Source organism: Drosophila hydei, unplaced genomic scaffold (assembly GCF_003285905.1).
Source record: "Drosophila hydei strain 15085-1641.00,03,60 unplaced genomic scaffold, DhydRS2 tig00000250-arrow-arrow-pilon, whole genome shotgun sequence".
NCBI lineage: Eukaryota > Metazoa > Arthropoda > Insecta > Diptera > Drosophilidae > Drosophila > Drosophila hydei.
The window spans coordinates 2036022-2106858 of record NW_022045696.1 but is presented as its reverse complement, the minus strand read 5'-3'; the positions used below and the strand labels follow the sequence as shown (position 1 = coordinate 2106858).

The 70837-nt window shown below is 40.6% G+C and overlaps 7 protein-coding genes, 1 long non-coding RNA gene and 1 pseudogene across 14 annotated transcripts; 7 read left to right on the top strand and 2 right to left on the bottom strand.

The window, feature by feature from the left end:
- The first annotated feature begins 5332 nt into the window (after positions 1-5332).
- Positions 5333-6982, top strand: LOC111604035. The gene has a single exon (XM_023321892.2). The coding sequence runs from the start codon at positions 5674-5676 to the stop codon at positions 6235-6237; it is 564 nt and encodes a 187-aa protein (XP_023177660.1). The 5' UTR covers positions 5333-5673; the 3' UTR covers positions 6238-6982.
- A 3168-nt stretch (positions 6983-10150) lies between these two features.
- On the top strand, positions 10151-10953 carry LOC115483007. Its single transcript, XR_003944199.1, has 3 exons — positions 10151-10487; positions 10561-10766; positions 10823-10953. It is a non-coding gene; the product is annotated as an uncharacterized LOC115483007 (long non-coding RNA).
- Positions 10954-29474: 18521 nt separating this feature from the next.
- LOC111602061 lies at positions 29475-30945 on the top strand (annotated as a pseudogene).
- Positions 30946-32351: 1406 nt separating this feature from the next.
- Positions 32352-33878, top strand: LOC111602060 (retinol dehydrogenase 12). Its single transcript, XM_023318973.2, has one exon. It carries the CDS (start codon positions 32375-32377, stop codon positions 33554-33556), a length of 1182 nt encoding a protein of 393 aa, XP_023174741.2. The 5' UTR covers positions 32352-32374; the 3' UTR covers positions 33557-33878.
- A 2787-nt stretch (positions 33879-36665) lies between these two features.
- Positions 36666-40569, top strand: LOC111602033 (zinc finger protein 236). Its single transcript, XM_030223685.1, has 2 exons — positions 36666-36757; positions 38331-40569. Exons 1-2 carry the CDS (start codon positions 36747-36749, stop codon positions 39466-39468), a joined length of 1149 nt encoding a protein of 382 aa, XP_030079545.1. The 5' UTR covers positions 36666-36746; the 3' UTR covers positions 39469-40569.
- LOC111602034 (probable citrate synthase, mitochondrial) lies at positions 36668-52479 on the top strand. 3 transcript variants are annotated; one of them, XM_030223684.1, is made up of 3 exons: positions 36668-36757; positions 50916-51893; positions 51957-52479. In XM_030223684.1, exons 1-3 carry the CDS (start codon positions 36728-36730, stop codon positions 52326-52328), a joined length of 1380 nt encoding a protein of 459 aa, XP_030079544.1. In that variant the 5' UTR covers positions 36668-36727; the 3' UTR covers positions 52329-52479. The 3 variants fall into 3 exon arrangements, with proteins under 3 accessions (XP_030079544.1, XP_023174701.1, XP_023174702.1); XM_023318933.2 differs by lacking the exon at positions 36668-36757 and adding an exon at positions 42053-42287; XM_023318934.2 differs by lacking the exon at positions 36668-36757 and adding an exon at positions 42683-42953.
- Positions 40904-41846, bottom strand: LOC111602066 (NADH dehydrogenase [ubiquinone] 1 alpha subcomplex subunit 13). 2 transcript variants are annotated; one of them, XM_023318984.2, is made up of 4 exons: positions 41739-41846; positions 41561-41671; positions 41278-41498; positions 40904-41206 (listed from the first exon to the last, which is right to left on the bottom strand). In XM_023318984.2, exons 2-4 carry the CDS (start codon positions 41664-41666, stop codon positions 41069-41071), a joined length of 465 nt encoding a protein of 154 aa, XP_023174752.1. In that variant the 5' UTR covers positions 41667-41671; positions 41739-41846; the 3' UTR covers positions 40904-41068. The 2 variants fall into 2 exon arrangements, with proteins under 2 accessions (XP_023174752.1, XP_023174751.1); XM_023318983.2 differs by having other exon boundaries at positions 41561-41674; positions 41739-41845.
- A 1206-nt stretch (positions 52480-53685) lies between the features above and the next one.
- On the top strand, positions 53686-58141 carry LOC111602054 (transmembrane GTPase Marf). 4 transcript variants are annotated; one of them, XM_023318964.2, is made up of 9 exons: positions 53686-53944; positions 54232-54901; positions 54962-55251; positions 55319-55657; positions 55787-55798; positions 56015-56941; positions 56999-57169; positions 57221-57459; positions 57531-58141. In XM_023318964.2, exons 2-9 carry the CDS (start codon positions 54607-54609, stop codon positions 57730-57732), a joined length of 2475 nt encoding a protein of 824 aa, XP_023174732.2. In that variant the 5' UTR covers positions 53686-53944; positions 54232-54606; the 3' UTR covers positions 57733-58141. The 4 variants fall into 4 exon arrangements, with proteins under 4 accessions (XP_023174732.2, XP_023174734.2, XP_023174735.2 ...); XM_023318966.2 differs by having other exon boundaries at positions 53687-53944; positions 57263-57459; XM_023318967.2 differs by lacking the exon at positions 55787-55798 and having other exon boundaries at positions 53687-53944; positions 57263-57459.
- A 2090-nt stretch (positions 58142-60231) lies between these two features.
- Positions 60232-61854, bottom strand: LOC111602048 (serine/threonine-protein phosphatase 6 catalytic subunit). Its single transcript, XM_023318958.2, has 4 exons — positions 61591-61854; positions 61229-61516; positions 61001-61155; positions 60232-60929 (listed from the first exon to the last, which is right to left on the bottom strand). Exons 1-4 carry the CDS (start codon positions 61753-61755, stop codon positions 60626-60628), a joined length of 912 nt encoding a protein of 303 aa, XP_023174726.1. The 5' UTR covers positions 61756-61854; the 3' UTR covers positions 60232-60625.
- Positions 61855-70837: the final 8983 nt, after the last annotated feature.

Sequence of the window (70837 nt, the reverse complement as noted above, 5' to 3'; positions counted from 1 at the left end):
CACCCTTCAGGATATTCGAGATGGGTCTTGCTATTGCGGCGAAGTCCCTAATGAAACATCTGTAATAACTTGCGAGGCCTAGAAATGATCTAACCTCGAACAGCGTTTTTGGTTCTGGATACTCCTGTATTGCCCTAACCTTTTCAGGATCCGTCGTGGTGCCAGTGCTGGTGACTACGAAACCAAGAAAGTTCACGCTTTTCTTAAAAAAACGTGACTTTTTGACGGAGACCCTCATGTTTGCTTTGTATAAGCTTTTTAGGACCCGATCCACGTGTTTAATGTGGGATTCCTCATCTTCTGAAAAGATGATTACGTCATTGACATCAACATAGCAAAATTTGCCAATCTGCTCTCGCAGTATGTCGTCGATGGTTCTTTGAAAAATGCTTGCTGCATTCTTTAATCCAAAGGGGAGTCTTTTGAACTCGTATTTCCCCCGTTCACAGAGAAAGAGGTTTTTTCACGGTCGCGTTCAGCGAGTATGATCTGGTGATAACCAGACTTGAGGTCTAATGTTGAAAAGAATTTGGCTCTCCCCAAATTCCCCAATATCATTGATATATTTGGCATAGGGTATTTGTCCGGCACGGTTTTTTCGTTAAGTTTACGAAAGTCCATTACCAACCTCATTTTCCTATTGCCCGCTTCATAAGTGCCCTTCTTGTCTACTACCCATATTGGGTTATTGTAGGGAGAGACGGACTTTTGAATTATATCATTCTTTAGTAGATCTTTGATTTCTTTATTAACGAAATCAGCCGCTCCCATTGGATATGGGTAAAGCTTGGTATAGATCGGTTGCTCATCTATGGTCCTAATGGTAGCCACGACTGATGTGTTATACGGCAACGTCTCGTCTGGGTCTGCAAAGGCCTTTTGTCTGGTCTTCAGCATTTTCAAAAAAGAACTTCTAACTAATGGGGATGCATCTGCTATTTGTTCAGCTAACTCATTAATTCTTTGAGTCAATGCATGCTCCCTCTGCTGGTTTACAGCAGCCTGTTCGGCTAAAGCTTTGCTGATAGCCGTCCTTATTACTTCCGTAAGCTGATCTACATCCATTCTACCTGATGGTGGGAGAACTGCACAGTCGGAATCTGAGTCGCTAGACTGCCTGCGAGGGTTTCTCTATTGGTTGAACCGAGACATGCGCAGGTCAGTGGTCGCGAAAAATAAAACGGGCCGTCAGAAGATGGGTCGAATTACGTCGCAGTTCTGAACTACGAGAACTGCATGCACAACTTCAGACACACAGAAAGTAACACAATGTAATTTTATTGACGATCTGAATGATCAATTGCTGCCACTAAAATTCCCAAAGTAGTCACTCTCACTTGGTTCTGATCATTAATTTTTTTTTTTTTTTACATGCAATTGCAATATAAAATACTCGCTAGTCCTAGCTATTTTTTTATAAAATAAATTTTAACACTTTTTGTGTTTGAAGAAAAATTTTGGCTAGAGTATCCACTTACAAGATTCAACTAACACAAAACAAACAAAAAAAAATCCCTTTATAAGATCTGTCAATTGCAGCTCCCGCGCTGCTGTCTTAATTGTTGTTGGTTGTGGAGTCCGCCCCACGTTGGGCGCCAGTTATATGATTTCCAGTCCTGTGGTGACTGAAAGTTAGGTTGAGAGGCGACTGTGCCTCTTATTGCTGGCCTCGGGCTCAGACAATGAAATAAGCCATTTAACGAGCAAATGACGGAGTGAATATTTATTTAAGCGGTTTACTGGAAGAACGCTTTTTAACCCTGCTTTTAATTGTTCTTTTTTGAATAATCGAAACAGTTAATTTTATTGGTTTTTCTTATTATATTCACTATTTTTAGTTTTACTTATATGACACCAATTTTTAGCATGTCCTATCAGTACGAGTTAAAACACGAGACTGATCTATATTTTTACAAATCATAGCCTCACCGGCGTAAGTAGAGTTGCCCTTGCCAGGGCTGTTCCTTAACTTGTCTAGCACCCGATAATAAGTGTTGAATAATACCTTACATTGAGTGTTATAAGCTAACTAAGTGTTATAAGTTAACTTATATATATATATATATATATGTATATATATATATATATATATATATATATATATATATATATATATATATATATATATATATATATATATATATATCGTGAAACTTTAATAACAAGTCTGAAGGCTGACAACAGGGCTTACCTTGATCGCATCCCTATGTACTTTATAACCGCCCACCAAAATGAATTAAGTCTACGCCTCTGCTCAGCCTGTTGCATGCCTTTATTTATTTGGTCTGGCAACCCTAGCCAGCATTCTTACTCTAGCTTTCGCACTATACAATGATGTAATCGACACATTCATATATATAGCCACCAAAACTGCCAGCATAGTTTGATTGCCTTTGTTTTCACTAACATATATATATATATATATATATATATATATATATATATATATATATATATATATATATATATATATATATATATATATATATATAGATATATATATATATATATATATATATATAGATATATATATATATATATATATATATATATATATATATATATTTCTATCTATATATATATTTATTCGAGTATTCTAATTATTTTGAACTCTCATCTAACCAGTTTTCCTTGAGCACAATCCCAGCTGCTAGAGATGGTTTATGCGCAGTCAATGCGTTTATCGTGTAAACCCCATTTAACACTACTATTAAAATTAAAACAAAACAAAACAAAACAAAACAAAACAAAACACATTTTTTTAGCTAGTATTTAAATAATAATTGATTGATATTAGCGCAACGGACATTCATTAAATTGATGGAAAATAAATGCAAAGACAAAATAAGAGAAAAATAATACTTTAGGTAAATTATACAAATACTAAATACACAATGAGAGAAAAAAAACACAACAAGAAATACTATATTAAAAGTGCTATAAATTGAGAAGTTTTTTTTTGTCAGCACTTATATATATATATATATACTTAAATACAATATTTGTATTGGTCTTATGAGGAAATATAAAAAAGATTTAGATATATATAAATATATATATGCATATGTATATATGTATATATATATATATATATATATATATATATATATATAGTATTTGTTTGTATTGTTTTTTTTTTTGTAGTTCCTGAACTAATCTAAAAACGAGCACAAAACGCACTTGAAATTAAAAATAAATTAAAAATATTCATAATAATAATAAAAATAAAAATATAAGAAAAACTGCAAAATGTTACAAAATCTGTACAATAATTTCAAACATGTATTTATTTATATATATTGTCTTATAGTTATAACATATTTATATAGATTTCCTTAAATTTTCGACTCATTTTGTGTTTTTTTTTTTTTATGTGAGCTTCGCACTTTTCTGAAGAGAATTAAGAATTTATATTATTCTTTGGAAGGCTTTTAATTATGTTATCTATAGATAACTTACAAAAAAATAAGGAGGAAAAACAAATACCAAAACAAAAAATCGAAAAACAAAAACTGTTGTTGAAAAAAATGCATTTAAGAAAATAAAACAAGAAAAATTAATTTTTTCAAATCTAATAAAAACAAAACCAAAATTAACTTCAATTGTTAAGAAAACTTTCAACATTCATATATATATATATATATATATATATATATATATATATATATATATATATATATATATATATACAATATAAGAACTCAATGAACTTAATACGAGTATATGCACTTTCATTATTTAACAATTCATATAGATATTGGAAAAAGAATAAGAAACAAAAGCAAAAGCAAACACAAAAAGAAAAACAAAAATCAAAAGAAAAAGAAATTGCAAAAGAAAAACAAACATTGATTGAAAATTATTCATTAAAGTGAACGGAAAAAACAACTGAAAGTAAAACAAAAAAAAATCTTTAAAAAAATAACAAAATTTAAACAAATGACTTTGTTGATTTACTTAAACCGGGTGGGTGCAGAGGCCTAAGTCGAAGACCACTTACGAATGGCATTAGAAAGGGTATACGGAAAACTGATAAGTAGTGCTATCTATAGACCCTGCATTAATTGCCATGACTGACAATTAGTTTATTTGCATTCGACTTTGACGCTCGCATTGACGTTAACAATTTATCAAGCTTATGTTGGCGCAGACAGTGCAAATTCATCTGCAATTATGCAATCAGTTCAAGTCTCAATATTTATTTGAAACTTAACTTAAATTGCTTTTTTTGTTTTCAGTTAAAAAACGTAAAATACTTAAGCTATTTGCTTTAATGTTTACTAATCACGTAAATGCACGCTTATCACCAACAGCGCACTGTGTAAACATTCAGCTGGTACAACTGACCCGCACAACAGCGCAAGCGCGCTCTCTCACATCCTCTCTCACGTGCTGACACACTCGACGAACAACAGCGCTCATATATTTAGAAGCGCCTTAGCTGTGCATTGTTAAATGGGGCGTTGCACTATTCATAGTAATGCATTCAAAAAACTTGAAAAAAAATCGAAGCTCTTTATGTTCAGTTTAAATATAACATATATATATATATATATATATAATATATATATATATATATATATATATAATATATATATATATATATATATATATAATATATATATATATATATATATAATAAATTTGTGTGTGTGTGTTCAGTCATGGCTTTTCCCCGAGAGAAATGCCGCTCAATCTTCAATGTATGCGTAAAATTGAAAAATTGAGAGCAAATGTGAATATGTGTGTCGTGTGTGAGCCTTTTCTTAACGTAGAAACGGAACAAATGATCGCACTGAGTCAAATATGTGCAATATCGTAAGTGCAGCTAATATCGTAAGTAACTGCTTTCTATTGTTTCTAGAAATTATTATATAACGACATTAGCAAAATTTAATTCGGCTTATTTTAGACCATATAAATACAAGTAAACATTTTTCTGACACATATAAATGTATTAAGACATAAAATTTTAACATCATACAAATTTTTAGATTTTTGATCACGTGTTTTTTCTATTAAATTGGAGTAAATATACATATTAAAATCAGTAAATAATATAGTATGTTGTTATATTGCCATAAGCGTATGTAAAACGATATTGATAATCAATATCGTCAGCTTCAAGATATAAACAACCCCAATTGCATGCCACAGCACACGCAGTCACACACATACACACGAACTCACTCACTCCAACCAAGCAGAGCTCGCACTCTCTACACCCCACACACACACAATGTTATTTGAAGACGTGGCGAGAGAGTGCTCTCTTTATATTGGTCACGCTCTCTGGCAACGGTCCGCGGCAAATCTGCAACGTTCATTTTAAATACGATTCAAATACAATTCAGCAGTCGCCTCGAGTAGACGTATAGCGCACGCCACAAAAGTTTTCCATTAAGCAACAAAAAGCAAAATAAAGGAAGAGAGACAGAAAGTCGTGTTGAGTTGCATATGAAGTGCATTTTTGAATCGCGAGTTCAAGAACGGAAAAGCAAACGTCAAAGAACGAACGCGCACTAAAATTAAAGTGGAAATCGAAACGTCTAGAACAGAAGTCGAAGTTTTTGATTGAAAACCTGCATAGTTTTGTCTGTTTTTTTTTTTTTGGTATTTGAGCTGTGTTGATTTTTGTTTCGTGCGTGCTGAGTAAAGAACAACAACAACGAAATGGCTTTTATGATGCCGGTTATGAAAAACAACTATGATATCTATAAGGATACGCGTGCCCGCTCCCGCAAAACATCCGAATGCTCGAACGTGAGCAGTGGCAACGGCACCTCAGCCTTGGCCAGCGCCCTCGCTACGCCGGGTCAGCCGTCGCAGCAGCAACAACGTCGGCGCAAGGTGTCCGAATGTAAGTCAGAAAGTTTTGCAACGTCACCGTCGCACGGGCAACTAGGCACACATCGCATGCAGATGCAGCGCTGTCACAGCTCGCGCGGCTTCACCCGCAACACTTCACGGAGCTCCCACGGCGGCTCCATGATGCAAATGTCGCAGGCAGCAATGATGTCGCCTACGCGCTCGAGTCCACCCAGCCGAACGCAGACAGCCTCGGCGCTAGAACGACAGGCGGCAGCGCAGGCCGCTGCGCAGTCAGCAGCAGCGGCAGCGACGGCGCAGCGGGAGGAGCGGGCAGCTGAGCAGAGCAACGATTATACGAAATTCCATATGCGTTTGGTTGACAAGCTCCGCAAGTCCTTTCGCAAGGACAGCAGCAAGCGCTCATGAGAACACGTCACACACACAAACAGCAACAGCAGCAGCAACCACAACAACAACAACCACAATAGCAGCGTCGGCGGCGGCAACAATAACAACATTAATGGCTGGCAGTACGACAGTGACGCTGGCAGCATACAACAGCCGCCGCCGTCGCTGCCAACGCAGAGTTCTAGTGTTGTCAGCCGTTTGGGCCGACGCTTTAAACGCTGTTGCCAAGCGTTCGGCGCAGCCGCTGTCATTGCCGGCGGCGCAGCTGCGCCTGAGCTGGACTTTAATGACGGCAGCGATGGCGGCGGCAGCGCTGAGCATCTAACCGCTGGCAGTCCGTACGCCATACGTCGCTGTCGACGTCGCTGTAGCAGCGGCAGCAGCATTAATCGCCTGAAGCTGCGACTGCGCCGATCGACCTCGTCGCCGGGCTAAGCTCATCACAGCGGCAGAGAATTGCGCTTGCATTTGGGATATGGATACAAAAGAAATTCGAAATCGAAATTCGGTTATTCGAATACTGGAAGTGCTAGGAATGCAGCATGACGGCGGCGACTGAGCACGCAGCGTTAACTGCGTGTGCCGAAAATGTGGAATAGGGTCGCAGCAGACAACGGCAAGCGCGAGCGCGATCGTGGGCAGAGCGTCAAATAGCGGCAGTAGCGAACATACAGAAACAGGTAGCGAGGACGCGGTGGCATGTTGAATAAGTTGCCAGCTGTTTGCAAATTGTTTTTTAAAACTACTTTTTTTCGCTTAAATTCTTAAACATTTTATTTAATATATTTTGATTTTAGACAAGTTTTCCTTTAAAATACACAAAACTAATTTATGTATAAATTAATGTGTTACTAAACGAATTATATATTTATATATACATATATACACATACATATATATTTATATGTATTTACATGTACTTGAAGTTCGTGAAACAGTGAAAAAGGCTTCCACACAAACACACACAAGCACACACACAAACACACACACACACACACACACACATATGCAGTCAAACACAAGAGAAACCATAGAGGAAAAACGTTAGCATTACGGTTTCGCTAAAAACGGAGAAGAAAGAGAAAGAGAGACACAAAATTGCAACTGCCAATTGCATTGTACAACAACCGCAACAACAAGAACCACATGAAAAATATAAACAGATGAAAAAAAAAACAAAACGAAAAGACACTAAAAATAAACACAAGAATTTGGTGTAAATCAAATGAGAAAAACAAAAACAGAAACGAAATTTTCAAATTAAATTTAAGCGCAATTTAATGACAATATGTATAAATACATGCATATATCTAGATATAAATTATTAAGTTGTGATCCCGCGATGTCCAACGTCGTCCTCCGATTGCTCCGGCGACGTTCCAGCGATGACTCACTAGTAATCCCAAATTAGGAAGATTACGGTGGGAAACTTTACTTTGTTTCCTTTATTAATTACTGGCCTTGTGGCTCAGCAATGTATCAATTAAATAACAAAAATACGGCTTGGTGCCGGAGTATAATTCATAGACAAGTTGTGTCTTCTTTATTCCAAATTAAACTGAACACAAAATTGACCTGAAACTGAAGTCAAAGCTAAGCTAGAGCAAAAGCCACACAAAGCCCATAGCCGGCAATGCCGGCTCAGCATAACTGATAAACAAATCTACTTGCGCAATGTCAAGTATCATGTTTCCAGAACTGACTTTGTGTCGGGGCATTGCGCTGACTCTGATGTGTCAGCGGAATGCGCATGCGAGGGTAGCTTAAATACTAAGTCTCTAACAAGCGAGGGTTACTTGTTAACTATCCCCCCACTAAGTTCGTGACCGGCCTCGGACACACTGTACTTGTTGATGACTTCTTGCACCTTCTTCGATTCCATTTTTCGTTTGTAAAAGTGGTAGATGACAATAAAACAGCTGAAGGCGGCGCTTAAAATTATACCGCTGATGAGCCAGTTTGCTTGGGAGTCAGATGATTCCAGATCTTCTTTAAACTCGCTGATGACTCGTAAGTTGTGGGTATTCATCAAATGAAGTTCCGGTAAGCTCAGCACAGGGTCATGACTTATGATGTTGAGAAGTGGAGACCCTGCAACGGCTGGACTCTTTTTTACCATTTCTCGTTGGTTGATGAAGTGAGTCCCGTTGATCATGCTGGAGCGTTCAAAGGTGATGAGGTAGGTGCCATGGATGCTGATTTCTGGCCCGTCATCTGCGCTTACTTTCGCCGAACTGTCATTGATGATTATTACTCCGTCATCTACTTCGGTGATGGTTCTTAAGTCGCTGGGTTGAGACCGACAATTTGCCGTGCTTCCGGCATATAAAGCCCGAGCGCAATTATCGCCCTTTGCCACCTTGCATATTGCGCCAAAGTTGGTAGTAGTGCATCCTGAAGTAGCCAAAACATCGCCGTCACAGTCAGCTATGATGTTATCCTGTAGCTGTAGTATGGTGTGTTGATGTGATACAGGGTAAATTGCTATCTTGTTACAAACGGATTTGATTTTTGGATATGTGATTAGCACATGGACAATATTTTCGGACTGGAGTACTTTTATGGAAGAGGCTTCCATCAGGTTAACTATAGGGACTTCTGGAGGGTGTTCATTAAGTATTGATTTCAAGTCATTATGATCAAAAATGGTGGGATTTACTATGCCTGATCTAGCGAGAGTGATTGTGAGAATTAAATTTTGTATTTCTGTTGTTAACATTCTGTTTCTTGCCAAAAGTGCCTCATATAAATGTGGGTGTCTACTAAGTTGGCTTTCTTGGCCTTTATAATTTCATTTACGGTGGAGGTTAACTGATTGATTTGTTTTTGTGTTTCAGTATTTATAACTACTTGCATATTGTATGCAAATTAAGTTCATAGGGTTTGAATTTAATTAACTTTATTATAGCAGCGCCGTGTGCGACTGCTTATATTAATTAAATTCGGATTATTTGAGTTAAAGTATTTTTATTATGACAGCGCCGTGCGCGTCTGCCAATGTTCAACTTAAAACTCAAAAATTAAAAATTAACATTCGCTGCTTAAGGCTATGTCGCGAATGTTTACGTAATAGAAATATGATTCCCAGCTATGCTGGGGGTCGGTGGCCACGGCGGAAATGCTGATCTTGCTCCTCGTGCAAGTATCGCGCTCCACGGGCAGCACGCGAGGGGATAGGGGTGAAGCGCATGGTCAGCATTATAGCAACATTGTATAATGCAACAGCGCATAATGTTTGTTGTTAACTACTCCCCTCCTAAAACGTGAGCGTCCTCGGTCATCTTAAGACTTCGCAGAACCTCTTGGACAGATTCACGTTGAGCCTTCTTTTTCTTGCGCCAAATGACCCACGCAACGACAGACACCACGCCGCACAGCATCAGGCAACTGGACAGCGTAATCAGTGGTCCAATGGTCACCTGCGATTGAAGTTCGTCAATGCGTCTCAGGTTGTCTTCACTTAACTGATGGAGAAACGGCAGGCTCAACACCTTCTGGTGTTCGACGACATCGAGCGCCGGCACCGACGCAGAACCAGGGATCATTTTGACGATGCCATTGATGTTAGTGAACCTGGTGCCGTTTACGTATGCGAAGCGATCAAACGTGACAAGGTATGTTCCGGTGATCGTATTTTCCGGCCCGTCATCAATGGTAACTCGGGCGGGGCTGTCGTTAAGTACAAGTATGCCGTCATCAACCAAAGTTACCACAGCCAGGTGATTCGGCTGGGTGTTACAATGTGCCGTTTTCCCAGCGTGCAGCTCTTGTGCGCAGGTATTGCTTGTTGACTCCTCGCAGAAGGACATCCTTGACGGCCCCTCGCAAGATACTATCGGAACAATCATGCCGTCACAGTCAGCCACGACGTTCTCCTTGATTTGTAGCGTAACCCCAGCGTGTGCGACAGGAAAAATTAGGACCTTCTTACAAATAAGTTTAGGTTTAGGTAAAGTGATTATAAAATGAATTTCTTGATTATTTGCTAGGATTTTGGTCTTAGAAACGCTTAAAATACTTGTTACGCTAATTCCTGTGGAATCCTTGCTCAGGATTACTTCTAGATCGCCGTCATTGATGATGACTGGATTTATTATATTTGCTGTAGCCAAAGTGATTGCCATTATCAAATTTTCAATTTCTAAAGTTAACATTCTGTTTCTTGCCAAAAGGGTCTCGTAAAGGTGTGAAGTATCAATTTGAATTGCTTTTTGAGCTTTTAGAATTTCATTTACCGTGAGGGTAAGAGCATTGATCTGTTTTTGCGTGTGAGTGTTTATTACTATTTGTCTGTTATTTTCCCTTATCAACTCGTTCTCTGTCAAACGTATCTGTCGCAAGTCTTCGGCGTCGGGGGTCCCAGCAATTACCTTCAAGGCCCTACCTATGACGTCCAAACTCCGCGCGTGCCTATGGTGAACGCCCAGGGTCACCAAGAGTGTTGACATGTGGTTAACGTCGGCTTCCAGTATCTTACGCATGTGCGACTGGGGGAACAGTTTTGTCGTCTCCGCTGTCTCGCGCACGAGCCTGTCATACTCCGTCAGGTTTGTAGAATGTCTCAGATTTCTCGTCTCATTCCATACCACAGCCGTCCCACCAGTCACCGGGATGTAGCGCGAATGGGAATAATTCACCAATTTAGCCGTTGACATCGCAGCCCACGCAACCAAGACCACAACGCGCCTGCGAATCAATAAAACATCTTCGATGAGGCAACCCGCTCTAACTTATTTTTATATCTTAACCTTTTGTATTAAAAAAAAAAAAAAAAATTTTTTATAATTAATTTTTTTATGATTTTTTTTATAATTTTTTGTAAATTTTTTTGTAAAAATTTTTTATAATTTTTTTTTTTATAATATTTTTTGAAACCTAAAATTTTTTGCTTATTATTTTTTTTTTAAATTATTTTTATTTTTATTTATTTATTTTTTTTCTTTTATATTTTTTTTATAATTAATTTTTTTATTTTTCCTTTATATTTTTTTATAATTAATTTTTTTTATATATTTTTTTTTTTTTTTTTTGTTTTACTTAAGGTTGTCCTTATGGACCACCCTCCCTTTAATGAGAACCGTTGTTCCCAAATCTGCTTCTACCTTTTCCTCAACGTACAAGGGGCTCAGTTTATTACCCAGCCGCCTATTCGACCGTACCAAAACGACCTCACCGACTTCAAACACACGATTCTGCCTGGAAGGGTTGTTTCTATCCAACTGCAGAGCCTGAGCTTTAAGTAGTTTGCTCATTACTTCCTGTTTCAACTCGTCTGGTGCCGAGTGAAGGACATCGATCGGAATTCTGTCGATGACGGAATGGAATGACCTATTATACTCCACGGTGGCCTGCAATATGGCTTCGACCGTGTCTGTTATACCTCTCTGCTGGGCTAGGCACCTCGCCATATCACCCAAGGTACTGTGGAAGCGCTCTATTTGGCCGTTCGACGTGCTGTGGAGCGGCGGCGCATTCACGATATCAATGTCATAATTGTCTTTTAGCATTGTCCGTACAGTTTCTGAACTGAACGACGCCTCATTGTCACAATATATCGTTTTAATCTTTGGGAACAGGTTCACCAGCTGCAACAATGGCCCTTTCACATCCGCGATTGTACGCGAGCTTATGACCTGGACAACCGCGAATTTAGAAAATTTATCGACCGCTGTCAAGAATTGTTTTTTCGCAGTAGAGTAAATATCAATATGGATCATCTCTCCCGCATATGACGGAATTGGGGTAGGACCGAGTTCCTGTTTTTTAGGGTGTCGTTCATATTTAGCCTTGGCGCAGATTCGACAACCCACAACGATTTCTGCAGCTACCTTGTTCATGCCAGGGAAAAAATAATCTTTAAGCACTTGCTTGACGTTCTCCTGCGCTGCCCGATGGGCGCGATTATGCTCTGCCAAAATTATTTCTTTTTGCTCGTCTTTATTAAAGACATCAGCAACCCGGTACTTACAGTACCAAAACTTGGTTGAAGGGAAGGCCTGCACAAGCGCATGCTGAATGCGCGCCAGAACTGGCAAGCTACAGTGTATGGCATTTACAACTTGTGTGTTTACCACATCCCTGACTTGGTCGATTAATGTGTCCCAATCTTTGAACAAAATTTCATGCCGTGTTTTCTCTTTGAAGAGTACGAACGTGCGGTGCCACGGGTGTTCTGCCTCCTCCAGAATTATCTGGTTTCTGAAGCAATTCACGGGTTTTTCAGTTGCCTCTATTGTGTAGGACAGTGATTGCTCACTGTGAATAGTGCCGGCGTCGGATCGCGGTTCGGCTTCGAGTGAATTAATGTTTTGCCTTGATAGGGCGTCCGCCACATGGTTCTTTTTGCCTGGCTTATATAAAATCTTTGCCCCGTGTTCATCAATAATGGACTTCCACCTTTTTATTTTCGAATTAGGGTTTCTGTCCGACACAGCAAAGGTCAAAGGTTGGTGATCAGTATAAATATTGATGTCATTTACACCGTACAAATAGTGGCGAAGGTTGCCTAATGCCCATACTATTGCCAGCAACTCCCGCTCGTTTGTCGCGTAGTTGACTTCTCTATCTTTAAGGGTTCTAGATATCATCGTGATAGGTCTCCCCCTTTGGGACAGTACGGCTCCGATGCCCGAGGACGAAGCGTCCGTCGTAAGGTCAAATGGTTTTTTAAAGTCTGGGTAATGGAGAATGACGTCTTCCGAGGCCAACACATTTCTGAGTTTATCGAAGGCCTCAAATTGAGAGTCGGTCAGCTTTACAGGCACCTTCTTGGAGCTCTGTTTGCTAATCTTCCCGTTTTCCCCTTTCAAGATGTCCGTCAATGGCTTCGCGATTGCGGCGAAGTCCCTTACGAAGCATCTGTAGTAGCTTGCCAGTCCCAAGAAGGACCTGACAGCGAAAAGGTTGGTTGGTTCTGCAAAATTTTTGATTGCGTGTACCTTTTCCTGGCTCGTTCTAGTGCCGCTACTGGACACGACGAAACCTAGGAACTCAACACTTTTTTTAAAGAAGTGTGACTTCTCTTTGGATACTCTCATATTGGCGTCCCGAAGACATTCAAGGACCTGTTTAATGTGCTTGACATGATCGAGTTCGGATTTAGAGAAGATTATGACATCATCGACGTAGACGTAACAAGTCTTGCCGATGTGCTCTCGCAGTACATCATCTATTGTTCTCTGGAAAATACTTCCAGCGTTCTTGAGGCCGAACGGCAGTCGGCAGAACTCGTATTTTCCTCCGTTAACGGAAAAGGACGTCTTTTCACGGTCCTGTTCCGCAAGAGTAATTTGATGATAACCCGACTTCAAATCTAAAGTAGTGAAGAACTGGGCTTTGCCCAAGTTTGCCAATATCATTGAGATGCTTGGCATGGGGTATCTATCTGCTATCGTCTTTTCATTTAATTTGCGGAAATCTATTACTAGCCGCTTTTGTTCCGCCCCTGAGTCGTCAACACCTTTCTTGCGTACGACCCAAATTGGGTTATTATAAGGAGAGCGAGAAGGCCGTATAATGCCGTTTTTTAGAAGCTCTTTGACTTCTTTGTTGACAAAGTCAATCGCGCCCACTGGAAATGGGTAAAGTTTTGAATAAACAGGTTCGTTATTCGCGGTGCGGATCGTTCCGACCACCGATGTATTAAAAGGCAATTTTTCATTTGGATCGGCAAAAACCTTGATGGTTTTTCCGATCATATCAACGAACTCTTTTTTTACAGCTAGAGGGACTTCGATGTCTTCAATGCTGGTGAAGTTTACGTTCTGACATTTGTAGAACTGAATCTGTTCCGAACCGTTGTCATATTTTATGATCTTGTCCTTCAAATTTATGGTAGCATGTACCTTGGACAGTAGATCTAGGCCGACTATTCCGTCGAATGTTGACAGGGTCGGCAAGATAAAAAAAGAGCTTTCGCACCCGAAGATGGATAGGGTGCGTTTGTGAGTGATTCCCTCCATACCGTGGATTGACTTTACGTTGAAGGGTGTTTGGACGGGGGCGAGACTAAGTTCCTCGAGGCAATTTGGTCGAAGGTAATTTTTTGAGGCCCCCGTGTCTATTAAAAATTTTAAACTGGTCCCCGCGACCGTTCGTTGGATGAACGGGAGCAGGGAGACACCGCTAAAAAATTAACAGTGTCGACGCTACATGCATCTTCGTCGTCCTCGAGCTGAGCTACAGCCGCGAAATCAACACGGTCATATTCATCATCCGCCTGGGGCGGTGCATCTTGGGTCAGGCAGTTAATTCTCTGCCTCCTTTGATCCGAATGCCTTTCTGAAGCATTAGATCTCTTGAGGTTATTCTGTCCCCCATTTTGGGCATTACGCCAAGACGCTTGGCCAGCCGGCTGGCTCTGCTGTTGCCCCCGCTGGAAATTTGTTGCCTGTCTGAATTTAGACGATGACGGGTCTACCTCCATTGCTTCAGGTGGCTCTTGCGCCTGGGGCTTATTTCCCTGTTCTTTCTTAAAGTAAGGTGTTTTCGGTTTTGGGCCGCCCTTTTGCTCATTCTGTCTCGAGTATTGGGCATTGCTTCTTTGTTTATCCCTTTCCTCAAGGCTTCTGGCATAGTTTGCCGCGAAGGCGTATCTGTCGTGGTTGGATTCCACTTCTTGGGCTAACGCGAGTGCTTCTGGCATACTCGCGGGTTTGGCCGCGAACAACACGTCGGTCAAGGCCCTTCTAAGTCCGGATATGAAAATCCGGAGCGCATCTGCCCTATACTTTCCATTCATATGATCGGCAATGGCCGGATCATAAGACATAATTGTTTTGTTTGTAAGTAGAGTCAGTTTTTTCTCTACCTCGTCATAGAATTGTAAAATAGTTAAGTTACCCTGTCTGAGGGTTCCCATTTCTTGCTCGATCAAGTGTATTGGACGCTTGTCGGCATATGTGAAGTCCAATCTTTCAATTATGGCTTCGAAATTCAGTTTGGTACTAAATGAAGACAGGGTGAGATCCGCTTGTCCTCTTATTTTATTTCTTAGAATTAACACCGCCTGATAGTGGCGGGAGCTCCCATCATAACTTTCAAACAGTTTATAAGCGGCTTTTGCCGCTTGGCGCCAAGATACATATTGTTCCTGTGCGCCGTTGAATTCTGGGACAGACTTCACCGCGTCGAGCGGTTCGTCACAACTAATACCGGGCACTATTTTAACGTCTTCGAAGACTTTTATGCTAGGCTTGGTGGTTGCCGCTATATTTATTGACTCAATGCGTTCTGTTATCGTTCTAAGTCGCTCCTCAAATTCTTTACGTTGGGCCGTTAAGGCCGCTGTCACCGCTGCATTCAGCAGGGCCGACATGTCTCCTAATTGAGCGCTGTTCATTTCGCCTGTTTTAGTCTGAGGGCTAGTGTTGCGGGATGAGCAAGCCAAGGCTTTGAAGTTGGAATTCAGTGATTTTAGCGAGTCGTCACTGTCATCACTCATACGTTTACACACTCTTTTTTTTTACACACTCTTTTTTTTTATAACACGTCTATTCCTTCGAGAAGAGGAACTCAACAAGGGCAATTTCACTTTTGGCGACAAAATTAAGATTTTTTTCTATACTTAATGCTGAGCAATGATTCCACTTACATGATTCCTTTTTTCTTTTAATATTATTGTAATATTATCCTGCGTGGCTGCCAGCTGCTTCTACCGTCTTCGCTGTCCAAACTGTCCGTTTGGTGAACTTATTGTTAACGCTGCCCAAACCGTCCGTTTGGTGACACTTGTTTTAATTGTATTTCGTACTTTATTTTCTTTTGTTTTTTTTATATATTTTCCAGCCGTAGCGAAATTCTTCAGTTATTTTGTATGTTTATTCGCGTCGCGATTTCACACGACACTTTTTCCTTCAGGCGTGAGTTTTATCAACACCGTTGGGCGCCAATTAAGTTCATAGGGTTTGAATTTAATTAACTTTATTATAGCAGCGCCGTGTGCGACTGCTTATATTAATTAAATTCGGATTATTTGAGTTAAAGTATTTTTATTATGACAGCGCCGTGCGCGTCTGCCAATGTTCAACTTAAAACTCAAAAATTAAAAATTAACATTCGCTGCTTAAGGCTATGTCGCGAATGTTTACGTAATAGAAATATGATTCCCAGCTATGCTGGGGGTCGGTGGCCACGGCGGAAATGCTGATCTTGCTCCTCGTGCAAGTATCGCGCTCCACGGGCAGCACGCGAGGGGAAAGGGGTGAAGCGCATGGTCAGCATTATAGCAACATTGTATAATGCAACAGCGCATAATGTTTGTTGTTAACTTATACACATACATATATATTTATATGTATTTACATGTACTTGAAGTTCGTGAAACAGTGAAAAAGGCTTCCACACAAACACACACAAGCACACACACAAACACACACACACACACACACACATATGCAGTCAAACACAAGAGAAACCATAGAGGAAAAACGTTAGCATTACGGTTTCGCTAAAAACGGAGAAGAAAGAGAAAGAGAGACACAAAATTGCAACTGCCAATTGCATTGTACAACAACCGCAACAACAAGAACCACATGAAAAATATAAACAGATGAAAAAAAAAACAAAACGAAAAGACACTAAAAATAAACACAAGAATTTGGTGTAAATCAAATGAGAAAAACAAAAACAGAAACGAAATTTTCAAATTAAATTTAAGCGCAATTTAATGACAATATGTATAAATACATGCATATATCTAGATATATAAATTATTGAATCTCTGAGTCCCTCGTCGCTAGATGAGATTCCCTCGATGCGAGATATCCAAATGTATAAATTATTAAGTTGTGATCCCGCGATGTCCAACGTCGTCCTCCGATTGCTCCGGCGACGTTCCAGCGATGACTCACTAGTAATTCCAAATTAGGAAGATTACGGTGGGAAACTTTACTTTGTTTCCTTTATTAATTACTGGCCTTGTGGCTCAGCAATGTATCAATTAAATAACAAAAATACGGCTTGGTGCCGGAGTATAATTCATAGACAAGTTGTGTCTTCTTTATTCCAAATTAAACTGAACACAAAATTGACCTGAAACTGAAGTCAAAGCTAAGCTAGAGCAAAAGCCACACAAAGCCCATAGCCGGCAATGCCGGCTCAGCATAACTGATAAACAAATCTACTTGCGCAATGTCAAGTATCATGTTTCCAGAACTGACTTTGTGTCGGGGCATTGCGCTGACTCTGATGTGTCAGCGGAATGCGCATGCGAGGGTAGCTTAAATACTAAGTCTCTAACAAGCGAGGGTTACTTGTTAACTATCCCCCCACTAAGTTCGTGACCGGCCTCGGACACACTGTACTTGTTGATGACTTCTTGCACCTTCTTCGATTCCATTTTTCGTTTGTAAAAGTGGTAGATGACAATAAAACAGCTGAAGGCGGCGCTTAAAATTATACCGCTGATGAGCCAGTTTGCTTGGGAGTCAGATGATTCCAGATCTTCTTTAAACTCGCTGATGACTCGTAAGTTGTGGGTATTCATCAAATGAAGTTCCGGTAAGCTCAGCACAGGGTCATGACTTATGATGTTGAGAAGTGGAGACCCTGCAACGGCTGGACTCTTTTTTACCATTTCTCGTTGGTTGGTGAATTGAGTCCCGTTGATCATGCTGGAGCGTTCAAAGGTGATGAGGTAGGTGCCATGGATGCTGATTTCTGGCCCGTCATCTGCGCTTACTTTCGCCGAACTGTCATTGATGATTATTACTCCGTCATCTACTTCGGTGATGGTTCTTAAGTCGCTGGGTTGAGACCGACAATTTGCCGTGCTTCCGGCATATAAAGCCCGAGCGCAATTATCGCCCTTTGCCACCTTGCATATTGCGCCAAAGTTGGTAGTAGTGCATCCTGAAGTAGCCAAAACATCGCCGTCACAGTCAGCTATGATGTTATCCTGTAGCTGTAGTATGGTGTGTTGATGTGATACAGGGTAAATTGCTATCTTGTTACAAACGGATTTGATTTTTGGATATGTGATTAGCACATGGACAATATTTTCGGACTGGAGTACTTTTATGGAAGAGGCTTCCATCAGGTTAACTATAGGGACTTCTGGAGGGTGTTCATTAAGTATTGATTTCAAGTCATTATGATCAAAAATGGTAGGATTTACTATGCCTGATCTAGCGAGAGTGATTGTGAGAATTAAATTTTGTATTTCTGTTGTTAACATTCTGTTTCTTGCCAAAAGTGCCTCATATAAATGTGGGGTGTCTACTAAGTTGGCTTTCTTGGCCTTTATAATTTCATTTACGGTGGAGGTTAACTGATTGATTTGTTTTTGTGTTTCAGTATTTATAACTACTTGCATATTGTTTGCATCAATGAGCTTTGACTCGGACAATTTGATCATCCTGAAATCGGAAGCGTCCGGTGTACCGGCAACCACTTTTAGTACTGTGCCTAGGAAGTCTAAGCTCCTGGCCGTCCTATGATGTACTCTTACTACGGACAATAGACTTCTAACGTGATCTATATCAACGTCTAGAAGCTTTCGCATGTGCGATTGGGGAAATAATTCGGACAACTTATCTGTTTCATCTATAATATTGGTAAACTCTGTCAAATTGCTGGTGTGTCTAATAAGCCCTTGTCGTTCCCAAACTAGTACGTTCCCATCCAATATGGGAATGTAGTTTGATCGTGAGTAATCAGTGATTCGAGAGAACGCTACCACAAGCATGTTTAGAAGCAAAAGCGTACGCCTGTAATGAATGAACAATGAAGTTATAAACTTTTGTGTTCTAATGCCTAACTTAGTTACTATCTGAGGTTGTCTTTATGGACCACCCTCCCTTTAATGAGAACCGTGGTTCCCAAGTCAGCTTCTACCTTTTCTTCCGAGTATAGCGGCGTTAGCTTGTTTCCAAGTCTTTTGTTGTTTTTCAAGAACACTGTTTCGCCTACCTCAAATACTCTGTTTTGTCTGTCTGGGTTGCATCTGTCAAGCACTGCTTGTTGTGCTTTTTGAATTTTTCTCTTTACAGATAGTCTGACTTCTGATGACGTGCCATGTATGATGTCAATCGGTTTTTCGTTTGTAACCGAGTGGATTGACTTGTTGTATTCTACTGTTGATCTCAAAATTAGTTCAACAGTTTCGCTGGCTTTTCCATCTAGTTTTAGACTTCTGGCTATGTCAGCCAGCGTACTGTGGAAGCGCTCTACCTGTCCATTGGAACTGCTGTGAAGCGGTGGTGCATTTACAATGTCTATATTGTAGTTGTTTTTCAGGAATGATCTGATCATTTCTGAGTTGAATGCAGCTTCATTGTCACAATATATGGTTCTGATTTTATTATGTCAAGTGGTAGGTCACATCGAATGTTTTGATCTACCTCTATTCTTTGGTATGTTTCTACCTGTGGCGCTTCTATGCGCAAACTATTTATTTGCTGTTGTAGCTGATTCAACTCTCCCCGGTGCCTTATCTCCTGAAGCTGTAAAGCGTTTTCTATCATGGCTTGGACCTGTTCGGGATTCATACTGTCTAGATTCTGCTCTTGGTTGACTAACTGATTGGGTTCTGTATCCCACTCTTCGTCGCTAGGGTCTTCTGTTTTGATATGCCTATTTGCGTCAAAACGGCTCATTAGCCAAAATATTGTTTAGGGCAGTTGTTAAACGTGGGTGTATTTTGGCAAGGTAAATGATCTTTTGTTTTAACACTGACTTGAAATTAATACTTGATGAACTTACATGTTCTGAGACGTTCCTAGCCAGTTATTAAATTTCCGTTGGGCGCCAATTATTATGTTGTGATCCCGCGATGTCCAACGTCGTCCTCCGATTGCTCCGGCGACGTTCCAGCGATGACTCACTAGTAATTCCAAATTAGGAAGATTACGGTGGGAAACTTTACTTTGTTTCCTTTATTAATTACTGGCCTTGTGGCTCAGCAATGTATCAATTAAATAACAAAAATACGGCTTGGTGCCGGAGTATAATTCATAGACAAGTTGTGTCTTCTTTATTCCAAATTAAACTGAACACAAAATTGACCTGAAACTGAAGTCAAAGCTAAGCTAGAGCAAAAGCCACACAAAGCCCATAGCCGGCAATGCCGGCTCAGCATAACTGATAAACAAATCTACTTGCGCAATGTCAAGTATCATGTTTCCAGAACTGACTTTGTGTCGGGGCATTGCGCTGACTCTGATGTGTCAGCGGAATGCGCATGCGAGGGTAGCTTAAATACTAAGTCTCTAACAAGCGAGGGTTACTTGTTAACTAATACATGCATATATCTAGATATATGAATAAGTTAAAGTTTTTAGTTGTTGCTTTATTGATGAATATTTTTGGGCTAACTGTACTTAAATCAATTCTACCCTAGCTAAGCTGAGTTCTGCCTATTGCGGCATCTGTCGACGTGGCATCCGGTGTCAGTTGGCTTTTCTATGTTGATGTTGATTAGACTTTTGGTTGCTCCAACGGTTCGTTTGCCGAACGGGTTATTATCCAAGTTTGAAGTTACCTTGCAATTTTGTTTTGCGTTAACACTTCACCTCTTCATTTCCGCTTGTCCTCAGGCAGACATTTAAAATATGGCACATCATAGAATGAACGTGGTCATAGAGTAGCTCTATTTATGTTGGATTGAGTGAGTAGATGGCGGAGTGAGGAGATGAAGTGATTTCAGTGATTGTAGAGACAACACCTTTATTCGCTTAACTTCTTCTGGTGTCATCTGTATGATCGAAATGTTCTGTGTTACCATTGCAAGTTATGTTGTCGTTGAAACAGTTTTAAGCAGACTGATGCCGGTGCCAATTTCTTGAATTTCGTTTAGATGTTCTGCGTAGCATCGTATCCTATTACCCTTCACTAATTTTGGTATACGATCGGTGTTGCTTAAATTAACAGGTTTATGGCATATTGTCATATTATTAACATTTTTACTTAGGCATTGTTGCGCGTTATGGAATTTGTTAATAGTTAACTTGCAATTTGTTTATAGTTAACTTTCATTCATTCCCCACCAGGTACTCCCAGCAGGTACGGGTACAATTTGGTGTACTTCTGCTCGCCTATAATAGATGTCCTCTTCAGTTTCGAATACCAAAGAATGTTTGACTTCTTAAATACATAGTGAAGCCAATGTTTAAAGCTGGGAGCATAGACCTACAAAGATGCAGTCCGCAAACCGACTTAGTAGCGGCATAGCCAAGCATCCGGTTATCGCTGTTGACTATTGTAGTTGGGGTAATGAACTCAGGCGACAGCTTTGCGCTGACGGGGTAGATAGGGTAAATAGTTGCTGTGCAAATAAGCCAATTATCAATATGCAATTCTTATGTCTTAACTTATACTTGAAGCTCGGAAACAGTGAAAAAATGCTTCCACGCAAACACACACACCAACACACACACCAACACACACAACGCACACAGACTAGAGAAACCATAGAGAAAAAAAGTTAGCATTACGGTTTCACTAGAAACGAAGCAGAAACAGAAAGCGAAAGAGAAAGAGAAATAGAGACACAAAATTGCAACTGCCAATTGCATTGTACAACAACCACAACAACAAGAACCACATGAAAAATATAAATAGATGAAAAAAAACACAAAACGAAAAGACACTAAAAATAAACACAAGAATTTGGTGCAAATCAAATGAGAAAAACAAAAACAGAAACGAAATTTTCAAATTAAATTTAAGCACAATTTAATGACAATATGTATAAATACATGCATATATCTAGATATATATGTTTATTTATATATATCTGATTATATAAATCTGATTATATAAATTTACGAAAAGTAAATAAAATTACAGACTTGACGAAAATACGTTATTTAATATTATATAAAAGATATTCGGTATATATATGTATGTATTATTAAAACCGCAACCTTTGTACCTATATATTATTATTATTATTATTTTTGTAATTATATACATATATATATATATATATGATATACATTTGTACTTATAATTTGTTAATTTTATAACCAAAAAAAGAATCATTAAAATGAAATAAAAATGAAAAGAATAATAGTAAAACAATGTTTTAACGGTATAATTTGCCTGGCCTTTTCGCAAAATGTCACGCGAACCCGCTTCGCACAGAGCAGCCCAAAGAGGTGGGCAAACGAAAATAGAGAATGCCAGCGAGACAGACAGAGAGAGGCAGCTAGCAAGCTAGGGGCGAGAGAGGGAGAGAGCAGCAGCAAGTCTAAAGGTTGAATGCATGCCAAATGCGCAGAAAATGCGTCGGGCGCCAGCAGCATAATATGCCGCCACAAATTCAACCACCAACACCTGCGCCACCCAGGCGCACCTGCCCCTGGCACCCTCTGCGACCTGCAGCAGCTACATAATGAACGCGCTGCAGTCGTTGGCATTTATTCTTGAAGCTCTTGTGGCATGCGGAAAACAGCGAAGGCGGCCAGAAAATCAATAGCCAAGACAGCCAAGCAACTGGTCGACGTGGAATACCCTATAGAATGTGATTCGATTGGGTGTACTCGATAGCCATGGTTTGTATGTGCAGCTGATGTGAGCTGCATGCGATGCCCTGTTAACTAGTTATATTAGTAGAATATATACAATAATTGGCATATATAAAATACAGGTAAGTAATTAAAAAACAAGTGTGCCTGGCCTTAGCCTTAATATATGCGCAATACCCTGTAAAGCCTCTACAGCTTGAGCTTTATGCATTTGCAATCACTCGCTGGGTCAGAAACTTAAACTTGTTATCAATAACGACTAGCTGCAAGCTGTAGCTGGGGCATACCTCACTGTAAATACCCTGACCTGAGAGCGGAGTCATGAAGTAAAAAAAATTAAATATGCTTGGCTACCCTGTTAATCTGCTCAGCAGTTCAGGCATACTGTTCGGGCCTATGAAATCGCAAATGATTAGCAATGCAGCTGCTTTGAGGCCGGCTACGGGGTATCTCGAGCGGCGCTTCCCAAGCTGCGCTCCGAGCGCTGGCGATTAGCATGCCGATAGCTCTTAGTTGATAGACTTTAATGCTAATCAAGCCAGCGATTGAGCTGGGGAGACCTGTGTATCAATTCGCCTGCCATTTCTGATTTAGTACGGATTTGTCTTGGGTCGAGCATAGATAGACCCGATCTATATACAATATATATTTCATTCTCAATGGAGTTTTAAGGTACCAAAAGTGATTGAAAACGTGAAATCTCAAAATATATCTAATTTATAGCAATAATAATAGTATGAAAATACATATAAAAAATACGGTAAAAACTCTATGAGTTAGTGAGTTGTCTAAGTGAGCAGAACTCACATTCCACAATCTGATATATCAGTTATATTATATATAATTCTGATATATCTGCTAAGCTCTCAAAGTTAAATGCAAAATCTCAGGTAACTTCAAAGGCTAAATGATCTCAGGTAACTCATTAATGGATGTTTTCAATCTGATACATCAGATATCAACATATATATATTCTGTTTGCTTTGCCAATTGGCTCGAGCTATAGTTTTATAACAATTCGCAATTCGCAATTGCCAAAAGCGAAAGAACAAAAAAAAACGGGAGAAAATGTCAAGAAATGAGTCGAAACATTTTAGAATAAATGCCCAGAAATGGACTTTGGTCAGGGTACGAGAAATCTCTAAAATGTATAAACAAATGGAACGATCGTAAATGCTGTCAGTTGCTGCTGTGTGGTTGTTGTTGTTGATGTTGTTTGTTGTTGTCATTCAATTAGTCATATCAAGAAAAATTGAATCGAATAGCAAGTGCAAGTGCAAGGCAGATATATACGTACACACATGTATATATCTATATATATGTGGATTCATATACATACAACTCGTAGATAAAACACACTTCTCTCTCTCACTCTCTCTAGTACATCTGTCTCTTTCACTCTGCTTATCAGCGGTTTCTTATCGATTCTGTGTAACCGGTTGAAGGCAGTTTTTTGGGCTTGGCATATTTCTAGTTCACATGACAATAAACGGAGGGACGTACGGACGGACAGCCAGATAGCTACGCAGTTGAGGATACACTAGCTGGATACACATATATATCTATATATATGCCATGTTGTGCATTCATAAATGTCAGCACTTGATTTACGTTCGGGTTTTCACTAGCATCAATTGAATGATTGATGACAAGCGTAGGGCGTACGGGCAACAACTGCGAAATACAGTCACAAAATGTTTGTGACTTGCCGCGAATCGGGAGCATTCCAATAATATCTAGATGATTCGGCTTCCTAATCAACTGCGAACAATACTAGCTCATTGCGCGAACCAGTTCAGCTCCCGGCTTCAAATTGTACTGCTATTTCGATTGGGATACGGAGGTATTCATTAAAATTGTAGTGCTGCACTACTCGAAGCATATATATTGGGTTTATGTATATGCATTATAGTACTTACAAGAAATTGAACCTTGTGAGTAGAATAGCTAACAAGTTCTTTAATTCGATCAGAAAGTACTACTAAAGGAGTGAGCTAGTCGGGATAAGGCGATAGTCGGAAAAGCTTTGCATGTTCGTAAAAGATGCACCATAGTCTACCTTTACCTATGCCCATATCTATATCTATATCTATATCTATATCTATATCTATATCTATATCTATCTCTATCTCTATACCATGCCCATACCTATGCCTATGACTATATATACTCTTGTTCTTCTCTAGGAATTGCTTCTTTATGTTCTCCTTATGAAGTTCTTCATATATATGCGATCTAAGTACATTTCGTTGGGGCATCCAAAATGTGTTTCAAATTTTGCAGGACTGAGAGCAGTGATTACATACATTCATTTGTGTTTCGGGACAATATCATGATAAAACTTAGCAACTTTAGCTGTTAAAGCGATCAGCTTAGAAGTTTCATATCGATGTGAATCGATAAGTTATCGATGACTTGAGGGACTACCTCACACATCTAGAGAGGCGCATGAATTGGGCCAAATCGATGCTCCTGTTGACATTGATCAAGAATAAACACAGCCAGCCACGCCTTCTTTTGCCATGGAACATTCTCTATGCAATCTATACTAGAAATATTCTAATCGGAATTCAATTGTAGCAAAAAAACCCAGCATCATAATTCAGAAACAAAAATGCCAATAAGAAACTAGCTACTTTGAAGTACATAAATATATTGAATACTTGTTTTGGTTTAATAGTGAGCTAAAGTTATTATGAAAATTGTTAAGTAATTAGCAATTTGTTTACGTAGAGTAAATCAGCTACATTGACTTTGACAGGCGACGACGACTATTGATCAATTCAATACATAGCCAATATGTGGCGGCATTTCCGATTGGTTCCATCGACTTGCTGCTTTATGCTCCATCGAACACTGCCAAATCGAATGCATCTAATGAAATCTGCAATCCATTCGATACGAATAACACGTTATATCATATGCCACGTGTGTGTGTGTTCTCTATATTGCACTCTGTCGATCTGTTTCTGCCACAGATTCCCTGCTCCTGTCTCCTGCCCCTCGGTATTAACTGAAAAACATAATACGTGCCCAGTTGGTAATGCCATTGCTTATGTCGTTCTTTCATTTGGATACCCTGCAATCCATGCAAACTGTGCAAGCCGGGTATATACGTTGCCTATCAATGCCGAATATAGTTTCTATGCAGAATAAATTTAAAGGCGCAGCCAAAGTACAACAACGAATCGAAATTTGTATTTTTTTGTTTAAGTAAAAGTTCACAAATTGAACTAGTTCAGGTGCGCTTCCACTTTCATGCAATCTTAAAAAAAAGCAACAAAAATACTTGTCGCATAAGAAGAGGCTTATGCTATCTTCTAGTCGGATACTCCACACTAGAAGCTTTGCTTGTGCTTATTTTGTTCTTTGTCACTCGCTTGCGCGCACTTCCGCTCCTCCTGCCGCCGCTAGCCATCTCGCTCTCTCGCACTTTGCGACATGCACAATAACAAATTGGGATGGCCTTGACACGGGTTAAGAGTTGTTGTTGTTGTTGTTGTTGCTACATTTCAGTTGCTTCGATTCTATTCGCTAATTTACGACGCGGCCGAGGCCACTTTGTTGTTCTCGTCATTTCCATACCCTGCATATTATTGAAAAGGGGCTATATTGGTGCACAAATGTACATATATATATATATATATATATATTTCATATAATCAGTCCAAATGATGTATAAGGTTCGATCTTTATAGCTCTTTAAACACACAATTAGAATATTTATGCCAAGAGGTTGGCCCTCGTTACAGGACTTCTCATAGTCGGATATCATCGACCAGCACACTCTTTGCTTACTTAATACCCTGTAGCCTTGAGATATTTAAGCAGACAACTTGTTGCGCAATTATCTAACTGCAGCGTAGTTGTCGCTAAAGAATCTGGATAATTGGCTTGGTAAGTCTTAAGACTTAAAGACTCTAACCCGAATGCAGCTTTAAATTAGCTGTAACCTCTGATCTATGGTACTTATCTTGTACTTACCTTGAGCTGTATTTCAGCAGAAAAGCGAGAAAAATGATAGGGTATATGGAATTTATGTGATGTACTTACCACCAGACAGAATTACCCTCTTTACGACTTCCATTCTTTACATTCTTCCCACAATTTATCAGGCTTATCCGATTGTATAGTATACGTATATTATATATCATATTATATAGTATATGTGTATATATATCCTTTTTAAAGGGTAACTGCTACTTGTGCGATTGCGCCTTGATGCTTGTGCAAGGCAGCAACAAACAGCAACAGGTTTTCTTAGCCACTAGCAAAAACAGTCAGGGTCCGTGTGTATCTCTCTCTCTCTCTTCCTCTCTGCCCCTCTGCTTTTTTAGCTCCAGCAACTGGTCGTACGCCGCTCACCAATCAATGTTAACTGCATAAATGTGTTGCGCGTGCTTCGTTCAATTCGTCAATTATTATTTTGCTGAACAATTTCGAGTTAGAGCCGGTCGATTTGACCAGCAGAAGTAATCATCATCACTTGTTTATCAATTGAATGCACATGCAGCCACACACACGCACAAAAATCTGCACTGCGCTATGACGTCACAAGGCAAACGGCACTGACACTTAAGACGCCAGCCGCATTGAACCGAATCTCAAACTTTTCAGTTAAATTTTCGTTCCAATGTCGTTAAGTTTAGAAGCGCTCACACGCGCGCACACTCTCCCCGCGCTCTCCTACTCATTCGCTCTTTCTCTCTCTCTTTGTTGTTTACCTCTGGGCTGCATACACTTATGCTTTGCATGTGTAATAATTGGCGACGTCTCACAATCAACGCTTTTCACTCAACTTTTTGCTGCCTTCCATTTGATGTGCTTATGTATGTATGTGTGTGTGAGCATGCATATATATATATATGCGTTCGTTTCAACGATTATCTAATTGCACGTTGTAATTTAACGAAACCAAGCAAATAATAAAAGTGAAGAAAATATTAGAGATTTCACTTGGAGCACGCCAATTCCAATGTACAGTTGCCTCCATTGATTGCTTTGTTTTCGTCTCCCACGTTTTGGCATCTTTATCTTGTTGTTTACAGATCGGCTAAAGATCAAGGCAAAGCGCCAGCGTCTCAAAATGCCTGTTGCCAAAAGCAGAAGAGCAAAACAAACACGAGGCTGTGTATGTATGTATGTATGTGTGTGTGTGTGAGTGTTCATCTGTTATATCTGTTTACGTTATGTCTTTAGTTCTTACGTTTTCACATTGCTTTGACGTCACAAATGCCACTGAGACAGGGATAGGCACGTGCGGGACGCGCTGAATACGAAAAGGATGTATTGGGGGAACTGTGGGAGTTGGCATGTTTTGATGTTCAGCTAACGGTAAACACTCATCCGCAGTAAGCGTCGCCATCTTGCCATACACTCAGCCGCCACTCGGAATAAACAAATTAGCCAGCAATAACGGACTAAGTCAGTAAGCGCACTTAAGTGCATCGCAAATAGCAAAGAGTACGAAAAAAGATATGCAGGATCACGGAGCGCATTAAGCACCGCGTTGAACGCCTGTGGAACTGTGAACAACGCACAGTGGCACCAACTCCTCGAATAATCAGTCAAAATTCTAAATGTTACTATTAGATATATTATAGTTAATATATTTAATATAGCGCTATATTGCAGCTATTTGAACTAGTTTCTTCTAGCTTTTGCTATTCGATCGATTGCAGCGAACTTATCGATATGTTTAATGGCGCTATTTGTGTAACGGAAAATTCCCAAAACTCCTATTTGACACAGAAAAAAACTGGGTCGTAGGGTGAGGACAAAAAAACCCAGCTATAGGCACTACTATTAAGCTCTAGAGGGGTTGCTTTCTTGATATGCCCATCGATTTAACAACGCCTTGTTATCCTGACCTAGTCAAAGTTTCGCCCCATGCGCAACTCTCTCTCTCTCTCTCTCTCTCTCAATCTCCCTACTTCTCTTTTCGTTCCCTCCCTCTCTGCATGCCTCCGTCGCTCTCTGCAGGAGTGTGGTTTACATGCCAAAACTCACGTCAGCCGCAGCGGCGTCAACAACAACAGACATTGTGGTGGGCTCCGTGTCTGTGCCGGCAAAGATGACAAGTTATCTTTCGTCCTGCCGCCCGTACCACCTTCTGTGGTTGGAGCCGTGTCCAGCTTTTGTGTTCAAGGATATTCAACTGCGTTGTTTTTATTGATTTTGTCCTTCAACGGATTTCCCTGTTGAAGAATATTTACTTTTGGGTCAGGGTCCGAGCCCTGAGAATTTTATGTTAATGATGGCGAGGACTAAAAATAAGATAGTATTAAAATACATTTCGGAATATTACTCATTAATTCCATAAGGTCAGTGATTTTTTAACGGATTTTAACTGATTATTTGCGAGCTTATGTCCACAGTTGAAGTCCTCGCAGCCATTATCCTGCTGCTCTGCTGGTCTGCTGTACTGTACGAGTTTTCCTCTTAATCGGCTTATCTCCTGTTGGCAATACACAGCAAGCCTTACTCGTTATCTTAGGCAGCTTGTCAACTATATATTTTTTGTAGCAGCTCCGCTCCTGCCAGGAACGATGTTGACATTGAAGGCTCTTGGTTGGCCCGCCCAACTAATGGACTGTACTTAGTTCCCGTTCAGCTAAAGTGATTATAATCTACGTAGATTAAAAAACTACTACTGCATAGCTGATGGCACGCAATCCGTGTGAAACCCTTGCCAGCTGTTATGCTTCCAGCTGAGGGTCTTTGTGTTTGGCCCCAAGGGAGAGTCCCTTTCAGTTCAAGTTGAGAAAGGAGCGCTTCTGGAGTGGCTATCAAGAGCGATAGCCGCAAATAAATAAATAAGCTATTCAAGAATTTTATTGAGATTAAAATGCATATTGAATCCTAGTATTCGGTGTACAAATTCAAAGTGGTGTCAGAGCGCCCACCACGTCCACAATGAACAGTACAGTTGAGACGTCCATTGGGAACTCCATAGGGCAACAGTTATGTATTCGAGGCATCTGGCTGCGACTTGTGCTCATCCTGCTGGTTGCGCTCTGCGTATGTCTCGTTTTATGGCTAGTCCGTCGGTGTATCCAGGGTCCGGCTTATCGCAAGGCTAACCGCATCGATGGCAAGGTGGTCATCGTGACCGGCTGCAACACGGGCATTGGCAAGGAGACGGTGCTGGAGCTGGCACGCCGCGGCGCCAAGATCTACATGGCCTGCAGGAATCCCGTTCTCTGCGAGGCGGCACGCATCGAGATAATGGAACGCACGCAGAACAAACAGCTGATCAATTGCGTACTGGATCTAGCGTCGCTGGAGTCTGTGCGTCAGTTTGTGGCACGCTTCAAGGACGAGGAGACACAGCTCGATCTGCTGATCAACAATGCCGGAGTCATGGCCTGTCCCCGAGCTTTAACCGCAGATGGCTTCGAGATGCAGTTGGGGGTCAATCACTTGGGCCACTTTCTGCTCACTAATCTGCTGCTGGATCGGCTCAAGCGGGCGGCGCCCAGTCGCATTGTTGTGGTCAGCTCGGTGGCCCATCTCTTTGGGCGCATTAATCGCGAGGATCTGATGAGTGAACAAAAATACAGAAAGCTACTAGGCGCCTACACGCAATCCAAGCTGGCCAACGTGCTCTTCACTCGGAAGCTTTCGATGCTGCTGACGGGCTCTGGGGTTACGGTCAACTGCTGCCATCCGGGCTTGGTCCGGTCCGATCTGAATCGTCATTTCGTGGCTCCCTCCTGGTTTCTGGCCACTATCAGCATTCTTTCCCGGTATTTCTTCAAGTCAACCAAAGCCGGCGCTCAGACGCAACTTTACTTGGCCCTGGATCCAACATTGGTCGACCGTACTGGCGGCCTGTACGCCGATTCTTTCCTTTGTCCGCTGGTACCGTGGGCTAGGGATGTCGAGACTGCCGAGTGGCTGTGGCAAGAGAGCGAACGGCTTGTGGGCATATCCAGCTCGGCACACTCTGTAAAAACTGTCTCAATCGAACTCGTTGAGTAAAGGAGTTTAAAGCGTCTAGCGAATGCGAAAATCCCAATTTTTTTGTTAGTCTGTAAAGTAAAACATTTCTTCTTCTTTTTTGTTGATTAAAAAGAAACGCGTATTGAACCAGTGTAGAGCATTTCAAAGTCCGCCTAACCGAATGCCTGAGCTTGAAGCCCAATTTAGGCGATTCCAAGCCCTGCTCAACGACTGGAAATCAGGCGAGAGAGAGTGACAATTCAAGAGAGCCGCAGCGGCAGCAACGTCAACGGCGACTGCGACGGCAACAATCAAAACAAACAAGGCGAAGAAGCCGCAGAACACGAACAGCCAAATAAAACGGAATGCAAGTAAAGTTATTCAACGGCAGCGCTGTCGCAACGCTGGCAGCGATGCGAAGAAAAAAGTAGTTTTAAGTGAAAGTCGAAAGCATAATTCCAAGAGAGGCAGCAAGAAAAGAAATTAATGCCAGAAACAACAACAACACCAACAACGACAACTGTAATGGGAATAGCAGGCAGAGGCGAAGCCGTTGCGGCTTCTATGGTTATGTTCGTCTGGACTGCGACGGGGATGACGACGACGACGACGACGACCACGACGGCAACGTCGACTGCGACGCATGCACATGCATAAAGTTATGTTAATAACAGACGCTAGTAAAGTCGACAGCGACGCCGCTTAAAATTATATTCAGGTTATTTTGACGTGTTAGCGATCAAGTTGTTGGAGCCAAAGCAATCGGGAGCCGCTGTTTGTTTCAGTTGGCTAAGACCGCGCGAGACGCTTGGACGCAACGGTAACAAGAGCAGCGCAGAAAGACAATCCCGACAAACAGATCCACGCAGATCAAAGAGAGCGAGAGAGAGAGAAAGAGAAAGAGTAGCCGGCATCAATACGTCAAGTGCTTAAGTCAACTCTCGCCGTTGTTGTCGACTAAATGTGTGAAATTAGCGCGTGAGGAAGTGCGGCGACAAAAGCAGAGAACGAGAAAGAAAAGGGTCAGCAAGAGGTATGTATGTTGGCACATCAAGTGTACAAAACAATTTGGAAAGTGTTGTTTTGAAACGCGCCATAAACATGCATTTCCATGTTATCGAAAGACTTGCGCATGCTAGCCGCTTGTTCAGCTCGATAACAACAGCGAGCGCTGAATTGAGATATGCAAATCTCAGATTCAAATTGAGCTTCGTGTAGATTAGAAGATGTGTTACGAGAAAATTATTTCTCCTAACTATTTACAGGTTGAACCAATTGCTATTCACTTAGACAAGACCTAATCGATAGCTATGCCTAGAGCTAAAGCATCTAAATTGCCAACTAGTAATCAATGCTATTGTATCGATATCGATAAATAAGTCAATATATTATATATATATGAATATATTATATATATATGAATATTACACTCTCAATAGTTCATTCAAGTTTGCTTGATGCAAAAATTGATTGATTGATGAGTCACAATAATTAATCGATATATTGGTGAAAATCGATATTTTATTGCTGATTGACATTGATAAATCAAGGATTACTGCAACAAGGCTACTTAGATTCGAACAAATATCGATCATTCACTCATTTGTCGATAACTGTCCTGATAATCGAATCGATTTTTTCACCCGCAGGCACATCGCACCATCCTTTCAAACCGTTTCCAGTCACAACAATCGTAGCACACACATAGCACACACACTCAACTAAACTAAAGTCGTATCCTAGCTATGTCGGAGGCTGCCACGCCCACGACAACGAGGCCTGCTTACGACGACGCAACCGCCGAGGCGGCCGAGAAGGCGCTGTGCTTCCGTGGCATCTGGGCCTGGTTGGTGCTCCTGTTGCTGATCTTCCTGTGTATCGCGTTTGTCATGTGGCTGTTGCGTAAGTGCATCCAAGGACCGGTTTATCGTAAGGCGAATCGCATCGATGGCAAGGTGGTCATCGTGACCGGCTGCAACACGGGCATTGGCAAGGAGACGGTGCTGGAGTTAGCACGCCGCGGCGCCAAAATCTACATGGCCTGCCGGGATCCGGCACGCTGCGAGGCGGCCCGCATCGAGATCATCGATCGCACCCAGAACCAGCAGCTGTTCAATCGCAGCCTCGATCTGGGCTCGCTGGAATCCGTGCGTAACTTCGTGGCGCGCTTCAAAACAGAGGAGACGCGCCTCGACCTGTTAATTAACAACGCCGGGGTCATGGCTTGTCCGCGTACTCTGACCGCCGATGGCTACGAGCAGCAGTTGGGCGTCAACCACTTGGGCCACTTTCTGCTCACTAATCTGCTGCTGGATCGGCTCAAGCAGGCGGCGCCCAGTCGCATTGTGGTGGTCAGTTCGGCGGCGTATCTGTTCGGACGCATTAATCGCGAGGACTTGATGAGCGAGCGTAAGTACAGCAAGTTCTTTGGCGCCTACAGCCAGTCGAAGCTGGCCAACATACTGTTCACGCGGAAGCTCTCGATGCTGCTGAGTGGCACCGGCGTAACGGTCAACTGCTGTCATCCGGGCGTGGTAAGGACCGAGCTGAATCGCCACTTCGCCGGGCCCAACTGGACGAAAAATGCGCTGAAGGTGTTGTCGCTGTATTTCTTCAAGACGCCGCGCGCTGGAGCGCAGACTTCGCTGCGTCTGGCGCTGGATCCAGGGCTGGAGTGCTCATCGGGCAACTATTATTCGGACTGCATGCGGTTCCCACTCGTGCCCTGGGGTCGGGATATGGACACTGCCGACTGGCTGTGGCGCGAGAGCGAAAAACTCGTCGGCCTGCCGCCCATTCAGAGCGGGCCAAACAATGAAAGTGGCCAGAATGGCAATGGAACGCGTCCAGCTACTACTACAGCTGCAGCAACTACTGCTGCTGATGGCTCAGTGGAGACCGTCGTGGTCGATCGTCCGTCCAGTTAGGAGAATGGAGAATTTAAAGGCCAGCTGGCACCTTATCACCAGCCCAGTTGAGAACGCATCCGTCTCTAAAAACCAGTTTACAACCTGTTTGTTTTTGTTTTTTTTTTTTCTTTAAGAACCTAGCCGCAAATTGGAGATTAAAATTGTCATTAATAGATCTGTGGCTATTGCAGCACTTATACTTAATAGACCCATGAATACATACATACATAAATATGTATGTAAAAGAATTGACCTTTTTGTGTGTAGTTTTAAGTTGAGTACTCAAAATAAACGTAAAATTAAGAACAACAAAAGGGCAAAGTGGGCGAAAACAAAGTAAATTCATTGAAATCGCCGCAGTTTCAACAGCTGACATTGTCGCTGCTGCTTCTTCTTCCTCTTTGTCTGTCGGTCGCGTTCGTTCACATGCCATTAACGCAAGTAAAAGCAAATACAAAAAAAAAACTGAAAAAAAAATGGCAAGCAACAGCATCGAGTGCAATTAAACCAATGCAATGCCCGGGGGGTCGTTTTGGTCCGCCAGTTTTAGTTTGGGATTATCGTAGCATGTGTAGGCTCATAAGCTGCTGGGCTTTAGCTGTGGCTGATTTTGGTCTCTGGCCAGCAATTAGACACGCCTAATGGAGACTTTGCACAGTTTATAGCTATATTCAGAGCGGCACAAAAAACGCTAATGTGCTTTGATTTGGAGTGGTCTAAGGGCAAGAAATGCTTTTACATTTTCGCATTATACCAAATTACTGCTACTAACTAATAACTAAATAAAAAAAAGTACAAATGTGCATTACTTCAAGTTTTGAAATGTTCTTTAGGCGGTCCACATAAGGGTTAAGCAAGAACAAAACAAAAACTGAACAAGCTGCGAACAATTACACGAAAAATTGCATGGAAAATTCCACTCGATGTGTGTGTGTGTTTGTGTGTGTTTTTGGGTTGTGAATACCCCTTCAATTACACACACACACAGATGTATACACATACGCACGACAAACCCTTACTCAAATGTATCCAGCATTGAATTAATGTTTTATCTATGAGGCTTAGGCATATGGAAAGCCCTAGTCATACATACATTCAAACATTTGTGCATATGTGCATACATAAAAACTAACATTTTTACATTTTTATTTATGTATTTACATACATATGTATGCAATAGCTGGCAAATCTGCCTACGATCTGAAAATAACAAAAACAAAGTCTGCATACCCAAAATGCATATGCAAATCTTAACGAAAGTTTCTTAATCAGCCATCTGGCAACGCCCTGCTAATTATGCCAAGCCTAACAAGCAAGCCATATAAATATAATGGCGCATACTTATACGCACATACGCGAACAAAAGGAATAAAAAAATAGCAAAAACTTTCCACACAAGTTTGGACGAGAAAATTCAATTTTTGTTCTTTCACCAGACGACATGTTGCAATTTGATACGGAACATGCCATTTTCGCACGTACTGCTCCACCGAGTGCCAGCCACATACGCAGGTACGTATAAATTTTCAAGTGAGTTTGATAAATTTGATGCTTTAAACGGAGACTAACTATGCTACATACATATGCATGTATCTATGTGTATACATATGAATGAATCTATCTATGTATGTATGTACAGATATGAAAAGCTAAACAGATCGAGTAACGGGCGCAGCTGTTTTAATTATTTGTCATCTCCGCCTTGACGTACGTATTTAAAAATGCACGTAACTCGCAGTCTTGCACATATGTATGTAAGAGCTAATGATGAGTATGTCTATGAAATATTTTATAGCAAATAAATATTGCATTTTGTGATGCAATTGCCAGTTGACAGATAAGAAAGTTGGCTAGAAATGAGCAAAATGAAAAGAAGGAAAGATTAAAAACGCTAAAGCCCTACCGCAATGCCGCCGACTTGATCACATGCATACTTCTGTATATATGTATGTACACACATGTATATGTCCAGATGTATGCATGTATGTATGCATGTATTGCGTTTATAGCGCCTATTTGCATTTTGAAACGGCAAACGTGACTGAATTGGCACATTCTGAATAATTGATTCTCCCTCCCGCTCCCGCTCTTCCGCTTCCACTCCCTCTCACTTACTCTCTCGATACGCAGGCAGTATGAAAACTTTTGCCAACTGCCTAATGGGCATTTGGTTTACTTATATACAACCATCTATAAATAATTATCTATATAAAATATAATTATATTAAATGATATCAAATCGTTATATCATACCTACTTTGAAATGTTCCTTTCTTTATCTATTCATTATTTTATTCAACTTAACTTACAATTACTAAGTCTCTTCCTAAGCTAACAAATTGAAATCTCTTTCACAGCTCAGCCATTTCTGTAGAGCATTCAGTAGTCGATTCGCCCTGCGCATAAATTAGTTCCCTCAACTGTTTTTTTTTTGCATTATTTTTTATTTGCAGCTCTAAAAACAATTTGCAATTAATAATTGGTAATACTTGGTGGTGCCCCGATTACGTGTGTTTAACTTAAGTTCGGTGTTTCAGCTGGCATCTAACGGTATCGACAGCAGTCCGCTCTGAATATGCGCAATTGTTTTCCTGCTACTTTCTATGCCTTCCCCTTCACCTTTTTCGTCATTCCCATCGCTGTCTCTTATCTATCTGAAGTTTGCAAAAAGTGCAAAAAGCTGCAAATGACGTTTGCGATCTTCAAGCTAATGAAGCAACCATTTTTTTGTATATGTATATATATATATATATATATATATATATATATATATATATATATATATATATATATATATATATTATATATATACATATATATATCATTTATATATATTCACAAAAACATATCGGCTGGGCAATGGAAAACTTTTTAATGAGGTGTACAATAACAAATCGCATTCAGCTGTGGAAATTTGCTTAACTTAATGGAAATATTTCTCAGATCATGTGAAATGTGTAAGTTGATAGATTAGTACTATTCGAAAATGCCAGGCATGTTGAGGTCAGACTCCTATACATATACATATACATTCATTAGTTTACATATCTTATTTTATTTGACAATAGCACAGCAATACGTTTCTATTTTACTAAAACTGAAAATTCTCGTAAATTTTTGTTTTTTGATTTTAAGTTTGAAAATTTTGTGCGATTTTAAATTTCAAAATTGTGTGAGCAAAATCCGAAGATGTCAAAGTCAATGCGGAATGTGCGCACCGTAAGTGCATTATAATTCAATTTACCTTTATAAAATTATACGCATATAACATCTATATCTATATCTATATATCTATATCTAAATTTAAACCTGTATCTATATCTATATCTATATCTATATCTATATCTATATCTATATCTATATCTATATCTATATCTATATCTATATCTATATCTATATCTATATCTATATCTTTATCTTTATCTATATCTATATCTATATCTATATCTATATCTATATCTATATCTATATCTATATCTATATATCTATATCTATATCTATATCTACATCTATATCTTTATCTATATTTACATTTACATACATTGATTTGCATTACATATAAATAGTGGCAAGCACAATTTTTAATTCATTCGGCACATAAATTTGCTCAACTTCGAATTACTTGGCAACGTGTCAAAAATGTGTTTAACCATAAATGAACATTAAACAATGTGTCAAGCAAGTGCTTATACACATGTATTCATAAACATACATACATATATATGTATATATACATATACATATAAAGAGTTCAATTATAAAGAATATGTTTGTTCTATTATCGGTCCCATTGGTTAACTTCTCTGAAAAAAAAAACAACACAAATATTAAACAAGATCAAAACGCTTTCTCGCGTTTCATTTGTATATGTTATAAGAAACCATCATCAAGCTGCTTTTGTTTAACAAAAGGTTTCCAGACGTGGACTATTATTGTGGTGCTCCATCACACCTGTTTTTTTTAAAGTTGGCGCCGTGTTTCTGAACAACAGTTGCGACGCAGTTGGGCATACTGAACGTTTGTATGTCAGCAGCGCTGCCACCTTTTGAAGTTAGAGTACGTAAGGAAAGTTTGCACATGTGTACAAGAGTCTTAAAAGCAATTTCTGCGGAAAGAAAAATTTTGTCTTGTTTGAATTACCTGCAAAATGTTGTTCTATTATCTTATAACTGAGTTAATAGAATTAGTTGTCGTAACGTATCATAAGATGCTTTACGTTAAACCAAATGTATGACGTAAGCACGCGATACGTTACGTATGTGTGAAATTCGTGTAGCAGCCAACTTAACGTTGTGGCGATAAATACCAAAAACAACGCACCATTCGGACCAGTGTGACCATTATTAGACGATGTTGCCACAATCGACGAAAATTGTGATATTGAAGTGGAAGAATTAAACTTGGTGGCAAGAAAGTCGCGAAAGAGTGTTGACTATTGTAAGAAAAAAGTATAATTTGAACGCGCCAAAAGTAATTTACCAACTAGCGCATTGTTTACAAATATTTTACAGTGCCAGAGGCGACAAGTCAAGCGAAAAGATCTAATGCAAAACGTATCTTACTACAACTGACACACGCACACAAATAAAAAAGAAAAAATTTTGCTGGAGGAGAGGTACGCCACGCCGCGCCGCATTAAAAAACAACAAATTTTTGTGTTGCACGAAGTCGCAGCAACAATTAACATTATATACCGCACGGACGCACACACACAAACATTTAATTAATATATACATATATATATATATTTACAAATATATATATATATATACATATATTCATATACACACAGCGATATGAATTCGAAGCGTATTAAATACACAACGCTGTCCAGCCCGACAGATGCCCCGTCCAAGGAGGAAATTGTGCCAGTTATCATACAACATGAAACAGAGGATGTAGATGGTAGTGGGGAGTCGACACAGTATACATATGCCTATACGACCAACGAGGATGACGACACGGAAACGGCTGTGGTGACGCTCAGCGACCGAGATCACGAGGCACTGGCTAATGCCCAGGAGGTGATCATCGATGAGAACGGGCACGCAGTCACGCTGCAGCAGCTGGTGGAGAACAGCACTGTAGAGGAGGTGGAGACAATTGAGCAGGGCGATGGCACACATACCATATTGCACATTGTGCCTAATATGGAGGACGATGCCGACGATGAGGATGAGGATGAAGATGGGGAGGCCATTGAACACGATGAGGATGAAATTGTGGGTGTGGAGCATGAGGAAGGCGAGGAGCCAGACGACGAGGAAGATGAAATGGGCTCAATCGTCTTCGAAGGCATTGATCACAGTCCCGAATCGGATTCACAGTCACGCAATAAAACTTTCTACTGTCCCAATTGTGGCAATTGCTATAGCGCAGCCGGCTCTTTAAAGCTTCACATGCGCGCCTGCTTGCGCCAGCGCAACGAGGTCTCTGCCGAGGATCGCAAGTGCAAGGTGTGCAGCAAAATTTTCAATTCGGTAGCCTATCTCAAGGAGCATATGATGCGGCACACAGGCGAACAGCCATTTCGCTGCACTCGCTGCTACCGCAAGTTCGTCGACGAGGCCAAATATAATACGCACATGGACTCGCACAAGCATCAGGACAAACTAGAGGCCGAGGCAGAGGCACTGGCCGCTCAGCATGGTGGCAAGAAGGTTGTCGTCAAGGAGTTCACCTGCTCTTTCTGCTCACAAAACTTCACTGTCGTTTTCGATGTGGGACAGGTGAAACGGCGCTATGCCTGCGACGCCTGCCGCGACAAATACTCAAATGCCGAAGCACTGCGCAAGCACAAACAGCAGGTGGAGGAGAAGCGCGAATTCAGCTGCGAACGTTGCGGTCGCAAATTCGTCTTTGAAGGTTTCCTCCAACGCCATCTGCCCACCTGCGATGGCAGCATCAAGCGACGCCGCGACATGAAGTAGAGGTGGCAGCAACGTGATGGCAGTTGGCGGCGCAGGCGCAAAAGATCTGACAAAGCACTCGAATGTGATTTAGAAGAGCAGCAGCAGCTGGAAGAGGAGCAAGAGCAGGATGAGGAACAAGTGCTAATATCGCCACCAATGCGTTACGTTGTTATAAAACAAGAGGAGCTTGAGGAGCTGGAGGAAGACGTCGAGGATCAGTCCTAGAGGCTGGCCAATGAAATTGAAAACTTTGATTACATACACACACACACACACGATTTCTTTCTTTAACACACAGACAGAGACAGAGGGAGGAGCTATAGTTAAATACTAGCTTTTAGGCAGTCCAATGCGTTTCCAGCTGGCAATATAATTATACACACACACACACACACCTTTACGCTCTTTTCATTCTTGCATAGCTGGGGCCCACAATACATATATATATATATATAAGCTATGTCGACGAGCAGTTAATCTAACTTTATATATATATATGAATATATATTTTTTTTTTAACTATGTAATAATTATAAGAATTTGTTATGGGAGAAATGTCGAGGCATACATATACATAGACCTGTGGATACTTCGCGTTCCATCGTGTCCGGCGATCTGTACTCTCCATCTGGATCACATCTTCACTGATTATAGCCCATTGCGTGCGAACCCCTCTAGAGAATATGCAACACCTAAATTCATTGAAATTTAGTTCAATAAATAACAAAAACAAAAGAGAAAGAAACAACATGAAACATAAAGCAACAAGCAATCTTTCTACATCCTTGCAGAGGTTATAACAATATATTTTTTATATCAAAACTAACTGAATGTACCATATTCGAGTCAATAGAGAACTGTCCGTCCGCTCGCATGGTTCCATGCCATTTTGATTCCTATTCTTAATCAATGTTCAGATTTTCCAATTCAATGCACACAACTATCGGAATCGTAATACTATATAATTATATAGTCATGTCTGTTCTTTTAACTTTCCCATTTATAAAATACATATTTATCAACGTCGAACTCTTTTGTCAGTGCAAAATTACACAGATCTGCTCCGCTTCAAGGATATTTTAAGAATACAAACATCATATAAAGCCCAACGAAAGTAATATATATATATATATATATATATGCATATGTATATTATATATATCAATTCTTAATCGAAAAAGCTAAAACTCGCAAATGTAAACTCTAAGATAAATCTCTAACCTCTAACGGGCATATAAAATATTGTGTAAATGTAACTGAAATAAATATATGTATATTTATATATATACTCCCAACAGAATAAAGAACAGCCGAGTTTAGTCAAATATATATGTGCTTAGCTCGGGATGAGAAGCAGAGTTTTTCTGAACAATAGACAGATCGAATGGAAGATGAATCATCGAAGCATTGCGATGCGCTTTCAATTAAAATAGAAAAAACTTGATTTTCTAAATTGTTTTACGTTAACCAATGCAGAGTGCATTCGGTGTATTATCCATTTTAAAAGTGCGCTTAGGCGCAGCTACAAACAAAACTGTTTTATAATGTGCATTAACTAATTTAAACTGAAGGTAAGGGAGAAGCAGCAGCAGCTGCTACTCCCAGCCTCCACATTCGTTTACGACCAGAGCTTCAGATGGGCGCGCTTAGCATAAGATTTCCAATCGGCATGGGCATAGAACTCCTTGAATATGGGTGTGACTAGTGTGTCCTCTGGCAGTGTCTTGAACACGGGCTCACCATACCAGGTGCCCACCTGCCGAAGGCAGCAAAAAAAACAAGAAAGAATTTTAGTCGCAGTCATTTGTTAGTGCATTTATAATTTACCTCCCAGCCGGGAACGTTCTTCATGAGTTCAGCCTCCTCGTCGCGATTGCGGCGCAGCTGACGCAGAAATTCACGATCACGCTCCGCAATCAGCACAGGAAAAATGACATTCTGGGCCGAGCGCATTTCAATTTCGTCGCGCTTGACCTTTTTAGCTGTCAAATAATAGATGCCTAGACCTACCGTAGTGACGGCCACATAGGCTCCAATCATGGTAAAGCCTACAACAGTATATATATGTAAAGATTTGTAACCGTATGCATAAATGTGGGATCAAATTCACCTGTGAAATAGCTCTTGGGTGGCACGCGAGCGAAAGGAATCTTCTTGTATCCACCGGGCGGTGGAAGGTCCTGCTTTGGGGGCACATGCGGCACGGCCGTCGCCATGTTGGCTGCTGAAATGTACATGGCTGCGTTGTGATATTTCCCCCCTATGTAAGCATATATATTTCGACTTACGCTTTGATTATTTGTTAATTAAATGGAAAATCTGCCAGTCAAAATTTCACGACGCCTTTTGCATAACATGCAGCGTAATGTGACCACAGCTGATTACTATCAAAATACCAAAACAAAAAATTACCAAACACACAATAGAATATTTTGATTGAAGTAATTCTCGAATTTTCCTTTAAATTTCAAGTAGATGGGTAACTTATATTTGGTATTAATGACTACCAATTTCATAATTTAAGTCATTTTTGTCAAAACCTTAAATACTGAAACTATAATTAAAAATTCTGGCAGCTCTGACAGCTGACAGCTTCACTTCAAGTTGAGCCATTACAAAATATTAAACAAATTTTTTTTTCAAATTTGTGTGCTTAAAATATAAATAATTTTGTTGCAAGCATGGCATTTTTGCATAACCTGCTTACTATCGATCGGTGCTCGCTATTTCTGCACCAACATCGCCTTATTAAGAAGTCGTTTTCCCCCAAACCACCGCAAAGCGTTAAGCAAGGATTTAAAAAGAACCCGGTTGACGTTCTCCCAGAAGAAATTAAGGTAGGCAAATCAAAATACGCAAAGCTAAAGAACAGTTGTTACCAACAACCAACAAAAAAAATCAAAAATTTCGCGGGCTCCAAATTGTGTGCTCATATCAGCTGTTATTTGTGTAGGTGGTACAGCATTTCATTGGTATTTTACATTTATCGATAATACAAATATCATGCATGCTCGGCGAAGTACACAAATAATTTAGTTTTAGACGTAATGTCCCGTTAAGTTGAGAGTTTGGAAGCTTAACTCAACAGTTCGACTCCCTTATAGTCTTATAAATTCAACAAGCTTCTATTTAATGACGATCTGCAAGTGCAATAAAAAGTTATCGATATTGGTCACAACAACAACGATTGAAATCGACTGTATGCAACTGAAAGCCAACCAACCATTCGAATTCGAATAATATTTTAACATTCAGTTGCCGCGCAGCTGCCGTATAGGAAGGGAGAGTAGGAAACATTTTTCGCTCGCCGTAAAAACGCCACAAGAAAAAGAACATTTCCAAATTCTTCACTGGGGGAAAGCAATTTTTTTCTGTGTGTGTGCGTGTTAGTGTTTAAAATTTAACACAGCGTTTGAGTAAACTTCTTCTCAAATCTACCAGCCAATTTAGCATAAATCATGTCGATCGTTCGCATTTCTGCACGTAAACTTGTCGACGCACAGGTGAGTTTCTCTGACACCAACGACCCAATCTTACCCCAACCATTGCATTGACTATGTAATAACTAACTGTGAAATGCCAAACGATTCGCACGCTTAGCTGTTGTGGTGGTTGCCAAAGGATCCTCACACTTAAGCGTGGCTTGCCAGCAACGCCGCACGCACACATCCATACACACAACACGCTCTAAAAGTACGCGCTTGTTCGGGCCTGCATGTGTGTGTATGTGTCCACGCGTTGTTGTTGGCAAAAGAAGCGACACGCCAAAAATTCAGCCATGTGCTTGTGATTATTAAAACAACTATTCGGCGCAAAATATGATTGCTACTCGTTTTTGCCAGCTTTGTATAGCTTTTAATCTTACGACCCAGTAAAATATATTAGCTGTTGTAAATTCAGACATGCGAAGTATTTTTGCTATGTGCTAATTTTCCGGCAGTAGTGATTACATAACCGAGCAGAATTTTCACTTGGCTAAAATAGCGAAGCGCGAATCTTTATAAATAAAACTCTCACCAAACGCAGACGCAGTCGCAGTCGTTGACACAGTCGCAGCGAGCAACGCAGTTTGGGTTTAATGAACTTCTTCATCTGCTGCCGTTACCAGGGGCATCTGCCCGTTGTATCATTCATTTATTAAGTCTGATTTTTTGTTGTGTAATTTCCATAAACGTGTCTCTTTCGGTTTGAATTTGGCTTAAAACCACGCGGCGTCTCTGGCCTTAGTGTCTTGTAATTTTACAGCAACAAAAACGACAACAACAACAACAACGACGCTCTCTCAAAGAGCGGCTCTCACTAGCAGCCAGCCAAACAGTGCTGCCAGATTTTTAAAAGCTAAATCAACAAAACAAGTTGCTAAAAACAGCTAGAAGCATTCATTTTTGGGAAACATTAAATATACATTTTTGCATAATGATTTAAACTTAACGTGTAACATGAGCTTTAATTGCATTATTTATTATGAAGTTTTGTTAACACTAAACTAGTATTTGTAAAAAATACAAAATATGTATAAACATTTGGAAGTCAGTCAAGAGTTTCGACAATCGAGAATATTTTGGCCATTAAATAGCTAGAAACTAGCCGTTGACGCAGCACTGTGCACAGGTAGCTCATTTGCTATTTCTCTCGCGCTGTTGCTATGGCTCTCTTAATTTCCAAAGCACGTCACGTGTTGTTGTTGTTGCTGCTGTTGCCTGGTCTCTGCATAGGTGATGCGTTCGTTTCTGTTGCCAAATGTGCTTGTCTGCATTTTCTGTTATTGTTGTTGCGCCAAAAAGATTGTCCGCCGAATGACCTTTAAGCAAAGAGCGCAACCATCCGCCCATCTCCGCAATTTGCACAAAAACAAGAGTAAAATAACAAAATTAATCGCCACGTATGTGCACAACAATCAACATATATACGCACACACATACGTACTGACTATGTGAGAGTTATGTAATGTCGAAAAATCGGCACACAATTCTTGGCAAAAGTTTTTTTGTAATTGAAAAATCAATACACAGCTCCTGGCACGCCCACAAGCACACATACACGTGCTGTAGGCTCAAAGGACGAGCCTCCTTTAGAGCTTATTGTTGTTGCTTATTTTGGGGTGTTTTCGATGATGGGCAGAGTGCGTGAAGAGAGAGAGCGGAACCGAGGGAGAGAGAGAGAGCGAGCAAGAGAGCGGGTGGCAGTGAGATAGTGAGCGATTGTATGTGACGCAAACAAAATTCGATGCGTAATACGTAAAAAGTTAAATAATCTATTTTGCGATTTCTAAATGTTATGTATGCGCCCAGTTCTTTGGCTCTGAAATCTTTGCTTTTTCATATTGTCTATGTATGTGTAAAATTGGGATGGCGCCAAAAAATGCGAAGCAAATGCAAACGTCCTTCACATTGTTGTTGTTGTTATAGTTACTATAAATACAAATGTATGTAAATAGGTAGACGATTATAGGGCTGGGTATTTGCACTCTCTTCCGGTTAAAAATTTGAAGTAAAATACTTTAGGTTTGCAAAATGCGAACTAAATATACAGATTCTGCTGTTCACAAACAATGCCAGCAGCAAATCATAGAAGCAACGACTACAACATGACACGCAAGGCCTCTGAGTAGCCGCAGCAGCAGCAGCAATAGCAACAGCAACATTTGACGTCCGGCCAACTTAATAACAAACACGCGAAATTTTTTATCGCCCAGACGCTAATACGTCACGATACGCGACCAGCGCTTACGTAAAAATTTGTCGTTTAGCGTAGCTTTTCTGCCCTTTTGGCAAGTGCTTTTGAGTGTGTGTATGTGGGAGGCAAGCAAAGGTTGAGCCTTCTGCTCTTAACAGCTGATCACACGATTACATAATAAGAATGTCACATTCATTTGTACCCAATTTGAATTCGAATTCGAATTCCCGTTCGAATGCACAGTATGGAAAAGGGAAAAAAAATTTCCCAAACAAATTGAGGTTGGGGAAATATTTGTATATTATGTACTACTTTGTACATTTGCACATTTGTCTATGTACATAAATTAAATTGTTTGATTTATGGTGGTCGTTGCCTAATCTTTCAATGCTCGTGCCAATCCAATCTCAAGTGGTTTCAATTTTTGGAGAGGGCCCACCTGCACTTTCGCTCTGTTCTCTTACTTTTGCTGTTGCGATTTCAAAGTTGTTTAAAATTGCCGGGATTTTTTAAGTTTTATGCTCGAGCCTCAGCAGATAACAATGAATGGCGTCATGGAAAGTTTATATGGTAATGAAATTGTCTTTGATAAGGGGAAACACTGCAAGATTTGCTGGTCATGTGATGTAATCGGCTAGCTGACTTAGAGAGGAGGGCGGGGCGTTTTAGTGTGTCCCATTGCAAATTGCACTCATTTAGGTGTTGCCTTACTTTATATTTACATTTACAATCATTCTGTTAGTGCCGCTAACGCAGCTCCATCCCATGGTACTTAACTGATAAGCATGACAAATTTGTGTGGGGGCACATGATCGAGATCGAAATCGGAACACACGCAGCCAACAAATATACGTTCGATGTTCGTGAGCTGATTGTAGAAATAATATATAAATATATATGTGCACACATACATTCATACATAGAAAACAAAAGGAAACAAAAGCACAAACGCAAAACGGTGAACGGTGAACGGTGAACGCTGAGCGGTGAACGAAAAAGTGTTAATTTGATTAGGTTCAACGATAAAAGAATATATGCTACATAATATTTATAGAGTGGAATGCGATACCAAATAACACTCGGTTCAAATATTTGCATAGTTTTCGCCTTACTAATGAAGAGAGCCAATGAGAACAATTGCTAAAATTCCCAACTAAAGAAATCTTATCAGAAAGACATTGAAAGAGAGAGAGAGAGAGAGAGAGAGAGAAAGATTCAAAGTTTTGAGTTCATCAATCAATAGTGTAGATTTATTAGAGCTTTGCGTTTAAATAATGATGACTTTTGGTTGCAAGTTAAGCCTCAACACCTATATAAATATCTAGAAGGAGTGAGTTAAAAAAAAAAAAAACAAATAAAAATAAATAAAAAAAAAAAAACATTTCTATATATGCACTTACAACTTGTTGCTCATGTTGACATCGGTTGTTAACATTGGCAGAAAAGTTTACGGAACGTTGTTCCCCTTCCAGCAGCTGGAATTTGTGCTGCAGCTAAAGCTGACTCAGTATGTTCTCCCGCTCATCAGAGTTTCTGATTAACGCGCATGTAATCAACACAGACAGAAATCCCAACGAACCGATCTGAACCGAACGTCTGGTTACGTCATGCACTGTGCTCCGTAACGTTGCTGTTTACTTTCGGAACGAATAGGTTTTTGTTTTAGTTTTTTTTTTTTGCCTCGCGATAATAAAGAGGAAATGCAAAAGCAGCAGACACTAAACGATAATTATGGCGATTAGGCGCCGAACTGTCACAAAATATACAAATAAATAAAGACTAGATGAACTTGAAAACTTTTATCGGCTAGTGAGCATTAACCTATTATGAGATTCCTGGCAATAAAGAAAGCGAACAATTGAAATCGTCACGCAAATGAGAAACGATAGCGAAAACTTAACGAGAGGGAGAACGAGGGAGGGAGGGGGACAGAGCGAACCCTGGGTAGGCTATTAAGTGCAAAAAGCATAGAGCGGAAAATATGCTCTTGCATTAATAGCTCGAACTGAAGAGGAAATTTATTTGACGCGCCGTTAGCATGGATAAAGTACTTAATGCGCGGAGTCATGGCCACTCAACTTGAAGTGCAACTTGCAATTCTCTCACTCGCTCACCTTGATGCCGAAATGAGTGGTGATCCCGTTAATGGCAATAGCAACAGCAATACGAGAGAGCGGATCGCATACAATCGTAAATTGTGAAGGTTGCGCGCGACGAGCGCTTGACTTTGATGATGATTGTAAAAACTATTGTTTATGGATTGTTTGTATCTAATTAAGCTGTCGTCGTAATTGCAGTGTAGATTAATAAATAAGAACACAAATAAGACGCTATCAGAGTAAATGAACGATTGCTTATGCAATACATTGTCGAAGATCACGCTGATCAGCAGACTCTAATCTCTAGCTGGGAGCCGCTGGAAAGCTAACACGCGACCAGAATTTCCTTGATGACCATTTGACCATATATGTACAAACAGCATAAAAAAATATATATACTATGCATGGAATCCACATTCAATACGAGCGATAAGTTAAACGCGTGCGAGACCGTTGCGGGGACCTTCAAAATTTGAAGCGCTTATCAGCAGCTCTCGCACCCCCTCCGTGCCCTGTGGCGCCCTGTCGGCCAGAAGGCCTGCCACCGCCCGTGAAACTAATCTGATTATGTTCATGACTTTTTCACATGGGTATGCATACAACTAAAATTTGCGCAAAAAGAAACGCAAAAGACAAAGAAAGTACAGAAAACAAGAACAACAAATAATCATGTATTTATAAGAAGGTAGCTGTTCAGCGATAAGATAACGAAGTCAACAAAAAACTAAGCGCGAGCGAGCGGGCGATCGTGCGTGCTCCGGCCCCCACACGTTATGCAACACTATTCCGCAGAAAGCAGCGCAATTAGACATGTGTGTGTGACGTATCATGTGTGGCGCTTAGTAATCGCGCTGTTATGCAAGACTCTCTTTTCCTGACACATTGCTCGCGGCGTTTTTTTTTTTTTTTTTTTTTTTTTTTTTTTTTTATTTAATTTCTTTATTTGTTGCAGCTTAGACTCTATAGCGCATTTAGCTCTAAACCTTAACTAATGGGAGGGCAGATATGCCAATTATTCTGCACTTGTAGCTACTATCTTAATTAGTTCTAATATTGTCTAGAGGATGCAATCTCTTCAGTCTTCGCCTATTGTTGTTTATAGCCAGGTTGCTTGCGAGATGGTTAGGATGCGCTGCAAGTCTGTCCGCGTATCTTGAACTGTGTCGCCCAATGAGTTCAGCAACTGTGGGAATTGCTAAATCCCTATGTAAGACTGAGTTTCTTACAAACCAGCTGGCTCCAGTCCATCTGCGTAGTGCTTTATTCTGCAGGGTCTGAATTTTGTTCCTTGTAGTCTTCGCCGAGGAGCCCCATAGAGAGATACCATATACGAAGGTTGGGACAACTATTGCCTTGTAGATGGCGGCCTTGCTGCTGTAAGACAACTTGCTTGAAGCTCTCAGCATCCTGTCGAGGGTTTTTAGCTTGCTTTTGCATTTTGAGGTTACTTGACTTATGTGCGCTTTAAAAGTCAGCCTTCTGTCAAGAGTGATACCAAGGTACTTTACTTTTGAGGCTTTGGGAATAGTGGGCCCCAATGCAACGCTTGGGCAATCTCCTCTTCTAGTGGCGAAGGTAGTATGTACAGACTTTTGTGCATTAATGGTGATACACCACCGTTTTGCCCAGCGTCCGAAAGAGTCCAGATATTTTTGTAGTGAGTCTGAAGCTTCTTGCGCAGATACGTGACGTGATAAGATGGCGGTGTCATCTGCATAGGTCGCTATGAGTACTGCATCTGTACTTCCTATATTTGGCTCGGGAGTTGGCATATCTCCTGTGAATAAAGTATAAAGTGTTGGGCCTAGAACACTACCCTGTGGTACTCCAGCCATAATTGGTCTAGTCAAGGATACTGCTTGCCCCCTTGACACTTGGAAGGTTCTTCCAATAAGGTATGAGGATAGCAACGCGAAAAAATGGGGCTGGAAGGGTGGTCCTCACTTTCTGCAGCAGTCCCAGGTGCCAAACTCGATCAAACGCCTGTTTGATGTCGCGGCGTTTAGCGTTTGTTTTTTTTTACTCTTAGCGCATAATTAGCGGATCCAGAGTCAAATAGAAACCAATCCACGACAGCTCAATTAGCACCTATTTGAATAGACCCAGCATAAATAGCAATATTGCGGTTTGTGCACCTGACCACGTCGTTTAGTTGCTTTTTGCAGCGTGAAATGTCTCAAATTGCGCAGCTGCTTGCCTAATGCCCTTTATCACCCTGTATTTACCATAATGAGTATTGTGTTTCCACAGAATGTGGTCACTCGATTATTTACGGAGCTTAATCGATTGATGCCAAATTAAAATTCAGATATTAAGGATAATTGCTCCAGCGCCAATTGGCTATGATTATCGTATTTATCTTTTATTTATACAAATTAAGTGCACAAGTTTGCAGCACGCAAAGGTTAAAATTAAAATTGAATTTGTATAACAACTAACCTCTTGCAATTATATTAGTAGGTAACGTAGCAGTCAGCTGATTGACAGGCCATCTCATAGTATTTGATAATCGATGCAAAGCGTTAAAGTCAATTATAATTCAATTTTATCAATGAAATCGCGTTTTTGGGGCCGGTCTAGTAAACCGGTTTGTGTGAGTTTGTTTGCGAACACACAAATCAATATCCACATTCATAAGAGAATTCAAACACATGTGCACAAATACGCAACGATCGCACAGCAGACGTATCAGGCATGCAATCCAATTTGCAAAAAAGTCCTCCGCTTGGCGGCGCCACAAGTTCACATTGTTGATTGAATTTGCTGACCCACTAGCCGCAAAAAGAATGAAAACAATAAAAAACAACAATAACAAAAAGCTAACGATCCGATAGAGCGAAAGAGGGAGGGGAAGAACGCACGAGAGACAGCGAACTGTCAATCAAGCAAAGTTGCACTTTGCGCTTGAGCTTGGATTCCGTTTTCATTTCCATTTCGTTTTGTCTGTCCAAACGCCACGCGTGGCAACAGCGACAAATGCCGTCGACTTGGAATTTCGCTGTCGTTTTAAGTGTGTCTCTCGATGGGCTGATCCGAACATACAATATATATAAAAAAAAAAACAAATATTAAAAACTAGTTGTAACCGGAATTGAGGCTTTGCTAACGGTTAAGCTCGCGTTGAACTTTGCGAGTGGCGCGCTTTTGTCGAATTATGTATTTCGGCAGCAACAATCTAATGCAGCCATTAGGGCAATGTCTGATGGATGCTGACTCATGGAAATGAGGATGAAGTGAGGTTACTGCTGCTTGCAATAGTCGTTTTGCTTATCAACAAAATTGGATTGAGTCCCTCCCTCATTTGTGCATCAAAGTTTGTGTATGTACATGTATGGGTGTGGGTGTAGGTGTTTGTGTGTGACTCTTTGTTTGGGGATTGGCGCATCTTATCAATCGGATCGCTGTTACGCGTCATTTTACGCGCAATTGCTTCCTGAAGTGCAGCTCAATGACAGTTGTGCAAATTTGTTATCGATACACTGTATTAAGTGTGACCATTAAGTAGCCTTGAGCTACAACATATGGTCCTTTAATGTGACCATAACAATAGTGTTGCCCACTTTGGCGGGAAAAAAGCTAAACGCTTCAGTAAAGCTAGATTTAGCAGGAATCCCCCATTACTGATCCGCACTGACATTTAGTTGTGCTATTTGCATTTATTTACTCATTGTTTTATTTGTTATTTTGCAGAAAGTGCCAGTCATTGGTGGCTATGTGCGTCAAATAGCTTCTGACGGTGCCAGCTTGCGTGAAGTGCTAGCTTGTAAGATTCCGCAGGAGCAAGAACGTGTAAAAGCATTCAGGAAGCAGCATGGCTCCACCAAAACCGGCGAGACAACCATCGATATGATGTACGGTGGCATGCGCGGCATCAAGGCTCTGGTCACCGAGACCTCTGTGTTGGACGCCGATGAGGGTATTCGCTTCCGTGGTCTATCCATTCCCGAATGCCAGAAGGTACTGCCTGCTGCCGATGGCGGCTGCGAGCCACTGCCAGAGGGCCTCTTCTGGCTGTTGATGACCGGCGAGGTGCCAACCAAGGCCCAAGTCCGGCAATTGTCCTGCGAATGGGCTGATCGCGCTGCACTGCCCCAGCATGTTGTTAACATGCTGAACAATATGCCTACGACACTGCATCCAATGTCGCAACTTGCTGCCGCCGTTGTGGCTCTCAACCATGACAGCAAGTTCGCCAAGGCCTACTCGGAAGGTGTACACAAGACCAAGTATTGGGAATACGCTTACGAGGACAGCATGGATCTGATTGCTAAGCTCCCAGTGGTAGCTGCCACTATCTACTGCAACACCTATCGCGGCGGCAAGGGGTCACGTTCCATTGACTCCAGTCTGGATTGGTCGGCGAACTTTGTGAAAATGCTCGGCTATGACAGCCCTCAGTTCACCGAGCTGATGCGTCTCTACCTGACCATTCATAGCGATCACGAGGGCGGCAATGTGTCCGCCCACACGGTACATTTGGTTGGATCAGCTCTTAGCGATCCCTACTTGTCGTTCGCTGCTGGTATGAATGGTCTGGCTGGTCCTTTGCACGGTCTTGCCAACCAGGAGGTACTTATCTGGCTGCGCAAGCTGCAGAAGGAGGCGGGCAATAATCCTTCTGAGGAACAGCTTAAGGAATACATCTGGAAGACGCTCAAGTCTGGACAGGTGAGCTCCCTTCATTGACCCACTCATTGATTGGGTTCATTAATTGTTTATTCTTTGCTGTAGGTGGTGCCTGGCTATGGCCATGCTGTGCTACGCAAGACGGATCCGCGTTACACTTGCCAGCGCGAGTTCGCCTTGAAGCATCTGCCCGAGGATGAGCTATTCCAGCTGGTGTCGAAGATCTACAAGGTTGTGCCACCAATTCTAACTGAGACCGGCAAGGTCAAGAACCCCTGGCCCAATGTTGATGCTCATTCTGGTGTCCTGCTGCAATACTATGGCATGAAGGAGATGAACTACTACACTGTCCTCTTCGGTGTTTCTCGCGCGTTGGGTGTGCTCGCTTCTCTGGTTTGGGATCGCGCACTCGGTCTGCCTATCGAGCGTCCCAAATCCCTATCCACCGACATGCTCATGAAGATGGTCAAGAAGTAAGCTAAGCAACAACGCAATTGACGGATGGACGGACTGCATTTTTTACAATGCAGTGAAGTGTGGCAACGGGAAGTTCAAATGTAGCAAAGCAAAGGAAAAGTAATACTAGAAAAACTCAAAATAAAACAATGAGAAACAATTTGCAAAAAAAGTAGCGAGTAGCAACAAATAGACAAAAAGGGGAACGTGAAAGAGAGATAGAACGGGAGATTTTGAGAGGACAAGAGAGAGGGAGAGAATTAGAGAGAGAAGGGGAAAATTGACGATAAATCATGAATATATAACTTTTACATATATGGTAGCAAATAAATGTGACGACATCATGATATTGTAGCTTGGGCAGCTGAGCGAGCGTAGAAAGGCAACAAATGAAGATGCAAACAACCAAATATGAAATCACAAGCAAGTTACGTATATATATATATATGTGTATATGTATATGTATATATATATGTATGTCGTAATTATATGTATGTATTTATATATGTAATATATATAAATATATATGTATATAGATATGAGCATATGTTGAAAACTGCAACAGCAAAACAATAAGTTGAAAATAAGGCAACATTTAAATAATTATTAAATAGTATAGCTAAATTATGAATGAGAAACCTATAACGAACAGCAATAGAAAAATAAATTCACTAAATAATTTGTAAGCTCTATTTATACCATATTAAGTTATATAATGAGAGACAGCTGTTTGCACACACACAAACACTGTCACACACACACTCTGACACACAAACCAACCCGAAACCATTTCCTGTACAAAAAACACTATTTTCAGCATTTTTTTTCCAACTATCTAGACGACCTTTTCTTATGCCCTCTCTGAACTGCTTATTAAGTTTGTTACTTAACTACATTTTAAGCCAATATTATGTTTCGATACATTGACTTTACTTTACTTTACTTAACGTTACCAAAATACCCGAACCACTCAAAGGCCCGCCTAATATCTAAAAACTAACTTGATAACAAATTTACTTTTAATTTACCCATTAACTATATAGTTTTTTTCTTTTTACGTTTACTTTAAAAACAATGGAAACATGTTATTTTATGTAATTTATTGCAAACCAGTAAATATAATAACGAAAAATAAAATACATCCAAACAAGTGGAAAGAGAAACCTCTACAAAAAAGTTCAATAAAAAAAACGGAACAATAATATACAAAACAAATGCTTGTACTTGTTATTTATTATTTTGGGTAATGGGGGGTAGTCGAGTTTGAATTTTAGCGGGGTTTGCAGTGTATCAAATAAAATTGTGCTTTAGAGCTTTTTATCGGTACCGATTTATCGACCGGCCGCCTCAAATATAAAATTTGTCGATTGTACAGCACTGCTGGCTGCTGATTTGTGCACCGTGTTACATCACTTAGACGAATTATAGGCAAATTGAACGGGATTTGTGCAGTGCAGAGATAGAGTAAACAATTAGAAATATCTATTAGAAATGTGCATAAACTTGCCACTTCGCAACGCGATTTCATAACAATCCAAGGAGCCCGAAAGCCAGCACTGACGTGAACTTGCGGGCTGCGTGTTTTGGATCGCGTTCGCCGGAAACATAAACATACGATGAGCGAAAGCACAAATCAGGTTAGTTGCTGGCCAGGTATAGCAGTGCAAATCCTAAATTAAAGACGCAACGCGGGGCAAGCTGTAAAAATTATCAGCGTATATATTTTTCGTTGATTACGATTGCCAACACACACAAACATAAATAAATAAACTGCGCCGTTGCAGTAGCAATTGCTTTGCCTTTCTGTGTGTGTGTACATGAAAAGCCACACAAATTGAATTTTCGGTTTGACTTTTTGTTGTTATATTTTTGTTTAGTTATGCCTTTGAAGTCATATTTTGTTACGTTTTCCTTTTCTTTTCAGTTTTGTGCCATTGATTTTTGAGTATACCACCCCAAAAATAACGATAAACAGCAAAACAGTGAAAACTCAAAAAAAAAAAAAAAAAAAACAAAAAAAAAACAAAATTAAAAAAAAAACAAAATTTAAAAAAAAAAACAAATCCAGTTTTAGAAGCAGCCGAATACAAAGTCGATACCGATATATCGATACCAATAACAGTAGTCAAATCAACGTGCACTTTTATTGTTATCATTTAGAGTGAATTTTTTTTCGTTTTTGGCAGCAGCAACTGGGTCTGGGGCCGGGGCTGGGGAAGGGTATCTCCATAGGCTGCATACCTTTTGTTTTGTATCAAAATTCTCTCTTCATTTAACAAACTAAACGCAAACCAAACAAATGGCGGCCTACTTGAATCGCACCATTTCACTGGTGACTGGCCAAACGGGCCCATCCGCCAACGACAAAAACTCGACACCGGGCACCGACACCGTTGACGATTCACGGCACAATCTGTCACTGCAACCGTCTGCCTCATCCACGTCGGCCAACATGTCTGGCATATCCGACAATCGCATGTATCAACCGAATGACAAATCGCCACTGCAGATTTTCGTCCGCGCCAAGAAGAAGATCAACGATATATATGGTGAAATCGAAGAGTATGTGCTGGAGACAACCATCTTCATCAATGGTAAGTGATAGTCTATCTTCGACTACATTTTGCATTGCATAACAAGCTTAACAATTGTAGCTCTGCATGCGGATGCGGAAATTGTGGACAAGGCGGAGCGCGAGCTGTTCGAAAGCTATGTACACAAGGTGGCTGCCATACGTGAGGTACTGCAGCGGGATCACATGAAGGTCGCTTTCTTTGGTCGTACCTCCAATGGCAAAAGCTCTGTGATTAATGCTATGCTGCGTGAAAAGATTCTGCCAAGTGGCATTGGCCATACCACAAATTGTTTTTGCCAAGTCGAAGGCAGTGACGGTGGCGAAGCCTATCTCATGAAGGAGAGCTCCGACGAGAAGCTCAATGTGGTGGTAACTGCTAAATATCCATTCACACGTTCCTAACACACCTTAAACTAATGTTTCTCTAATTTCGCAGAACATTAAGCAATTGGCCAATGCTCTGTGCCAGGAGAAGCTTAGCGAGAGCAGCCTGGTCCGCATATTTTGGCCACGCGAACGTTGCAGCTTGCTGCGTGATGATGTTGTCTTTCTCGACTCTCCTGGTGTCGACGTTTCTCCCAATCTGGATGATTGGATTGATAATCATTGTATAAATTCAGATGTCTTTGTGCTGGTCCTCAATGCGGAATCAACAATGACACGCGCCGAGAAACAATTCTTTCACACAGTGTCACAGAAGCTGTCTAAACCAAATATCTTCATACTGAACAATCGTTGGGATGCATCGGCCAATGAACCGGAGTTTCAGGAATCGGTAAGCTCTTGCATATATCCATTTAGATGTGCTCTTCTTGTAAGCCTATATGTAAACGTTGTATATTTTTCATTACTTTTGTTTACTACCCTACCAAATACATAATGTGTGTATCTGTATCCACGCCAGGAGCTGGCTAAGGTAATGTTTTATCCAGACCCAGTTTCCTGACACATAGCTTTGTTGCCTCTGTTTCGTTTTAATTTGCCCGTCCATAAATATGCCGCATCTGTCGAGAGGCGAGACATGTCTATGGCAAAAGCTAATTCTTCTGTTGCATTCAGTAATACATTCCGTAAAATCGTAGCTAATAAATGGTTTCTTTTCTGGCTGCTTATGGTTGTTACCCGTCTACAGGTTAAGTCGCAGCATACGGAACGCTGTATTGATTTTCTCACCAAGGAGCTTAAGGTCTGCAATGAGAAGGAGGCTGCGGAGCGGGTGTTCTTCGTGTCAGCTCGCGAGACGCTGCAGGCGCGCATCGAGGAGTCGAAGGGCAATCCGCCCCATTTGGGCGCCATTGCTGAAGGCTTTCAGATACGCTACTTTGAGTTCCAGGACTTTGAGCGTAAGTTCGAGGAGTGCATCTCGCAGAGCGCGGTCAAGACCAAGTTCCAGCAGCATAGCTCGCGTGGCAAGAGCGTCTCGGGGGATATGCGCTCCATGCTGGATAACATCTTCGAGCGGATCACAATCTTTCGCAATCTGAAGCAAGATCAGAAGAATCTGCTCACTGAACGCATTCAGGGCACCGAGACGCAAATGATGCAGGTGACGCGTGAAATGAAAATGAAAATTCACAATATGGTCGAGGAAGTAGAGGAGAAGGTGTCCAAGGCACTTAACGAGGAAATATGGCGATTGGGCGTCCTCATCGACGAGTTCAACATGCCCTTCCATCCGGAGCGTTTGGTGCTTAACATCTACAAAAAGGAGCTCAACGCACACGTGGAGAGTGGTCTGGGCAGCAATTTGCGCGCCCGTCTCTCCATGGCGCTGGCCATGAATGTGGAATCAGCTCAAACGGAAATGACCGACCGCATGCACGCGCTGGTGCCGAACGAGCAGCTGCTCACAAATAGCGCCAAGCTGGCGGTTCGCACACAGCCATTCGAAATGCTCTACTCATTGAACTGCCAGAATCTTTGCGCCGACTTCCAGGAGGATCTCGACTTCAAGTTCAGCTGGGGCATCACGGCCATGATACAGCGATTCACAGGCAAGGTGCGCGAGCGCACCAAGAAGCAAACGCCCGCCTTGCTCAATCGCCAGAGCAGTATTGGGGTGAGCCCTATCCGAGTGTTCCTTTTAGCAAACGGCTTTTAACGATCTGTCTTTCAGCACACTGTCGTAACGCCGGTGAGCACGCCCGTGGAGTCGACGCCCGTTTGCTTGCTCCCTGGATCGGGAGTAGGTGGAATTACGCCCGAACAGCTATCGGTTATATCACGTTTTGCGCTGTCCTCGATTGGATCGCAGGGCACCGTTGGCGGTCTAGTTGTAGCGGGCATTGTAAGTATTGACGTGAGAGGTTACTGATGCTATTTACCGGCTGCCTAGCAGGTGTTATTATATCGCTATGTGCTGAAAACCGAACACTTGCAGATGCTGAAAACGATCGGGTGGCGTGTTCTTGTCGGCATCGGTGCACTCTATGGCTGCATCTATCTGTACGAGCGTCTGTCGTGGACCAACTCAGCCAAGGAGCGCACCTTCAAGAGCCAATACGGACGGCATGCCACCAAGAAGCTCAAAATGATTGTCGATCTCACGTCGGCCAACTGCAGCCACCAGGTGCAACAGTAAGTGATCCCCTCGATTTCCTCACTAAATATGAAACCGCATTTAACTGCTCCAAATTGAATGTCTTTAGGGAGCTGTCCAGCACATTTGCTCGTTTGTGCCGCACTGTGGACACCGCCACCACCGATATGAATGAGGAGCTGAAGACACTGGAGGCACAGCTGAATGTGCTTGAGTCCAATCAGAAGCAGCTGAAGCTCCTGCGCAACAAGGCCAACTACATACAAAACGAGCTGGACATCTTCGAGCACAACTACATTGCGCCGCAGTAGATGTAATTACAGCAAGGATCTGTGTTCACGTATTTCAACAGCGAATACCCAATCGAACACCACGACGACGAAGAAGCCTAACAACAACGATGACAAATTTTTCCCTCTTTCCGCGGACAGAAGAAAGTGAAACTTATTTAAATTGATTCTTCTTTTTTTTTTTTTTATTAGACACTTTTGCAAAATTGTTAACGCATGTTTTTCTCTTAGTTTTTTCTTGCTCGTAGCTTACAGATATACAATTTTTTTAGCCACTCGTTGCAGTTAAACTATTATATAATTTTTGACTGTGTTTTTGTTTTTATTAATTATATACATATATCAATATATTGTAATTGTTGTTGTTACACTCTGCATACACACTGTGACATGGCCGGGTGCCATGAAAACAAGGAAAAATTTACTAATTATATCTTAAACATTATATTGAAATGATCCCTGTTTATAATTGATTAGGATATATGATTGATGCTCGCTATCTATGCTTAATCATCGTTGTCATTGTCATTGTCTATTTCTGAAAATGTAAAGTGAGCAGCTTCAATTGTTATAAATGATGAAGCTCAATAGAGACAATTGTTTTCGCTGCAATCAGAGAGGGAAGGCGAGAGAGAGAGAGAGGTAGCTAGAGCTATACGCAATTTAGTGTTGCGTAAGCGAGTGCGCATGATGACGCGTGCAATTACGAAAAATTATTGCGAAATTCTGAGTCATTTAGTTGTATTGACGTTTTGCTAATTGATTTATGAATTTAAACGTATTTTTATAGAAAACTTATATGCCAGGGAATTCTATGCATCTACGCGCATATAAATATATGTATGTATACAAATAATAATAAAGGTTTATTGGGGGCGGATTAAGATATGTAGACTAGACCTATATATAAATTATGAAGCACTGGTCCAAATTCGGCTGTCTCTGGGGACTTCCTTAGGTGGATGTGGTTATTGTTGCACCTTGCCGCTAGGCAAGATGTTATTCGATTGCAGATTACGTTAAGGTGTCTCAAGTTTCCTCAGCTGATAAGTGTTTCAATAGTTCTTGCGACCATAAAAGGATGAAGTTAGGAAATCTCTGCGACTGCAATTGCCAGTTAATAATATATATATACGATACTAGCTTATACACACTAAACTATACAGTGTCATTCTCATGCATTTCTTCTTGACTGCAGTAGAATGTGTATTATGTGATATAGTGAACCGATTCGATTGAGGCTAACATTCCACTATATAGCCGATATATGTATATGTATATCTATATATTCGGTCTATGGTTCCTAAACTCATGGCAACACACAAATAGACAGATTATATATATCTAGATATATACATATATACCTCTATATATACCTGCCTGCCTTGCGTACCCTTTCTATTCTCTTATATTTGGGGCTTATTTTTGAATATCATAAAAGCTGAAAAAAATCTGATTATAGAATTTGAGCAAGCGCATGACGTGACGCATGACTGACAATTGACTACAGCAGGGTGTGTCCGACTAGGAGCTACCTTGACCAATGCAAGGCTGCCATGTCTATCGTGCTTTTGTGGCAGACGAGCGCAGTTCGTCGTCTTCATCGACCTTATAGGGTCTGTCACGTCCCCTTTTGTCACTTGCAAACATTTCTACATAGCCCGCATGCCTCAGTGTCATTTCCATGCGCCTAGACGCTGTCAAAGTGCCTTACAGTATTTTTTTGATTTTCTGAACGCAGTTGAATCGCATGACATTAGGGAGGCTTCACTTCACCCACTAGCGCCCATCATTATTAAGCAAAATAATTTCATTCATATATATCAAGCTCCGTTTAAATTTATTTTTCGAAATTACATTGGTTTCCAGGTTTAGTTCATAACTCATAACTCAGACACAGTTTGAGTTATTCTCGTGAAATTGATTAGATGATTTGATTATAATAATTACATATAGACATAAGCTGCTATTAAGGCCAACTGAATGATGTATATTATATTAAAGACTGTTTAGCAGACCTATCCATATACATATGTTAGCGTTATCTCATAGGAATAATACAAATATGCGAGTGATGCCATTTCTATATTCTATATAGATAAACATTCATAACATTTACAACCCAACAACTCGAAGAGCGAAAACAAAACCTAAAGTATTATTAAATATATCTAAATACAGGAAATTTGATAATCATTTGTTTTTGATTGTTTTTAATCTCTACACAAATTTGCACTTAATGTAAAGAAAAGAGAAATGCATTTTACATGTTGTCTTTTGCTTTTTTTTCGTTTTGTTTTGTTTGGTTTTTGAGTTTCCTCTTTGAACGGGTTTCCAATAATGCTTTTGCTTCTTTTCGTGCCATACAATTCATATTTAAATACAAATAGCACAAATAATAAGATTTACATATACATATATATATATATATATATATATATATATATATATATATATATATATATATATATATGTATATATATATGTATATATATATATATATATATATATGTATGTATATATGTATGTATGTAAAGATATATGTTTTAAATGATATACGAATAGATAGGAATATTAAAATAATCGGCTGTAAAACCGGCAACAAAATACAAGGTTGAACAAATCTTTTGAGCATAATTATGAATACGATTCTTTCTCTAAGTGTTGGATTTATGGTGTTTACAAGCTTTCGTGTGTGTGTGTTGGAGTGTGCATGTGTATGTGTGTGTGTGTGTGTGTGTGTTTTGGTTTATCTGCTGGCGGCTGCCGATTTGCACGGCTAGTTAACTCAATCTATTTTTGATCGCTGGCAGTGCGAAGCGAGTCAGCCCTAAAGTGTTCGACTGAAGGGTGATCGGTCGGGCGGTTGGTCGGTCGTTGGATGGTTTGTTGTTTCTTCTCCATGTAAACGTGTTTACAAGAAATACGGCGTCGTATTCTGTTTGGGTATAACGCGCTCCGAATCGGGCACGGCAAGAAAGATTTTCGTTTGCCGCTGCTGCGCCGTGTCGAAGCTCAGTATGGTCGCCACATTGCCACAACGATAGCAATAGTTGGGTGCTGACCAAACGGTGACTAGCTTGCCCTCAAACATGTACTTGATGCCTTCGTTGACTAGCTGGTGTGCCCGGCAGATCAAGTCCAGATTGTTGATGGTCATAAAGTCTTTCGTCACATTATGGCCAAACAGCCAGCCGGCGCCACGCGGACTCTGGCCCCTACGCAAAGCACACAAATGAACACATTAGCTCGGATGGAATGCTAGTAATCTATTAACTTATTTATTTACCAGTATTCCATATCCTCTGGGTCGGACCAGACCAGATCACAGAAGGCGCCTTTATAGGGTATCTCGCCATTGCGTTCAATTGTGCGTATTTGATCCAGTGTTATAATCTCAGGACTAAGCCCGCCATGCACGCACAGCACGCTCTCGTCAATGATCTATATGTGAAAAGATTACGAAGATTAGCATTTTTCAATCATCCTCAGTCTCTCTGCTTGTGGGTTTACCTACCGCAGCAATGGTAAGAAGGTCGAATACCTTACAGCAGTATTTCCACCCGTTGGCATTGCCATATTTGCTAAAGCATTCGTCGAAGAAGCCGTACACCTTTGTTATCTGCCGCGTCTCGTGGTTGCCCCGCAGCAAAGTGATTCGACTTGGATAACGGGCCTTAAGCGTCAGCAGGCGGGTGAATGTCTCCAGGCTGTAGTAGCCCCGGTCGACAAAGTCGCCCATGAATATGTAGTTTGTGTCGGGCACTTGGCCGCCAGTTCGAAACAGCTGCTCCAGATCATAGAACTGAAACAAATCCATTTCAAACATGCACAAATCATAGCTGGATAATAAGTCGTGTGTTTTAGGGTGACCATTACCTGGCCGTGTATGTCGCCACACACTGTGACGGGCGTGCTCACTGGCTGTATGTTGGTCTCCTCCAACAGTATGTCGCAGACAATATCACAGAGTTTCTTCAATTCATTTTCTGGCAAGTATTTGCACTCCTTCACAACATCTATCCATTTGTCGACATCACCCATTTTATTGCTCCTGTGTTTTGTGCAGCGCACCCAAAGCCTGTTGGTAAAGTTCGTGGAAAAACGCAACAAAATCCGCAAAACAGTAAAATACCAAAACAAAATGAAAGCCATGTTCCAAAAAAATACTATCGATAACAGGTATGAAAATAATGTGCGTTTCGCGTGCCGCACATAAAAATTCACTAAAAATGAAGTAAATAATAAAAAATACTATCGATATGTTAAGTCAATTGACATGCTGTTAACTTCTAACCGAACTGACCTGTTAAGTGTTTAAAAATTGGCATTTGGCGCAAAACGTTTTTTATTGGATCTCTATGAGTTTCTTATTAACAATATATTTGTGCATTCATATGATTTTTTGACACTTAAACATACTTAAATAGAGAGTTTGCTTTGCTTTGCTTAATGCAATTCATGGCGTGCCTTACAAGAGTTGCTTTGCTGTGTCCTTTTTCGGTTAATGTTTGTCTTATGGCTTTTAGCGCAAAATTAGTTGTAATTAGCTTTTGCTTAAAGCAAATCATAATTAGCATACAGCAGTGGGACCGACAGAACCCGCCACGGCCGTTCCTTGGCTTACTCCTTGATGCCGGGCTTTGTTTTTCAGCGTATAGAAATAATCACGCTTTTAAATTTTATTGCTGTGGCACGAGCTGCTTGTTGAATTTAGCTCTGTGTGTGCGAGTGTGTGCTTTGTGTCAGTGGGGCAGAAACATGCTGGCATCTTGTTGTCTAGGGAATGGCGGTTGAGCGGGTTGAGCGGGTTACGGAGTAGCGGACCGGCAGCGTAAGCTTGGGTGTTTGGAGAGTCTCATTAGTGACGCGCGCGCGGTTTGTCGTTGGTTTGGGGTAAAGGCAAGTTATTTGTATTGTTTTGTATTATTATTTTCTTTTTCTTTTTTTTTTTGGTTGTACTTGACTCGACTCTGTACTTTGCGCTGGCTGTGGGGGCAGTCTGACTGTGTGCCATGAAATTGGATTTAAGTGGGGGACAAGACAGCAAAGGGTTAAGCTGCAGCTGCTTGGTGCGCAGCTTGCCGAACTTTTGTCAAGCGGAACTCTAGTTTTGTAAGAAATACAAATTAAGAGAATAGAAAGGTAGCTAGATCTTCTTCTTTTCACTTTACCAACAAATTAACTAGAGTAATTCAAGTTTGTCAAGAAATTCTTTATCCACTGAAAATAAATTAAATTTTTGACTTTAGATGCACAATGAATGGCCTTTATTTCAAATTAATGAAATTTTTATTGATTAACTGTTAAATAATATTTATTAAGTGATAAATTATAAAAATAAATTCAAAACTTAAAATGTGTAACAAAATAAACAACAAAAACCAAAATTACTCATTTTTTAATTGTTTACACAAACACATTGATTGTTGTTAACTTAAAATAGAAAAAATGTAATAATAAATTGAATAATAATTTAATAATTAATAATAATTTAATACATGCTGGAGGCCTTGCTTCGTAGAATGGACCAACTTTATCAAGTATTCAATAGAGATCTTTTGCAACTTTTCTAGGATAACAGCTATTAGTTGTATGCGGTTATTTGTGTACCGTTTTCTCCCTCTTTTCTTTAGGTATGCCCATACCTGAGCAATGGGATTTAGATCGGGACTCTGTGGTGGTGTATCAAGAATCTTAGCACAGTTACAGAGGAGCCACGTTCGTATATTAAACTGCTTAAGCTTTGACTTATTGTATTGATATTGAATTTAAAATAAAATGTTTAGACATTCATGCTGTCCTCTATATATGCCAGTTCTCCAACTCCTCCAACTAACAAGTTTTATACTCAAAATAATGATTCTGCTTTCCAAGATAGTTAATGCCTTCCGCCATAATCTGGATGAAGCATTGATACTGTGCAGTATTACTAATGTTTCGTCGCAAAATCATGTTTAGAACTAAATAAAAGCGTTTGTCAACATTTTCCAATATAATCAGTGGTTTCTTTCGTGCAACTCTTGAAGAGTCCTTATGCCGTATGATAGCCTGGCGAACTATTTCATGTGACACATTTAAGTCGCATTCTTGCTTAAGATTCTTTGGAAGTGATATTTTTGGATTTTGGACAATCTTCCGCATTATTAAGCGGTTTGCCCGACTGTAAATATTTCTTTTACACCCTGTGCCCTGTTCTTCTTTATAACATTGTAAATTCCTTAATATAGAAAACCCTTCAACTAATTCTGGAATTAATTTGCCCAACTTGTGATTATAATAAATCAATTGGACCACATTAAAGCTTAATCTCTTGCCAAGCATTATAATAGTTAAAGTAATTCAGTTTTAGATTAATACTCAACAAAATGTCACAGCCAAATTAAAAGAAGTGCAAAAATATGAACGTATTAATAGATAACGGTAAAGCTCCGTTATTTCCAAGAATTATATCGAAACAGAATTCAAAAACACAATGTGTAAACAATTTCTTGACCGCTTGAAAAAATAGTAATATTAGTTTTTGTTTTTTATTTTGTTAGACATTTTAAATTTTGATTACTCTTTTTATATAATCTTATTCAAAATTACATTATCAATATTTCGCTATATATAGACCATATACATATATATGTGTTAATTTGCGTCGCTTATCTACAATAATTCTTCTAGAAAAACAAGAAAGAAAAACAAACAAATGCTTGTAACATATTTTAGTCGTTTTAACATATTTTAGTAACATATTTTAGTCGAGCATTGCGTGCTGCATCATTAGTACCGTTATTTTATATTCTTCCGCTTACTGCTTTTCGCCACTTTCATGCGTCTTTTTTACTGTCGGCTTCGTTTCCGCAAAGCTGCTGCTGTTGTTCGTCTTCTTCTTCTACTTCTTCTTCTTCTGATTCTTTTTCTTCTGGTTCGGATTCTGCTTCTTTCCCTGGCACATTGTTGACAATTAAGTTAAACTTGTTTTCCCTACTTCGTTTCGTTTCGCCAATTCCGCTACAATGCTGCTGTCCGCTCTCTCCTTTTCTATTTTTAGCTCTGTGCGTGCTCTTCTCGATGTCCTCACAGTTTTTAGTTTTCCTCGCCCCATTACTGCTCCACCCCCTAACTAACTGTTAGCCGCGCTTTGCTGATTATCAATGCTTTCGTCGTCTGCGGCTGACTCGGCCTGTGACTCTGCTGCTGATGTGGCTGATAATTATGTGTCCCATGTCCACCCACTCTTTATTTGCCATTTGGACATTTCTTTTCCTTTTTATATACCCTAAACGCAATGCTGCAAATAGGGTATATTGCCGTTGCATAAGTCATATTCGTCTATTAGTCCGCCTGCTCAGTTTTCTTAGAGAAACTTATACAAAATGATAGTCAAGTTGTTTGATATTTTTTGATTACTGACAGATCTGTTTTTATTTTCAGCGAGACTGTCCGAAAGAACTGATTAACTGGCTGCTGGGCAGCGCATAGTTGGTATCTGATGAGTAAAGCAATCTTATATATGTATACTATATATTTTTGGCTTTTTCTGCATTGTCTTCGCCGTCACCGTTGGCCGCATCGAACGGCCATTTGGCCGGCTTTCTTTTTATTGTTGACGTTTTGTTAACTTGTTTTTTCCTGAGCGCCACCATCCGCCAACTGCCAACTGCCAACTGCCAACTGCCATTCAACACTCTACGAGCAGCATAGTTCTTGCTGTCAACTTTTGGGGGCGGTGGCGGCGGTTGACGACGGCTGCTCCTTGACTCTTGTTGCTGTTGTCGCTTTTATTGTCGTCGAAAATTAAATAAAATTAATTACCACGTGTGTTTGTATACACGCACACATACACACACACGCACACATACACACACGCACACACATTAAGCGACAGGCTGGCAGACAGGCGGACTCGACATTAACGCACAGTCTGCCGCAACTACAGCACCTCAAACTGCTGCTGAAGTAGTCAACTCCAGCTACAGTTTGACAGTCGCACGCCTTAATTCACGCGCGTGTGCGTTTACGTCGACGGCAACAAATAACAGTCGCTCTAACAGTGGCATTCATAAGTTAACAGCGGGGGGAGGAAAGTAAAAGCTCTTGTTCCATTCATGTTTATGTCTCTCAACTTTTTGTATTTTATATTAGCTGTAATTGATATTTTTGTTCTTGTTGTATTTTGCTATTAACTAGTTTTTTTGTGTGTTCCAGCTCATTCACTAAGACAATGCCTTGAGGTAGATCTTTTCTTATGATTATGTTTTTATCCGATGTTCTTACAGATGATCTTTTTCACACATTACACATTTTATAGTTCTCTTTCCAGCGTAAAATATTTTACAGTGGTTCTTGTGGGGGCAATTTGTGAGTGGCTTTTAAGCTTGATCGCTCAGCTGTGCTCGTTTGTTGTGCTCCATTACGAATCCTTCTCACGCATTCGTTGACGAATCTTTGGAAAAATCCCATTTTCATAGCTCTCTTTTTAGCGAAGTGGTGGCAATTTGGGAGTCAAAAATTTGGGAGAAAGAGAAAGAGAAAGAGAGAGAGAGAGAGAGAGAGCGAGAGAGAGCGACAGATAGCAGTATACTGTAGTCTACTGTAGTCTTCTGTAGTCTACTGTAGTCCATTGCACTCTACTAAGGCATCTTCATCATCATTATCAACAGTTAACAGGCGCGCGAGCGTTCTCGGCTTGCTAGGCAGCAAGCGAAAACAACCTGTGGGGACAGCAAGGGTGTTGCTCGGCCGCCTAAAGGCATAATGTCGCCAGTTGACGGGGGTGTTGCTTTAAATTACGACTGTACGCTGTGTGCTGATGGCTTGATAGCTGCTGTTGAAGAACAGAACCATGCCGTTCTCCGTTTTGCCTCTGGCTTGCCTCGATAGCCTTCCAGCGTTCCCGCATTGCCACCATCTTGGTTTGCTGTCACTGACATACATATGTATGTATAGGCACGCTTTGTATAGTGTATATGTATGTATGCGAGTATATGCTGTTTGGTTATGTCGCACACCAACAATGAGCAGCACATTAGCAACAACAAATACGCATTTCTGTGTATCGTTTCGTGCGTTTGCTTTGTTTTATTTATTTATTGTCCGCTTTTAACTTTCCACCCAAAAGCTGAGTTGTTGTTGTATTGCTCTTATTATTATGTTTGTTGTTTTTGCTGCTGGTTTTTGCCGTTACAACTATAACTATTAGTTGTTGTTGTTGTTGTTGCTATGGCCTTTCGACTTTTTGGTGCTGTGGCATTTGACTTTTTTTATATTGCTTTGTGCGAGCGAAAGAGTCAAAAAGGCGAATGCGAAAAGAAACAAAATTGCGCTTAGGAGGCAAAGAGCGTGAGAGTAAGGGGCTGAAAAGAGAGCGCGGTCGGGCGGTTGGTTGGTCGGTTGGTCTAGCAAATTGTTGTACATAGTTTACTGTGATAAAAACGAGAATAAAAGCAAAGCAGATAAAATTAAATAGTGGCCAAAACAGACAAGCGCACTGAAATGGGCGTTGTGGGCGTGGACATTGGACATTGGATGTTGGAGTTCTGAGCAGGTACCCGTGGGCGCTGGGCGTGGCATCACGTACAAAAACTAATCGTTCAATTAAGTTGGCGAATGTTCAGCGACTAAAAGGTAAAGGGACGATTGAGGGGCGTCATCAGCTAGATGGGGACAGGGATAGGCAGCCACATTGGGTGGGGCGACAGTTTCCTTACCATTCACAAAACAAGCAGAGTGTACAAAAAGTTAATGAAAAGGCGAAACACACACATGGATGAAAATAATCAAAAAGTAAAGACTATCAGTATACCCTGTAAAAAGTTGCATATGTAGGTTAAAAATAAACGATTGGAAATCTTATGGTATACAATTAATTAACAAAATATTTATAGTAAGATTCTCCCCCTTGATGCTAAACACATCTTAAAGTAATTCAGAACATTAAAACTAAAATGGGAACATCAAAATATTCTACATACATATGAGGTATAAAGGCGTGTGTACAAATTAAAGAGGAAACGCATAGCCGTTGAATCAAATAGCGGCAGACAAACTAATACACTCGCACACACACACATACGATGAATGTAATGGGGCGTGGAGAGCCAGTGAGTGTGTAGCTTCATGGCAGATGGACTGGGAAAATAGACAACAAGGAGCGTAGCGAGCATAGTTGCTGTTCCTGCTGCTACCGTTGTTGTTGTTTAATTTCTTTTGAGCACAAAACAATTATCAATTAATGTAGCGTTATGTGCGTGTGCTCTCATGCTCTCGCTCTCCCTGTCTCTCTCTCTCTCTCTCTCACTGTGTTTGTCTCATTGAATATGTGGAGAGAGAATATGTGTATGTCTGCGTGCAAATTAAATTTTTTAAGCTTACTAGAAGTAATTTAGAAAGAGAGAGTGAAAAAGTGAAAGAGAGATCCTTTTAGAAGTCGTGGATAAAGTGAGCGGAATGGTGGTGTGGACTGAGTTAGTGGTGGGTTTGATGCTTTACCAAAATTAAGTTTATTTATTTACATCGCACAGTGAGCAAATATTTAAGATGTGCTATACATATGTTGAATGTAAAGCTGACTGCCTCCATTTAAGCAACGAAATGATTAACAGAACGGACAACAGGACATGGGTGAGTGGCTGGGTAAACGTGTGTGAGTATGGAACGGTATATTTTGCATAATGTGCGCTGTTATTTGCTGTTCTGGCCGCTCGAAGACTTCATCAACATCATAAACTATAAGAATGAATACTTACGAATTGTTGACTGTACTTCGGGGCAGGCACTTGGCAAACTTGTTGACGGCAACTACAGCTGCTGTTGCAGTTGTTGCTGTTACACAAGTTCCGCTGTTTACCGACCATCCGTTTCGGGATAGAGACAGAGGAGGGGAAATAGGTAGAGCGAGATAGATGAGGAGTTTGGTTTGCCTTCTTCAGTTAGAAGGGAAGATGAATTTACACTTCACTTTCCCTCGACTCGTTTTCTGTTGACCTTTTCAGTTTTAGCCCATACAAACGCATATATATTGGCAACATTTTGGCCTTGCTAACAACTTATTATGAAACTTCCAAGAATCCGTCTTGATAGATCAAATAATTGTAAATCACCCTTAAAGCATTTAGCTGAAATTTATGCTGTTTTCATTCAAATTTAGTAGCTTTGATTCAAGCATTAACTCTAATGGCTCAAGTGACCTACTGAATATTGACTTTCGGATTTCGGATTTCGGATTCGAATCTCAGGTTGCTATTATATGATTCTAATAACCCATTACATACTTCACAGATTCAGCAACAACTTTTCATCTGATTCGAGGCAACACTTCAGGCTTCTAGTTTCAGCAGGAGTCAAGTGCTGAAATTAAGTAGCAATTTGGCAGAAGCCACCAAAAATATTGTGTAAGGAACCACAATTTGCCATATTTGTGTCGTTTTTCATATCCGTATATTTATGCATATATACTATGTGAATAAACTGTTTATTCGTACACAATGCGGAGTGGATTAGAAAAATTGAGTGAAATTGAACTGGGCTGCTCTACAAGTTGCCCATTAAGTTTTCCCAGGATAATCGTCCATTATAAATATGTTTGTATGCACACGTATATGAGTAGTATGCGTTTGTATTTGTTTGTGGCTTGCCTCACACACACACACACACACACATTCGGAGTAAGAAGCCACATAAAAATAGTCGAAAAGCATTTTGTCTACACGCGCAATTATCTGCACTTTAAAATTTACATTGCTCAATGGGTCGTTCTCTATTTTATATGTCTGTTTGTTTGCGTCTGTGTGTGTGTGTCTGCTTGTTTGTTTACGAACACATGCAAAGTGGGATGTGCACACATAACCTCACTATGCTTTGGGCTCGCCGCCCGCATACAGTGCAACGGCGGCTAAGGAAGTAGCTGGCGAGAAAGAGAGAACGCGAGAAATAGAGAGAAAGACAGAGATGGCAAATGTATTGTATGCATAAAGAGAGCTTTAAGGTTAAGGCGCTTTGTGCACTCATAAAGCAAGGCAGATAGAAGAAGAGCATGAGAGACCAACCAACATACAAACTCCCTCACCCACACACACACCCACCAAGTCACTAAAAGTCTAAAGTAAAACTTACCAAAATGTTAATTAAATTCCAACAACGAATCAAGTAATTTACAACGACTAAGTCGAAAACCCCAAAGCACCGGCCGTCCCTAACCCCCAACTTCAACTGCCATCCCTTCACACAGCGGTGCCGTTTCATTCCATAACATTTCATGGCCTCTCACCTACACACACACACACACACACACATAGGGGAGCACACTCTTGGGCCATGACAGTAAAATACGGGATATGCTTAAAGCTAACTGTATTTTCGTGTACGAAGGCGAATGCCTCTAATTCAGCCCCAGTCGAGCCGAAGAGGCGGCCCCACTTTTAGCCCCCGCCTGGCTGCCTTTACTGATTGTCCTCGTTGTGTCCCCCAGAACAGGCAGACGACGGAATCAACGCTAAAGAATGCGGCGAAAGATGTAGCAAAAAGTAGACTATAAAAGAGGCTAGCAAACGGATGAAGGAAGTGACTAAGTGTAGCATATTTGATCACATGTAAGAAAGAGAAGGAGATAAATAATAGATAAATAGATAGAGAGGAAAAGAGAGAGTGTACGGAAAGGAAGAGATAAAGAGGAATAGTGGGAGATAGAGAGAGATATAGCAAAATAGAGGATAGAGAGAGAGAGAGAGAGAGGGGATAGGGGAAAGAGGGGGGAGAGAGGAGAGAGAGAGAGAGAGAGAGAGAGAGAGAGAGACTTAGAGATAAAGGACGAGACAGAGATAAACAAAGAGATAGAAAGAAAGAGAGAGCGAGAGAATGGAGAGAGAGAGGAAGAGAGAGATAAAGATAGAGAGAGAGAGAGAGAGAGAGGGAGAGAGACGGAAAGATAGAGAAAGAGAGATAGAGATATATGTACACATACATATATGGATAGGAGAGACAGTCGGAGAGACAAGCGAAAAGAACAGGAATGTATTTTCAGAAGAGATATGTGTTCTGTTAGAGAGAGAATTCCAATAGGTGCTGCAAGCCTGTTTCTTCTCAGATGCCATGACAAAGGGGCGGGACTTAACATTGTTTTCACTATGATTCGAGC

Excerpts from the sequence above, each read along its gene's own strand:
- LOC111604035 (XM_023321892.2), top strand. The coding sequence starts at position 5,674 with ATGGCTTTTATGATGCCGGTTATGAAAAACAACTATGATATCTATAAG.
- LOC111602060 (XM_023318973.2), top strand. The coding sequence starts at position 32,375 with ATGTCGGAGGCTGCCACGCCCACGACAACGAGGCCTGCTTACGACGAC.
- LOC111602066 (XM_023318984.2), bottom strand. The coding sequence starts at position 41,666 with ATGGCGACGGCCGTGCCGCATGTGCCCCCAAAGCAGGACCTTCCACCG. Across the intron at positions 41,499-41,560 it reads ACCCAAGAGCTATTTCACAG|GCTTTACCATGATTGGAGCC; the intron begins GTGAATTTGATC and ends ATACTGTTGTAG. Across the intron at positions 41,207-41,277 it reads AGAACGTTCCCGGCTGGGAG|GTGGGCACCTGGTATGGTGA; the intron begins GTAAATTATAAA and ends TGCCTTCGGCAG.
- LOC111602034 (XM_023318933.2), top strand. The coding sequence starts at position 42,132 with ATGGCATTTTTGCATAACCTGCTTACTATCGATCGGTGCTCGCTATTT. Across the intron at positions 42,288-50,915 it reads TTCTCCCAGAAGAAATTAAG|AAAGTGCCAGTCATTGGTGG; the intron begins GTAGGCAAATCA and ends GTTATTTTGCAG. Across the intron at positions 51,894-51,956 it reads AGACGCTCAAGTCTGGACAG|GTGGTGCCTGGCTATGGCCA; the intron begins GTGAGCTCCCTT and ends TCTTTGCTGTAG.
- LOC111602054 (XM_023318964.2), top strand. The coding sequence starts at position 54,607 with ATGGCGGCCTACTTGAATCGCACCATTTCACTGGTGACTGGCCAAACG. Across the intron at positions 56,942-56,998 it reads ATCGCCAGAGCAGTATTGGG|CACACTGTCGTAACGCCGGT; the intron begins GTGAGCCCTATC and ends TCTGTCTTTCAG. Across the intron at positions 57,170-57,220 it reads GTCTAGTTGTAGCGGGCATT|GTGTTATTATATCGCTATGT; the intron begins GTAAGTATTGAC and ends GCTGCCTAGCAG.
- LOC111602048 (XM_023318958.2), bottom strand. The coding sequence starts at position 61,755 with ATGGGTGATGTCGACAAATGGATAGATGTTGTGAAGGAGTGCAAATAC. Across the intron at positions 61,517-61,590 it reads GTGGCGACATACACGGCCAG|TTCTATGATCTGGAGCAGCT; the intron begins GTAATGGTCACC and ends GATTTGTTTCAG. Across the intron at positions 61,156-61,228 it reads ACCTTCTTACCATTGCTGCG|ATCATTGACGAGAGCGTGCT; the intron begins GTAGGTAAACCC and ends TTTCACATATAG.